General features: G+C 40.4%; 1 protein-coding gene across 6 annotated transcripts; it reads left to right on the forward strand.

Annotated features, from left to right (window-relative positions):
• The first annotated feature begins 6,330 nt into the window (after positions 1 to 6,330).
• Positions 6,331 to 36,286, forward strand: FAM204A (family with sequence similarity 204 member A). Of its 6 annotated transcripts, none has more exons than XM_081074281.1 (9): positions 6,333 to 6,396; positions 12,370 to 12,611; positions 13,175 to 13,259; positions 13,387 to 13,417; positions 13,623 to 13,722; positions 23,697 to 23,786; positions 34,780 to 34,881; positions 35,062 to 35,168; positions 35,432 to 36,286. In XM_081074281.1, exons 1-9 carry the CDS (start codon positions 6,336 to 6,338, stop codon positions 35,481 to 35,483), a joined length of 870 nt encoding a protein of 289 aa, XP_080930407.1. In that variant the 5' UTR covers positions 6,333 to 6,335; the 3' UTR covers positions 35,484 to 36,286. The 6 variants fall into 6 exon arrangements, with proteins under 6 accessions (XP_080930410.1, XP_080930407.1, XP_080930412.1 ...); XM_081074282.1 differs by having other exon boundaries at positions 6,392 to 6,941; XM_081074283.1 differs by lacking the exon at positions 6,333 to 6,396 and adding an exon at positions 7,509 to 7,637.
• The last annotated feature ends 35,803 nt before the right edge of the window (positions 36,287 to 72,089 follow it).

Here is a 72,089-nt window from a genome sequence, read left to right on the forward strand (position 1 = left end):
TAATGACTTGACTCGGAGCTGAGTTGTGCCTTGCACAACTAGATTGAAAAACAATGACTTGACATCCTGGAAAACCACTCTGTTCCCCCACTACTCCCCAATTTAAAAAAAAAAGATAAAGAGACGATCTTGCTAGCAGCCAGAGAAAAATGAGTAATTTCAAACAGGGGAACAATAATTTGATGGGCCTCTAATAACATCTCATTAGAAATAAACAGAGGCTAAAAGACAGTGAAGAACTTTAAAATAACAAAAGAAAAAACCCTCAATCCAGGATTCTATATCCAGCAAAAATATCCTAAAAAGTGAAAATGAGTTCCACTTCTACCTAGGATGTAGAAAGCTGGAAAGATCATTATTCATACTCTAAAAATAAGACAGTGCTGTACAAAGGACACAACTATAACTTTCCTTGAACTATAAGAACACTAAGTTTATAGGGATAACAAGTAGATAAAAATCCAAAGAATGACAGACCCCATCAAGGAGAGGTAAGATGGGAATACTGGCTCATCCGAGAAAAGCACGGAAAGAAAGAATATGTGGAAAAATGAAAAATTACTAGAAAGATAGTAGATTTAAATCTGACCACATGAATTATTACATTAAATGTAAATACTCCAGATACAACAATTAAAAGACAGAGATTGATAGGTTAAAAAAGAGAGACCCAAGAAGGTATTGATATGTTAAGAATAAAAAAAAAAAAAGGAAACATGTCATGCAAATAGTAATTTAAAAAAGAAAAACTAGAGTGGTCATATTCATATCAATCAAAGTAGACTTTATAACAAAGAATATTATTGAAGATAATGTTGACTAGGAGGTAATGATAAAGAGGTCTATTCACAAAAAAACTCACAAAACTCAAATATATATGCACCTAAAACTAGCTTCAAATACCAGAAGCAAACTGATATAAATGAAAAGAGAAATAAACATATCCACAATAATAGTTGAAGATTTCAACATTCCTCTACAGTAATCAATTGAACAAGGAGAGAGAAAGTCAGTAAGGAAATAGAAAATCTGAACAACACTATTCACCAACTTGATCTAATTGATGTTTAGAGAGCAATCCACACAACAGCAGCAAAATCCACATTCTTTTCAAGTGCATGATCAAATTTAAAAATTGCATTTCTATTTAATGGCATTCAACCGTTGGAAATTGAAATTAAAAACAGTACCATGTGCAATATGGTACAAAACCCATGAAATACTTAGGAAAAACTCTAAAACATGTGCATGGCCTATATGCTGAAAACCCTAAAACATTCATGAGAGAAATGAAAGAAAACCTAAATAAATTGGGCGATAAACTGTTCATGGATTAAAGACTCAATAATGTTAAGAAGTTGGTTCTCCCCAGATTGATCTATAGATTCAATGCATTCCCAATCAAAATCTCAGCAGTATTTTTTTTTTGGAACATTGACAAAATAATTCTAAAATTTGTATGAAAAAGCAAGCAAACTAGAATAGTCAAAACAATTTGTGGGAGGGGGGAAATGTGGTTGGAAGACTCATACTACCTGATTTCAAATTTCACTATAAAGCCACTATAATTAAGACAGTTTGTTATTAGAGAAAAGATATACATAGTCCAGTGGAACAGAATTGAGGGTTCAGAACACAGATCTACACATATAAGGTCAATTTGATTTTCAACAAAGGTGCAAAGACCATTCAATGGATGAAGGAGTTTCAACAAATTGCCCCCAAATAAACCTCGACTTATACTTTGTACCGTATACATAATTAACTCAAAATTGATCATAGATCTAAAATCTGGGCCTTCGAAGGAGCTCACAATGTATTTATTGGTCAGGGTAGACTGACCTATGATAATTGATTATACTTCTATATGCTGTGTATCAACTATTATGAAGGCATAGAGAAGAAAGGCACAAACTGCATGAATAAGGAAAGGTGTAGCTCAGGAGGTAATACTTGATTTTGAAGGATGAAAAGAAATTCAAAGGTATAAAAGAGAACAGTATTCCAGGCAAAGGAAATAGCATGTGCTACATTCCATCTAGCTTACTTTTCCATTCCTTAGGATCTATAGTTTATACTTATATCATGGACTTCACAATTTTAATACTTATGGTATAAAATGTATTATTTATAACCAAATTACATGTCTCAGGCTACATACTTCTTCAATGTGTCAACAGGCCAGTTGATACACTTCATGTGTCTTCTCCTTAAACCTTAGCAAAATGCTGAGTGTCAGGTGCATGGTAAGGACCATGAAAATGTGACATATAAATCTGATATTCTATCAACACTTATGTACTCCTTAGTTTTTTAAAAAAATTTTTTTGTCTATGTGCTCCAATAGAACTTTATTTATGGAAACTAAAGTTTGGATTTCATATAATTTTCACATGTAATGAATTATTATTCTTTTGATTTTTAAAAAGATGTTATTTTTTTAGAGCAGTTTTAGATTCACAGCAAAATTGAGGGGAAGGGGCAGAGATTTTTCCATGCACTTACTGCCCCCACACATGCATACCCTCCCCCATTATCCGTATCTCTTACAAGAGTGGTCTGGTACATTCATTACAATTGATGAACCCACACTGACACATCATAATTACCCAAAGCCCATAGTTTACCTTAGGGTTCACTCTCGATGTATATTCTGTAAGTTTGGATAAATGTATGCGTATAACAACACGAGTCTATCATTATGGTTACAATGCAGAGAATTTTCGCTGCCCCAAAAATCCTCTGTGCTCTACGAGTTTAATTCCTCACAACTCTCTCTCTCTCTCTCTCTCTCTCTCTCTCTCCCCCCCCCCAACCTACCTTAGTTTTTATGTGTAAGAGAAGAAAACTATTTAGTGACCATTATTCAGTAAATGACAGGGTCTGTGTTAAAAGCTTTACACCGTGTTCTTTTAACAGCTTTGGGCTGTTTGGGAAGATGAAGGTATTAGGTTAAGGGAAACTAACCTAAACTCCAATGTATCAAAGTAGGAATGATTGAAGAGGGTTCCTCTGATGGGATCTGATCACTCACTAGGTACTGAGGGGGTTGGAGAGGAAAGACACATTTTGCTCCCGAAGCCTCTCTTTTCATGAGCTCCCACTGGGTACACATCTCACTGGGTAGTGATAATGTCTATATTTTATTGACTGTATTGTGCTGCGAAGTTTATCTTAAAGGGGGCAGTGAGTGACAGTGGAAAGACCATGAACTGGAGAGTTCAGGGAAACTTCCCCATGCCACTGCTGCTTGTTACTGGCTGTGTGACATTAGGCAAGCTTCTTAAACTCTTGAAGCCTTAATTTCCTTACCTGTAAAATGGATACAATAATAACTACTTCATAAGAGCATATGATATTAGATGCAATATACCTAGCATACAGAAATGTTCACTACACTTTCCTCTCCTGTCCTCTTTCTCTTCTGATATACAGCCTATTGAACCAGAAGATTCTGAGAGCACTAGACATGACCAATTAAAAAATGTGCTTTTCTTTGGCAACATCCTACATTACAGCAATGTTGTTTCCTTAAATGGTATCTCCTTCGGATGTTACAGTGCTAGTTGTTCAACGTATTCCTGGAAGACCAGTACTGTTTATAGATGTTTTGGTTTGCAAATTTAAAGACAAATCACAGAATTCCTAAAATTCAGAACTCCATTGTTTCTGTTCTTCTGCCTGAGTCACTGGACAACTTTTTCTTCCAATGCAGAAACTGAGGCATTTTGTAGAGACGGAAATTAATTATTCTCTTTCTCAGTTTCAGCAAGAAACACATTTATTATACATTCAACAAGGTCATATTCACTTTTTCCAACTGAAAAATATTTAAGGGATTTCATTATAGTTGGGGAAATTTTCATCAATCAGAGATTTTCGCAGCCACTAAAAAAGACCTCCACAATTAATCTTTTATAACATGAGTGTGACTTGTAATCTCTATGCTAAGAAAAAAATTACTAAATATAAGGGAAAACTATTCAGAAACTATAATATTTCTTGGCAAAGAAAAACTGCTTTATGATTTTTAAGATATGTTTGATAATTTAAATGAGACTTACATGTTTAAAATGAGTGCCAGATGCGACACAATTCAAGCTCAATTCACTAGCTACATCACATTCACTATGATTTAGTAAAAGGTATTTAGTAATTCTATTTTTCACAGAAATCTCACAAATACAAGTATTTCATTCACAAAATGCATGGTTTGGCAGATTTCCAGGGCAGGAATTTTCTGGAGGGAAGGTAAATTTATTGATTAAAATAAATCAAATGACTGACATTTCCCCCAGAAAACTGGCAAAACAATAATATTCAGAGGGAAAGTCTCAAAACCAGAGCCAGGAGAAAAGTCTGAGCTACTTACATTTGTTATAAAAATCCAGTAATGTCATAGAGTAAACTGTCAGATATTTGAGAATTCTCAAATTAACACTGAGAAAATTTTAGAATACATATTTTGGAGTAGGACTTACCAAAAACCTTTGATGTGAAATCTGGTGTTTGTAAGTTTTTGGAGTGCTTAAACTTACATTGCCCCTCTGTCTTTTGCACATTTATATGTACTAAAAAGTGAGTATTCCTTGATGGAATATATGTAGAAACAATCTAGATAATTCTCCCATGTGTCAACATTACTTCCTTCCTACTCTATGTTTCAGTTCTTCCCCCACTGAACTCTTTCCCCATTCTGTTTACACTTTCATCATAAGCATTCTCATGGACTGAATGTTTGCGTACCCCTAAAATTCATATGTTGAAACCCTAACCCCCAGTGTGGCTGTATTTGGAGATGGGGACTGTAAGGAATTAATTAAGGTTACATGAGGTCATAAGGATGTGGCCCTGAGAGGATTAGTCTCTTCATGAGAAACTGGAGATCTCTCTCTCTTCCCTCCCTCCCTCCCTCGCTTTCCAAACACACTTGTACAAAGCGGAGCCCATGTGAGCACACAGCAAGATGGCTGTTGCCTCCCAACCCAAGAGAAGAGGCCTCAGAAGGAAACCTACTTTGCTGGCATCTTGATCTTGGACTTCCCAACAGAAATAAATTTCTGTTGCTTAAGCCAACCAGTCTGTGGTATTCTGTTATGGGAGCCTGAGCTGACTAATACAGCAATAAAGAGACCCAATGCCGCAGCTACAACAGCACTTTCACACACATCCTTTATCTGCTTCACTTTTTAAGGATTTGGATTCACGGAAAACTCCATTGAGAAGCTGGACACATTTTGCCGGGAGAGATTCATACAGATCCTTAAATCGCTCAGCTCTGTTCTATTCAGAGACTGAGAGCATGTGAAAAGGACCTTAGCCATCCAAGCTTGTCAATTCAGGTCTTACTGTGATTCTGGTGTTAATAAAAAACTACTCCATAAACCTGGCACATCTTCTGGAAGACACTGGGGGTGAGGCAGTGGATAGTTAAGTAATAAGGTTAAAGATCTGTTCATACTAAATCGTGATATATTATTGAGTGCCATGCAAAATTTTTATACATTTTTTAAATGTTTCAAAGAAAGGCATTATTCATAATATTAACAAATAGCCAAGACTGAAAATGACGGTGGGCCAGGTAATAGATTAAAGGCTTTATGTGTATTCTCTCATATAATTGCTACAACACTTGAAAATAGGGAATAGGAAATAGTCTTCTTATCATTATTGCGGAACACTATTTCAGAATATGGAAGCCTTTCCAAAATAGCTCAACTCCTATCATGGTCACATTATTCTCCTTTATTTTCTTCTTAGCAATGGTTTTTTCTTGGTTGTTTTCTCCTTGCTTATTTTCTATGCTTACCCCAAGCCCCTCTTCAGGGCCCAAAACACTGGCTGCCACGAAAAAGTTCAACAAGCTTTTGGCCGAGGCCGCACAGCTGACTAGTGAAGCAGTTTGGACGACAACCACATGGTAAGCTCCACGAGAGCAGGAATCGCACCGTTTTCTGCTAAACAGAGCCTGGCATGATGCCTGCTCAATAAATATGTTCAGAAAGAGAAAAAAGGAAGGGAGGGAGGAAAGGATGAACGAATGGAAACGTTCCCAGAAGGGCACTGAGCACTTCTGCAGCTCTTCTCCCTCCTTGTGGAACGAACTCAGATCAAGGTCTAAGCCAGCACCAGCGTACGGCAGGGAATGGAGAAACAACAAAGCTGTAAGAAACGACCAGAAGAAAGGCGAAAACCGTGAGAGGAAAAAAAAAAAAGGTAGAAAGGAACGAGTCACTCTCTCCGGTGGATTTAAAAGCGGAGCTGAGCGCGGCCGGTTGCCATGGCAATTCAGAGGCCAGAACGGCCCTACCCCATTGGCTGAGATGCGAGAGCCAATGAGTAGGCGCGATGTTGGCGGGGTCTTAAGATGGCTGCCGGGAGTCTCTCTTCTAACCGGTGAGTGGGGCTGATCGCGGGGCTGGCTCCCGTCTGGCTCGGGCTCCGTCGTGAGGGGACAGGGAGGGCCCGGTGCGGGAAACGCGGGAGCGAGTGTGGGCGGCCTCACAGCCTTTCGACCGAGCTGTCCCGGCGCGAGCAAGCAAAACCCCCGGCCCGGGCCCACGGGAACGCCGGCGGGTCTGGCCTCCGATTTGCTTGGAAGGGGCGCCTGCCCCAGCCTGGTGGTGGGCGAGGGGGTCTCCCCTCGAGGAGTCACACGCTGGCCAAAGTGAGAGCGTTGAGGAGGCTTTGCTATCAGGGAAACAGGCTCCAGTTTACAATCGCTGCATCCCGGGAAAGAGCTGCAGGTAAAGGGAGTGTCGGCAGGCCAGGCGTCCTGCCCCGGCCCCTTGGGCGTTACCGCTGTGCCCGGGACGGCGTTCCGGCGGTTTGGGGACCGCAGGGTGACGCTGCCTCCAGGCAGCCTGCAGAATTCCGGGTGGTGCGGCGCGGCAGGACGAGGCGTGCCTTTCTAGGGCTCCCCGCTTGCAGTCTTCAACCTTGTAAGTATTTTACAGTGACATCCGACTTAAAATGAGCCTCGAAATGTTACTGCTTAACTGTCAATCTCGAGTCTGGGGAAGTGTTTTCCAGGCCTTGACGAAACAGGCACTCTTCAATGAAAACGCGCGCATACATGCAAAATCCTGCTACGTGCATAAGTGGTTTGTCTGGGTAACTGGATTGGTAACTTAAATCCTGTGATTTTTTTTTAAAGTTGCACTTTCTCTGTTTTTTTTTGAGAAAAGGAAACACGTTTATTTCGTGAAAGTAAATAGGACATTTACATTAATGTTGATGATACTTGTTTAAAAGCATTTTAGTTCAGTAATTCCAAGTCACAGAAACATTATCGTGTAAATTATTTAACATGATCTTCAGATTGACGGGTGGTGGTTTATAATTATTACACAAGGAAGATTAAATTCGTATCAGACAAGGTTCAGATTTCTGTGATTGTTTCTAATTGAATACAAAATATGGGAAATAAGACAACTTCATTTGGTGAAAACGGAATTGAAATTCTGGAATATTAGAGATAAGAGACATTTACTCATTAAATGGCCCAGATTATGTCTTTTAGGTTTTGGTTATAAGAAGCTGCCTGGTCACCCAGAAAACGTGACAATATTATCTGAATGTGACTTTGATATATGCAATTTAGGATAGCGTCTTACATAACTTTGTTCACTTAAAAGGTGAGAAAAATATTTTCCTAATCAGATTCTAACAAGGCTAGAATTATAGGCTAGAGTCATTCTTCTGACCCACTTTCACATCTTTGTCTCCGAGAATATATTGCAACTTAAAACCCTGTCCTCTAAAAGTTTGTAATTTGAAGCCATAGAGTTCCATTTTTGTAAAATAAGTGGATCACAGTGCATTAGGCAAGTCAGTTATCTTATTTATAAAAGGTAGTAATTCCTAATGGAAGGATAGTTGTGAGATTAATGGTAAATCAGTGCCTGTCACATTGTTTGTATACCACGTATAGCAACGACCTGCTTTGTTTCCTTTTTCTGGTTCTGTTTCTTCTGTCATAACGGGTTTCCATCCCTTTCTCCAGAGCGTCTTTTAGGTATCCTGGCTGAAATGCCTAGTCTAACTGAAAACTAGCAATCTTGGCTATGGCAGCTAGGTTGAGGAGAGAACTTAACTATTGGGGTATTGGGGTGTAATCACTATTGCATCTGGTTGGGAGAGAATGGAATGTTAAAGCAAAGAGTGAGTTGACTCAGGGTCTTTGGGCACATAACAACATTAAATCCATAAAGAAACATTTTAGAGCTGCAAGACATCTCAGAGATCATCTGATCAGACCTTCATTTTATAGCTTAAGAATGGAGGCCCAGACAAAATGCAGTGGCTTGCCCACAGTTATGTTGCTCAGGACTAGAAACCTGTCTTCTGACTTTCAAAACCATGTTTTTTTCTGCTATACCAACCATTCCCAATCCTTTCACAACCTAAAACCCCTTTTATTATAATTTGATATATCCACGGGCGCTATATTTTGAAATATTGTGTCTACTAAAGTATATTCATTAGTTTTTTAAAAAAATAAAAATCAGATCTGTAACTACCAATCAGAGCCTCTGATCAACAAATATGTTGTGAAGAATAAAGCTTCACTGAATGTAAGTCTCCTCACCTAAAGATGGACAATATTGTTTGAGAGGGAGAACTATGTTGGGCTTTTTGAATATTGAAATTAGTTGAAAGACCTTCATTCTGTCTTCTTAAAACTTTGTGAAAACCTTAGATTAGGAATCGCTGAACTGTGTCATATTCTTCTTGATGCATTGCCATCTGCCCAAGTGTGCTAGATGAATAGTGACTATGGTTGGTTTTCAAGGGCAAAAGAAAACCGAGCCATTCAGACTAGAATGATACATACATATTTTCAGCTCATAGTAAATTGCGTCAGCCCAGGACTAAAGTGTTCTGTGTACACAGAATTTTTAAAAAACAATTGTGGAATGGAATGGAAAAAAAATCTTAACTTTAAAAGTAGAGAGTATATGAAATGAAGGTGATATTCAAAACCATACAGAAAAGAAGTTCTGAATCATTTACATCTTTTGGGGCTAAAGATGATTAAATTAAAATTTATTTGAGTTATAGGCTAAAAAATGAAAGGTCATATACTAATACATGGACTGTAGTATAGATCTGCCTAGAATCGATACTAAAAAAATTTAAGAAATTTCTGGTTCTTTAGTATACCACATCTCTTGAGAATCGCTGAGTGATTTTCACATATAAGGGGTAATTTGGAGTGATCTGCTTTAAAATAAAGTGTGGGGTGAGAGACACTTCCAGAAAGAGAGAATCCTCCTTCAGAGTAGCCAAGACAGAAATAATATGAGGCCTAGCATAGTACCAGTTGGTACCATAGTACAATAGCAAATGTGAGAAAGACATGTATATGCAATGAATGGAAAAATGGTGTTTTCCAGCATGAGCCCAAATCATGTCACAAAACAGCCACTCCGTATTGGCTGATTTACAGTTAAGCTGCTTCTCAAGTGGGTGGTTCCACTTTGCAGGCTCCTCTGTTCTCTGTGTTTATCAGTAGCCACTGAGTTGTGTTTGTATTTAGGGTTTTTGGGTTTTTTTTACAGTTACAGGAGAATGGCACATTAAAGATGTTCAGGAATTGAGTTACGAAGCATACTTTATTTGAATTTTGCCTTATGGATTTGGACACGGTCCAATTTTTTAAAGTTACTATAATTTTTCTTTTTTCCCATGGGCATACAAAAGAAATCATACCAGCCAATGCCACACCAAAGGGAATGCTTTTTTTTTTTGTTAGGGAGGGCGCAGCTCACAGTGGCCCATGTAGGGATCGAACCTTGGTGTTATCAGCACTACTCTAACCAACTGAGCTAACCGGCCACCCTGAAGGCAATTCTTAATGCCGCAGCACTGAGAGCCGAAAAACATGATTTTGAGAAAGTCCAAAGAGCGATCAAAAATGGATAACTGCTTGAGGGCTGCTGAGGAAAGGCATGCCCTCTCCAGGATATCTGAGAAGCACATTTGGGTGCCCACAGCATAGACTTCCCCTTGGAGGTGCTGAAGTAGTGGGCCGGTGGAAGAGCTGTGCCTGTCTGAGAGCACGTGCCTTTCATGAGCAGCCACAACTAGAGTCTGGGTTGAGTCGTACTGGCTGCTGATGTACGGAGCTTGCCGTGTAGATAGAATGTCAGCTCCATGAACTTAGGCATTTTTGCCTGTTTTATACACTGCTGTCCCCATGTCTGGAAGACACACAGTAAGAATGCAAAACATGCTGTGGAGAGGGAAAAGACTGGTTTCAAACATAGAGCCCCAATTATGCTAAGAAAACTAAATCTGAAATTTGTTACTATCCTTAAGTCCTGAAATGGATACTGAGCCTAAAGGTATGTTATATGCCAGTGTTAAAGTCCTGTTGGAACTTATTATTGTTCCCCTCCCCCTGCTCCTCAGTAGACATATTTTTGTTAATAGCATAGCATCTGTTTTTCAATATTGGCATATTTTACATGATGTCCTTTATGCCAACAGAGTATCTCAAGTTGACCTCCATTCCAACTTTTAAAATCCTCAGGCCTGGTTTAGGGATGGATCCAGGTATTCTGAGACCTGGAGCTTATATAATTTGGGGTCTCTTTAAAAAAAAGGAATCCAGATTCTAAATAGATAATTAGGTATGGTATTTTGGGTCTGTGCAAATGAGGAGCCTTGAAGTTTAAGTTCCATTATCTTCCTGGTATTTTGTTTCTGGTTTTATTGCTCTTCAGAAAACCAGATACCAGTATTTTTTATAGAAACTTCATGTCAGACCCTGGAAATTAGGGAAGTAAATGATTTGCATCAGTTGTTAAGCGAATGCACTTCAGACATTAGAAACTTCAAAACTACCTTATGAATGCCTCCCATGAAAATGAGAAGAATGTAGTACATAGCCACAGAAATAATAATAGCAAACAACTTAGCAATGACTGAGCCCCTAAAACCTATACACTGTGTTAAATGTTTTCATGGCTTATCTCATTTAATCTTCAAAATAACCCCATGTGCAGTATGATTATCCTAGTATTACAATGAAAAAATGAGAGTCAGAGATGTTAAAAATGATTTTCACATACCCCTGGTATATGGTAGAGTCAGGATTACAACTGTTAGTGTCAGAGTCCTTCCTCTTAAAAAGCCAGGAGAATATTTTGGTTTCAGAGAGCTAACTGATGAGTGTGCACTAAAGCAGCAGAAAGTAAAATCTGATTCTTTGGACCTGGGAGGAAGTCCTTCAAATTATCAGGAATCTGTTATCAAAATTATGGAAAAGCCCATGATCCCTTTGTCTCGGAGACAATGATGGTGGTTTTCTTACTACATTGGTCACAGTAGGGGACAGAAAACTCAGCAAAAATGATTTCTATCCTTCCTGTTTTATTCCTTCAGGTTGATAGTAAATCATGAGCAGTACAAGCAATTTCTCTATTTTAGGCTTTTTTTTTTTTTTAATTTTAGGCATTTTTTAGACAAACTGTTTTTGGCTTAATGTATATGCTAAAATAGACTGTGCCATGGAGATTAATAGTGAAAATATACTCACTTATCATAATTTTAGCAAATGATTACAATTTCAATTTTCAAAAACCATTTTTATTATACTTAATAGTTAATGGTTCTCTCTACAAATGGGCAGTATAGCTAATGCTAAATATTATTCTGAACTTTACCATTAGTTTCCCAAATATAGTATTGTTACTAACAAAAGCTTTGTTTTTGTTAAAATGTTAAGATCATACTCCATTTAGTATTATTTTAGTGAACAGCATAAAATTTTAAAGTAGGACATCCCTTTTACCACCATACTTTCCTCAAACTGCTTGTATGGATTTAAAATGTTCCTTTGAATAATTGTTTTTCTGCTCTGTAGGCAGAAAAGTCCCATGAAAGTTTTATATATTTAAATACAGTTGAAACATCCAATTTTGTTTTCTTCTCTAATTGTTATAGCTTGAAATACAGTATTATAATTCTTAAATTGCCTGCATTGTATGTTGTTAGGCTCTTAACATTCTTGAGCAATGAATGCTTTTAATGGGTTTTCCTTTTTTTTTTAGGTGAAATTATGCACATAATAGAGAATCAAGGTCCTATTTTCTTTAGGTCATTCATCTGTATGTTTGTCTTGTAACAAACTTGCGTAAACTACTTTATACTTTTTAAATTTATACAGGCAGAGATTTTAATTATTTTATTATGGAGGGCACATCCCATTATAGGTTTTTAAAAAGTTTAGTTGGACTGTTCCAACTAACCATAGGTGTAATTAACCATTGGTGTAATTATTAGATTCCTGGGGCGTCATTTAATGGTTTTAAAATTCTTTGCCTGTCTAGTTGAAGTCTAAATTCCTCTTTTCCACTTCAGAAGAAAGGATGTGGAGTGGACTGCTACCTCCTGGCCTAAATGAAAGTGATGTTGAGTTGAATTCTGAAGATGAAGAGACACTGGAGAATGCCGGGCTTCACTTAAAGGAAGATAAAGAAGATGGGACTGTTACAAAAGCAGAGCTCTCTGATCCCCCTACAGATGGACTGGAAGCTGAAGCAGAGGCAAATGTAAACGCATATGAAGAGTGTCCTTCAGGAATTCCCTCACATATGTGGAACGTAGGTTTTCTCTGATGTGTTCTTACGAAAGCCATTGTTTGTGCATACTCGTGTGTGTGTGTCTCTGCCGTCATCAGAATGTGCATGTTCTTGGGAGGCAACGGGCAGGAAAACTTGACTGAGAATTCTTTTATTACACTGTAGGTCTGTGGGCTGCCCGCATCAGGTACGGTGGCATTGGCCACTCAGATACTTGCTTTCATGTTTGTTTTGTTTTTCAGAAAAAGGGGAAGAAAACATTTAGTAAGATTAGCTACTTTGTGTAATGTGACATAGGAGGAGTTTTTATCTTAATTTTATCTTTCTCTATATGAGTCATTGACTTTCACTCTCAGATTATCAGGTTGACTTACTTAGAAATAAATGAAGATAAAAACTCAGGTTGAGAAAATCTTGAAGAATGCAGTTGCTCAGGATCTGAACTACTTTCATTAAATATATGTTTATAAATACTAGAATATAATTATTGTTTAACATGTTTGTTAGTTTTTTAATATATGCTTTGCTTCAAAATATATTTGCTTCTTATTTTTTATTTTTTTATTTTTTTTACTTTTGTATAGAAATTTCAAGAATTGCATAAAAAACACTCTGAACAGAAAACCTCATCTTCAAGATTCAGGAGAAAAAGAAAACGCTCCAGAAAAGGTGTTTTGTTTTAATTCAGGTTAATTGTCAGCAGTGCTAATGCTAAACTATAACTGAGCTCGATAATTTTTCATAAACATAATTTTGAGAGAACCAAATACTTAACATTTTGTGAATTTTTTTTCAGGTAAATTGAAGAATGAAGAAGAATCTCAGAGGTAGGTAGAATTGAAAATATTTGTCTATTCTGGGCAGTATTGTATAATTTGTAGAAATAGTTGAATTACCTCTGAAACATAAGAACTGGTTGTTGGTAATATAATTGTAGTTGTTGTAAAATAATTGTAGCAACCAATTAAAAACAGTACAAATAAAAGTGCATACATTTTGTATAAAATTAAGTTATCGTTTATCTTCTTATAGTGAACAGTCCTCAAGTCAAACCCAGTGGAAGGAACTTACTCAGTATTTTGAAGTCAACGACAGATTTGAACCCCCTGTTAAAAAGAAAAAAGTTGACAAGGTAAGATCTTTTTTATTGCATCTTATGTTACCCAGTAGGAAATGTTTGTAATTACCTTGCCCAAGGTATTTCTCCTCATTAAGTCATTCAGTGAAAAAGTTGAAATGCCTGCTGTGTGCCAAATAAGGTGCTACATAACCAAGTAAATATATAGTTACAAATCATGAAAAAAATGAGGCAATCATGAAAAACTTAAGGAATTGAACAGGGTATTGGCAAGAAGTTGAAACGGAGGCCCCAGTTGTGTGGTTAGAGAAGGCCTTTCTTAGAAGATGCCATTTCATTGAGACCTGAAGGATGAGAAGGAGCCACCTAGATAAAGAATGCTAGTGTAGAAGTGACAAACTGGGTAAAGATCCCAGGGAAGAAAGTTACCATAGGACATTTGAGTAACTGTGAGAAGGTCAGCCTGGCTGGAATGGAGTCAGTGAGGAGGAGGGTGGCCAAAGAGACAATTGGAGAGGCAGGGACCAAACTGTGTAGGACCTTAAGGGGCCTAGTAAGAAATAGGGTTTTAATCACAGTGCAGTTGAGAGTCATTCAAGGGTTTTAAGTGAAGGGAGTGACATGATCTAAATTATGTTTTAGAAGATTGCTTTTATGTGGAGAATGGACTGTGGGGCAGCAAACATAGGTGAGAAGAGAACAGTTAAGAGACTCTTCTAGGCGTGAGATGATGGCTGCTTGAACAAGAATGGTGCTGCTGAAGATGGAGAAAAGTGGCAGGATTTGAGGTCTACCAGAGAAGTAGAATTGATGCTATTTGCCTCTGGAGTGCTTGTGTGGTGGTGGGGAGGATTTGGGCATAAGCAGGGAAAGAGCCATTCAAGGTTTTACCTTAAGCGGCAGTGTGAATGGTGATGCTAGTTATGAAGATGGGAGAGCTTGGGAGGGGAGATGATTTAGAGTGGGGCCTCTCCAAAATTCAGTTTGGAGCATGGGTGATTCAGCACGCGGGAATGGAATAGATGGTTGGTAAAGTGAGGCAGGAGCTTGGAGGAGTGTCTGAGCTTCAGAAACACATTTGGGAGTCATCAGTGTATAGATGATATTAATACCGAGCAGAGGCTTGAATGAAGGAGCAACTTACATACTCACTTAGGCGCATGTAGACAGACTCCAGAAGCATGAAAACTGACCACTGAGTGATAAGGCTGGAGGTACAGGGCCGCCTGATTGAAGCTCGAGTATGTTGTGCCTTGCGTGTATAGACAGGTTCCTTCTTCCTGGGTCATTGCTGTGGAGTACTGTGTGTACATAGATAACATTACCATTTTCTGATTAATCAGTATTTCTCCTGAAAACCTCTCATTTTAAACCCATCATTGGGTAGTATTGTGTCATCGAGGGCCTGTGCATTAAGGAACTGACACAACAGAATTTTGCTTGTGAACCTTTTGATTCCAACTTTGCCAAGTATTATTGTCATTTAATTCCTTAGAACACTAGGGAATTGGAACCAAGATCGCTTTCTGCCACAACTAATTACTGCTGCTGAGCAGTCTCTTTTTTTATAAATGTTCAAGCAGGTGCAGAAATGTTAACTTTCTTACAAAGAAAGATTACTGTAGAGTTGAATCTAAAACCCAGTCTGTATTACACCATTCTCAGTTCTCTGGCTTCCCTGCAGAAGGGGCTGGTAAGCATTTTAAAATGTGTTTATCGTGCACTTGACTCTTGTGATTCTGGTGGGCTGGGAGGAGGGCTCATGCTCTTATGGGCCCAAACCTAAAGCGTTCTGAAGCGTCAGGGAGGAGGGCCGTGCTGACAGCAGTGGGCCGTGGGCCATCTCTGTCCTGGCTGCTTCAGAGTCCCAACCTCTGACTAGATTGTTCTTTTGAGGGAAGAAATGGTTAACTCTTGGTTCTCATAGGAAATATTTTTTAAAGTTTTACTTGTGAATTAGGTTGCTCTTTGATCTTCAGTTCTTTACAGTATTTGTTATATTTTCTCATAACTATACTATAGAATGTCTAAATTATTTCTTAGTGAAGTTAAAGCCATGAAATTAAATTTTTAGCTCTTCAAAAAAGTAGAAATTTTGAGAGTATTTTTACAATCTATCTGTATTATAACTATTATTACCCTATATATGAAATTGTATCTTCTTGATATTGGCCTGATATGGCTAACTATTGTCTAAAATTTGTAATTTGTATAGAGTAACATGAATAAAGGATTTCTCATGCAAAATCTTTTGACAACTCAGTTTTAGGAACTAGTGTTCTGTTTCACATTATATATTTGATGTCTCCTAGAAGAAAATTGTAAGTCAAACACCATTTTAAAAATGAGATTTCTGTTTAAGGCTTAAGGGAAGACCACTGTAAATTTTTCTGTTATCACCCATTGATCTGTTTTATGTTTGGATTTTGTTATGGGTAGACATTCCTCTATATGAATGACATCTGGTTAAGAAAGTTATGGCAGTCTTTTTAACAAGGATGTTGGGCAGGCTTATATCTGCCCAGGATTTTGCCAGCACTTAATATTCTATAAATAAATGTAAACATAAAAGAAAAGGGAGTATTTAGTGAAACCAGAATATTTCATTTTCTTTTAGTAGTTCAGCATAATCGCATGCCGAGGGTTCACACTCATTCTTCGGTTTGGGATCACTGTTTTACAGGCAGCCCTTTTACTGTCATGCTAAAGTCTCTACTGTAAATCAAACAGAGTTTATAGACATTAAAGAAGGTCCACAGTGCAGGCATCAAGATGGAATTAAGAATAAATATAAATGCATCAGGTGATAGCTACTACTCAAGAAACCCAGACAGGATACTGGACAGACTAACATAGATTTTTAGTTCATTATTTTATTTCTCTAGAGCAGAGACTGATATGTTACCGTATCTTAGAGGGTCTTTTTATTCTGTAGTCACCTGACCCTCAAGAATGGTAAAACAAAACAAACTTCTTAATCTTGTATCTATCATGCAGTTTTTGCTTTTTGTTTGTTAACTTTTTTGTGGGGGGGAACACCGCCAAGCTAAAACTTGCTCAACCAAGGATGTGCATTTACCACACTTCTGTCACCTGTTTCCGTGACAAGGCAGAGAGGCTTGTGCTTTTAAGTGCAATCTTCCTAAGATCCAAAGCTGTTTTAAAGTGTTCTTTGTATTAAATACAACTGTAATTGTGTTTCTGGCAGCGGTTCTGGGACTTAATAATAATTCTGTAATCATGACATAATTATTTTGAATCTGGGAATTTCTTTAGAATAAATTTCACTCATTAATTTATTATAAATGTTTCAAGTATTCTTTAGTTGAACCAATTTGATTACTCAGCAGTCATTATTGAAGTAGTTTTATGTATGCTTAATGGATACTTTTTGGCATGAAAAAGCAGGGGTACTTTTAATTTTTGGAGTAATTGCACAATGTCTTTAATAATTTTTTTTTAGTTTGTGAGAGGAAATTGCTATTGTATAGTGTAGCTTTTTTTCAAACTTTTTTTTTTTAGCAGAATGCTTTTTCCAACCAGAATCTTACATGGAACTTCAGTACACAGATCAGATAAAAGGCTGGCTGCCTTGAGTGGGCAGGGAGGAGGAGGGGAGGATTGTGGAGGGGGTGGAGTGGGGGTGAGGTTGCCGTGGTACCATGTTACTCTGGTATCAATTAAAAAATGGTCTCTCCTGATCCCTATGACTCCTGTGGGGTGGGTAGGTAGGGCCAGTATTATTTAAAAATATAGATGAAGAAACTGAAGCCCAGCATGATTTGTCTAAGAAAACAAACAGAAGGTAAGAGATGAAATCAGACTTTAACTCAGATCATTTGGTACCAAATCTAGAGTTTTCTGAAGTAAAACCCAACTTTGTTTTTACTTACCTGACTCACATAATTTTAAGTGGATAGAATCTGTATATAAAGGTAACAACACTAATTCTTAGCACCCCATCCCCCCTTTCTTTATGGAGAGATTACCTAATTTTTTTTTCTAGATATTTAGGTCTAATCAGAGTACAGCAAACTTTAGTGGATAATTCACTTGTGTATTAAGCTTTAAAAATTGAATACATACCCAAATAAACAAATGCTTAGTAGCAAAATTTCTGTAGAACTATATTATGGTAGTTTGACGTAAAGAGCGTTAATCCCATATTGAAAGATATTCTACATATGCACATATGGAAGGTTGATCCTTTGTGTTAAGCCTAATGTTAAAGCCATACATTTCTTAGATATTTGTAGTGCCGTCGTCTTGGCAGCTGCAGCAGAACTGTTAATTAGGGGTTACTTATTGCCTCATGGGAACTTGTTAGATGCTGGCCTTAGATGATTCTCCACCTGTGGCTAAATTGTCATCCCTAATTATGTCTGTGTTAAGATATATCTTAACCTAAATTCTGATTCCCGCCAAACGCATCTGAAAGGCACATGAAGGCCCTGAAGAGTATGAGCAGTGCTTCTGTGCCTCCTGCACTCCGTGGGTGAGAGATGTCCTAGATCATGCCAATAAAGGTCACTCTAGGTCAAACTTAAACCTTTTCTAATCTTGTTTTCTGAGGCTTCTTGCTGACTCAAAGTTGAATTCTTGGGTCTTGTGCTTTGGTCTGAGCCCCTGACGAACTCTGATGAGGTCTGTAGCCATAGAGAGCTACGCCTTCTCTTTATTTTAATAGTGTCCTGATATTTAGATATAATAGCATGCACAAGTTACTTATTGAATGACTGCTATACTCGATCGTAAAAGCTTTGCCTGGTATTTTAAGTATATTTTGTTTGACCCTCATCGTAACCTAGCAGAGAGTGTGGTATTCTTCTCATTTCACAGGTGAGATCATTATAACCTATAGCGGTTTAGGAACTCACCCAGGGTTGCTTGGCTAGTAAATAGAGGAGCTGAAATATGAACCCAGGTCTGACCTTAGCAGCCATGCTCTTTGTAAACTGCTGTTAACCTTTGGTGTTACGGTGATGGAAATGTTTTCCCTGAAAGTGGTTTTGTACCAATGTAAGCATTTGGAGTGTTAATATCTTCTTACAGAAGCAGAAAGATTGGATATGCAAATGGAACTGGAAATTTTTCAGAGCCAAAAAGAACTATATTTTACTTAATTGCTAAAAAAGAAAAGGGAAGGAAGAAACAGTTATATCTAGTGAAACTTCATGAAATTAAAACAAAAAACACTTTTAAAAGCTGAAAACAAAGTTGGACATACAAGTGGAATTCTAGGATTTTATTTTTAGGAGAGAATTTTGGTCAGCCAAGTCAATACTCTGATTTTCTTTAAGAAACTGACACTTAGAAATTAAGTACCTCATTTACCCAGAGCCGTGACCACATTTCCTGACTTCTAGTCCCTTTCTGTCTCCTGTATTATGCATCTCCCTTAGAGGCGGCTCCGAATGGCTGGGGGATGGGAAGTTAGTTGACAATGAAGAGATACGTTTATAATTTTAGTTGACTTATTTTTAAGTGAAAATTATACTTCTAAGCTCAGCAGTTCATACACATTTCAAAAAATAAAGGAATGTTCTTGTTTTCCCCGTTGTGACATTAACTTGTAAACCGAGGCTCCAAGGTAGCCAAAGGGAAGGAAGTTAGCAAGTTGATGCAGCAAAATGACCGATAAGCCGACTGCTGGTGTGTTCACAGGCATTGGCGGTAAAAATAGGGTGGATTCCATTTTGCTCCTGACCTGTGATGATTTGAGGTTCTGGAGTGAATGCAGCACCCAGATCTGATGGAAGCTCAGGAAGCCTAGATAATCGGAGGGAGACAGCCCGAGCTGTGATGTAGAATAAGCAGAACAGGCTCAAAAATGGATACTGTTAGCGATCAGGCCGCTGAGATGAAAGGCTGGAGCAGATTAGGTCAGCGCCCAGGTAGCCTGCGGCCCCGGGATTTGAGGTCCAGGGAAAATTGACGTTTGATACTAGTGTTTTGTTTTCACGTATCTCAGTGGCATTTGAGGAGATACCTAATATTCTATGCAGGAAGGAGAGGCGGTTGGTTTAACATTTCTTAAGTGAAATGCTTTATTTCTACTATAACAATAAATACTAAGTAAAAAGCTCCAGGTGCAGGTACGGTACTGTGCTGAGATCTAGGTGCGCAGCAGGATGGGGAAGGTATTCCCCATGCCCTCGAGGAAGGCATAATCTAGTAGTGGGAAGAGTTACAGATAAGTGCGTTAAACCACGGGGCTATTAGTACCCTAATGTTACTGTATGGAATTCTCTAGAGAACTTGTGAAAGCAGTGGATATGTTTAAACATTCCCCCTTTGGGTGGGGTTCCTTCTAGTACAACGACCCATGGTTTATTGCACTGAATATTATTAACTCAGTTACTCAGGCTGAGTGAGCGCCTCCTGTCCGAGAGAAACTGGCCTAGATGCCGGGACACCCCAAGCTGCTAAGCCACGAGGTGCCCTTCGTGAGCATAGGACCCAAGAAGGCAAACACACAGCTCACTGCAGTGTGTCAGGTCGGCAAGTCCTGAAGAGAGGCGGGGAGCACAGCAACAGCACACAGGAGCAGTTAGGCACTGGGCCTGGGGTGAGGAGTGGCAGGGTCAGCAGGTATATAGGGAGGAGGGCACCTGCAGAGGTAATGAGCTTTGACGTGACATGACACTTACAAGGATGATCAAGGTTTTTCAGGTGGAAACAGCACAGGCAAAGGGATGTTAAGAGAATGGTAGATGTGGCCAGAGACGAGGGAGGAACAGCATTGCCCAAAATGGGGCTGAGAAAGCATTTGGGGGCCCTCTTGTGAAGGGATTGGGATGCTATCCAAAAGGAGTAAAGAAGTGATACTGTTTTTAAGATGGGTGACGACACAGTATCGCTTTAGAAAGACAGGAGACCAAGTTGGAGATGGTTATAATCTTTCAAACAAGAGATGATAAGGCCCTGAAGAAGCACAGAAGGGAGAAATGAGACACTACAGACACAGAGTTAAGGTAAGAGCGGGGGGTCGCAGGCTTTGAAGGTAACAGGATTCTGTCAGGGGTGAGGGCCTGACTGGGTGGTCAGCGCCGAAGGAGAAGCAGGCGATATGAAGGCCTTTGGTGAGGAGGTAAGTAGCAAGCCGCCGGGGGTGTGGAGCTTGACACAGGTGAGAGGTCAGGTGTTCGGAATTATTTAGAGATACGAAGCAGCTTATAAGAATTAATTGAAGCCCTGGGATTGAGTTACTAGGCGAGTGAAGAGCGAGAAGAAAAGGGGGCCAGTCACAGAAGCTGGAGGACTGCTGTAGTAAAGGGGCAACAAGAGCTGAGGGGCTTCACAAGAGACTAAAGATAGATATTTGGGGAGATAGTTTTAAGAATGAGGATGTAGTTAACATAAAAAAATCAAGTGGAAGGAGGACAAATGGTGTCACCAGTGACTGTGGGCGGAGCAGTTTCAGAAGAATGATGAGGACAAAAGGAATAGAAGATTGAAAGAGAGACGACATCGTGGCATCTGATACAGTGATTTAGAAGAGAGACGAAGTACTATTAGGTGCGGGCAAAAGTAATTGCAGTTTTTAAAAGGTTAAAAACAATTGCCAAAACTGCAATTACTTTTGGACCGACCTAGTAACATAAGAATAAATCAGTTTGAGGAAAAACGGCTGAGTCATTCCATCTAGCCCCTGGTCCAGAATGGGGACGACACGCTTGTTTGTAGGACGAGAGAAAGATGAAAAGAGGAAAAGGTTTAAAGAGCAGGGTTCTAATAGCATGTAAGCAGGTGGGATAAGTGCAGGTGGTGAGATTCGTCTTGCCGAGGGAGGTGATACTTTTTTGGAGGCAATAGTGATGGAGGAACAGAATAAATGAAGATAACTCCTCTTGAGGTGGATGAGAGGAAGATTATAGAAAAGAGATACATAGCCTTAGGTCTTCTCTTCCTTCCCTTCCCCCACCTCGGCCTCCCACGAAGTAGCGGGTAGTTATAATCTGCTGAAAAGGAAGGATGTAGGGTTGAGGGTATTTGGAAAAATAGCAAAAACATGTAACAGTTTTTAGAGGAATGTGGGAACTTTCAAAGGAAGAATTGAGAGCCCACCCAGGTGAGTTTGAAAAACAGCTTTTAGTAAAGCCATTGAATTGCTTGATTTTTGTCTGACATTGCTGAGGTAACTGGACGTTAATGTAGTAGAAAGAAATGCTTGGGAATAGTCCAAACAAGATACGATGTGGAGGAAATGGAAGGTATTGCGTAGGGCAGTGGTCTCAAACTTCAGCAGCATAGAATCAGTGGATTACTGAGCTCCACCCCCAGAGTTTCTGATTCAGAGAATTTGCATTTCGAACAAGTTCCCAGGCAATGCTGCTGCTGCTGGTCCAGGCTCACGCTTTGAGAACTCCTAGCTTAGAGTCCAGTTAGAAAAGGTTCATGATGGGTTGCAGGCCAGAGAGGGAGGATGAGAGAATCCAAGAAGGGACCAAAGGATTGTGGTAATAAATATGGTGGTGCCAGGGTATGTATGGGGTTCCAAATGAAGACAAGGCAGGTTCACTGGCTACAAAGACTTGGGATAAGTGGGAGGACTGAAACTTGTGTCTAGAGAGAATTCCAGATTGTAAAGCTTTGGGAGTGGAGTTTTCAGGTGATGGCGATTACACGGCCTAGACCAAGCCTACTCAAACTATTGGTCTTCCAAGAGATAAGGCACTCGTGCCCGAATGGAACTTGGTGTACTACTTCCTTCTTTGAAGAGGTCTTGTTCTCATCCCTTACCGCTAAAAAAGTCAGCTGAACAAAACTGGGTAGGCGTGTAGTTGATTTGCATTCTGGCACAAGCTCTGTTCATGCACTGGCACTATTTGCAAACCAAAATAGGTACACAGACCACACTTGGAGTGGCAGTGTCTTAGCCTATAGGCTACCGAGGTGGGATGAGTTAGAGGTCACTGAAGATGAAGGATGTTGGAAACGTTAGTCCAGGGTGTTGTTTGGGACCGTCTGGAGAAGAGTTCTGCAGATATACAAGAAAGGGAAATTTCTGGAGACTGATAGATGGTCACAGGACCAGAATAAGAAAAGGGCAGTAGAGCCATGTGTCCCAGGGTCAGAGACTCCGAGAGTCCCTTGAATGAAGGTTCTCAAGCTACCATTGGGACAAGGAAAAGAAGTTTATCATCTTCTCAGGTCCTTAGGAGGAAGTAATAGTACTTTGTTAAAAAATTTATTTTTCAGTGACAGTTGATATACTACAATATTATATTAGTTTCAGGTGTACAACATAGTGATTAGACAATTATGTACCATATGAAGTGATCACCCTGGCAAGTGTAGTACCCATCTGACACCATACATAGTTATTACAGTCAGTGTTATTGACTGTATTCCCTATGCTGTACTTTACATCCATGACTTTTTATAACAGGGAATAACTTTCATCCCATGTTTAATATTCAATTTAGTACCAATAATCAAAGACTGGAAGAGGGTGTTGAATGAAGGTCTCAATATATAGGAATGGGCAGTAGAGAAAAGAGACAAGGGGAAATCATTGAGAATACAGGCTCTGAGCAAACCTTGATTCATGGACCTTACCACTTACCGACTCTATGACCTTGACCAAGTTAGTGAGTCTAAGTCTCTGTTTTCTTCCCTCCAGACAGGATAACAATACGATTTCATAGAGGATCAGTGAGCTTTTTATAGTACTAACTAAGCCTAGGGTCTATCATAATAAGCGTGCCATAATTTCCATTATTATCAACATTATTGTTGTTATTAAGAGAAAGCATAGGCCTTGGAGTCACAGAAATCCGGATTAGCAGCTCTTTTTCTTAGTTCAGGAAGTTACGTGACCTTGGATAAGCCATGTAGTGTCTCTGAGGTACCTTCTCCTTGTCTGTAAATGGGAGTGGTACCAACTACCGTATAGGGTCGTCCTGAGAAGCAGATGGTCTGAGTGCAGAGCGTCTTTGGTGTAGTCCTGAGACATAGTCTTTGCTAGCAAATGCTTGTGTGCCTTTGTTTCCTGCCTTTAAGTTTTAGGTTTTGTTTCTTTCCAGTCAGGCCTTGAAAAGAGGATAGACCAGGCTGTGGAAGAGTGGAATATTGAGAAAGCTGAGGAACTCAGTAACCAGCTCGCTACCCGGGAGGTAAGTCCAACTGATGTCACATTTTCTGTATTTCCAAATTTTCTAAAATGAATGTCCATTGTTTTTATAATCACAAGTAAGTTCAATATTCAGATATTTGATCTAAGATTTTCCTTTCCATCCAATTTCTTCCCTCTTATTCTTCCATTTATTTTGAAGTGCTATGTTTTATTTTTGTCTTTAATGTTTTAAAATGATGCTGTTTTTAAATTATTAAGTCTAAAACTTATGGTGGAAATAACCCATGATTAATATCCCACCCTAGATTTCACCTAATACAGAGAGTTTTTTGCCAGTTATGATTAAAAGGCTAGCTTTCTTTTTCTGTTTGCATCTTTAACTCAGTTTAACTCTCCCTGAGGGCACAGTGTGTTCTAATGTCACATCTCAACATTTTTCTAACCCTTACTCCCCCAAATGCTTTCTTACTTCATATTCTGCACATTTCCCTCATTCCCAGTCCTAAAGAATGCTCATTCTTTTTTTTAAAAAAACCTGTAATCTGTAGTATAAAACTAATGGCTATATTGTATATTCTTTTTCCAAGTACACAAGGCTTCTAGAAGATTCCTACTTGCCCCTTCTGGGGGGACTATTCCTCCAGTTGGGAATCGCTGCTAGGTGTCACTAGGCAGAGTCACACAGAGTAAAGAGCTCACATTGGCATATGTTTTGTTGTTGTTTTGTGATTCCTTTTTCTAGGGGAAAAAAGCTCTATTCTAGCTTTCATTTTTAGCATATCTCTACCTTCTTCATTTCATTCTTAAGCTAACTACTCTGTGGTGTTTGATTACCTAGAAAACATCATTAGTCATGTGTGTAAACTGTTGGCCACGTGTACTATTCTTTCTTCCTCACCTTCAGGTGAGCATGTTTTTTGACTGAGACCAGTGATGAAATTACTATTTCAGTAAATTCTTCTGTGGAAATACTGTTTCACGCTTTCATGTCAGATGTCAAAAAAATCTCCCGTTGATGGCTGTTTGTTTTCTGATTTTGGCTGTTGGCCGTAAGTGTCTTGCGAGGTTTATATTTTTAAGTAGGGGAAGAAACGAGGCTTAGAGAGGGACTCAGAAATTATTTTTTTCCCTTCAACTTAAGCTATGCACTGGGAAGCGATGGGGTCACCAGTGGCCCTCATCTACCAGCAGTTGCGTGTTAACTCCCACCATGGCTGCTTCGACGGCGTTCCCTTCTCAGCGTTCCTCTCTCTGCCCTTTGAAGCTGCTCGTGAGAACGTGCAGACGTAGTTACGCCTTGGAGGCCTCAGAAACGTGTGTTTCCTTTGAGGGTATTAGGTTTCTGTTTTTGTGTTTTGTTTTGTCATACTGCTATTTTAGAAATGGGAATTGTATAATACTGGCTAGGTATTTTCCATTTTAAGGGTCCTTATTTTCTGTCACAGTTTATGACAAATGAGATTGCTTTAGAAATACATATTTTCGGCACTTGTAAGGCTAGTAAACATTTTTCTCAAGTGTTCTTTTTACTTCCATACAAATGTAATGCTTTGTTCTAGTACAATAGATTAAATTTATTTAGTATGGGGTTAAAGAATTCTGATTAAAAGAAAAACAATAATTTGGGCCCTATTCTTGTCTTTGTGTAAGTGGAAACACATCTGGAAAGTGTTTGCTGTTCAGACACAGACATTGGAAAGATACTGATGCCATGTTAATTAAGCACCCGTGAAGAATAACTAAAGCAATCAAGATGGAATTCTTGAATAAATAGTTTAGTTTGAGATTTAATTTTTTCATATTTATCCCTTTGGTGTCAGTCACCGCGGAGATGAGAGATGGGATTTTGAGGAGTAATTGTGAGTTTGGGGCAGAAACCCTGTGTGAATTAAATGTATATGTGCGTGGTAGGTGTCCTTTTGGAAATCAGGTATATTGGTTTTTCCTCAGTACTGTTTCCTTTTTCTCAAGGAGCAGTGACTGGGACCAGCTGATAAAGCCTTTGCTCAGAGGCACAGATCCCAGAGTTCTTAAAGCCTTTTCTAACCATAATAAGTGAAACTAATTTTTGATGTTTAGCATTTGTAAGCCCTGGAAACCAATCGGGCAGCATCAGTATTGAGAAAAACGAAGCCAAAAGTAGAACCATGTTTTGAGCAGGGGCCTTGAAAACAGTTCTTCAAAAAAAAAAAAAACCACCAAGAAAAGGTGTGCCAGAATAAGGCTGTCAGTACACGGTTGTCGTGACACAGCAAGTGCGTCAGAATCACATTCCAGAATCATGTTCCCTTAAATTAACGATGACATTAGGATGCGTATCATCTGGTTTGCGGGGTGGGGCTCAAGTTCACGTGCTTGAAGCCTACATTGTGCCATGGTCTTTGGTTTTGTCGTGTAGTCAGTCATGTGCTTGCTTTTGGACTGTCCCGCCTGTTGTTTTAATACTTCTTTGGTGCTCATTGTGGAGGAGAGAGGAAGTGAAAAAATATACTTAGGTGTGTGTCATACTAATGAAACTGTTAAAAAAAAAGTTGTTTTTTAAAAAATATTACACACACACACACACACACACACACACACACACCCCAAGTACTCGAGCATATCTGTAGCTTGTTAACCTCAGGCCTGAACTGGAAGTACATTCCATTCATTGACAGTGGTGCTTTGAAAGTTTTATCATCTGGTACTGGTCTTTTTTGACACATTATCTTTGTTATAATCCAGATCATACCAATTTCTAGAAATCAGTAGAAGCAACTGTTTTAAAATGACGTGCTAAAGCCTAGATTTAATTAAGTAGTCAGCACTTAGGTTGAATCTCACATTTTGGAAAGAGAATTTTTTTCCCAGACATCTTCGTATTAGCCTGCTGTAGATAAAAACCAACTTGGTTTGTCAGCAATTTCTACCAACAAATGAGTCACACCTACATTAACGACTGGATATACTGTTCAGGAGAATTTTAGTGATGGCTGGGCCGTGTCAGGGCTGAAATGAATGGGAAAAGAGGTTGCCTCTGAATTTTGTTGGAGCTTTGTGTGGCTTATGCCCTTAAAGATTACTTTTTTTGCAAGTGACTCAAATAGGATGGTCTTGGCACAGCAGCTAAACTGAATTCCTTGAAAACACAGTGTTGTAACATTATAGTCATTTTGTGTAACCTAGAAAGAATAGACATTATTTTTTACAATTTGCAAGTTATCAATTTTCTCATCTGAGATATTTTATTTATAAACTGTTTTCATCTTTGCTGAGGCCAACCACCTTCAATTTGGAGTAATGATATAAAATGTTTTCTATTTTAAAGCTCTTTTCTTGAGTTGATGAGTGCAGACCAAAGGCAGTGATTTCTGCCTTTCATGCTGTTAATAATGTTGAAATAATAATAGTCTGTTAATACTTAAATAACAAAGGTAGGAATGTCCTTTTTAAAAAACGAATGTTTGAATTGATTGAGTTATAGGCTGTCCTCGCTGAATAAGTGCTGTCTAAATTCGGTCAGATTATTAATTTGTAGCATAAACTTTGTTTTTAGAGCTATTTCCTAGAAAATCTGAAGGTGTTCTCATTGAAAAGGGGTATGTGTACATTTGAGGACATAGTTTCTGCATTGTATGTTCACATCTAAGAAGTGGTCCTTTCCCAGAAATGCTTTGGATGCTACAGCACTTCCTCTTGCATTTACAATTTTTCCAGTAAGTTCATTGTTACACTTTAGTTTCTCTCAGAGGATTCTGGCTACAACTTACCCTTTTTATTTTGGCTATCAGTTTTATGTTGATGTATATGCTATGTTGTCTTGATGGAATAAGGGCTTGAATCACCTGCTCCTCCAGAACCCTTTCCAAATAATGCAGGTTTGACAGGTTTACGTATCAGAGTACCTGGAGCATTATCACATCTAGAGTTGAATTGAAACATTTACATTTTTGAAATAGAGATGCTACCAAAATTAGTAAGTTTAAAATTACTTCTCATCAGTGCTGTTTTCAAAGCTCGAATATTTTAGGAAAAGCGTTTCATCACATACAAAAGAAGCTGAATTGAAAGGCGTATTACAGTGAAGGAAGTCATGTGGTTCTCATTCCTTCATTCTATAATCCAGAGAGCAGAATTATTTTCTTCCGATTTTTTTGAATACTTTCCTTGGATAGAAATATCTTAACAACCATGTTTTCAACGTAGAACAATTCATTCAGATATGAACCTGAACATATATTCCAATTAATTATTAGAAGAATGTAGCACTGGAACCTGTGACCCTATGAAGAATGACTACTTTTCATTTTCTTAATTATTGTGCTTTCTAGATGCTGAAGATTGGGTAAACTAAGTAAAAATGCATTAAATATTGTTTATTTATATTAAGAATTTAAAATTAAATATCTCCATTTCAGCATTTTATTGTTATAGAAAGAGTATTTTGGGAATCTAGTACAGGGGTGTATATGAAGAATACATCATTTCATACAAGGTCACCTAATACCTGTAAACTCTAGCAAAATATATTTTATGTCCTTCTTTGAAATCTTACTACTCCGCCTTCAATTCTTTACTTTTTCTTTATTTCTTTTTTCCTTTCCAGTTTGACAGTTGAGTTCAGGACCATTTTCTTTGTGGTATGTTTCACTGAGTAGCAGTAGGAAAGAATATAGGACCCTGCGGGGGAAATAAGCCCTCGCTCAGTAGGGTTTTTCTAGTCTGCAGCGTGGTCAGCTACCTGGGGAGGTTGGGTACACACTGCCACGCGAGGGGTGCGTGTGTCTGTTAAGGATCATCTCGAACTGACTCACTTTCATTAACTCGTCATTTCTTAGTGACTTTAATTTAAATGTTCCTCTGTGTATTACTTTGTAATCTGTGCATAGTCGGGGGTGAAGGGGGCTTTTAAATGGTGATTTTAATTCTTTGAAGCCTTGTTCTCCTTAGTTCTTAGAAGTCATTCCATTATTTCATATAGATGAACAATTAGCACAATGTATGGAAGATAAGCTCTTCCTATTGGGTAAGGGAAGGCCTCATCAAATTCCTTTGCAGCGAGGTTCAAGATACGTACATTCCCATAAAAAGCTGTGTGCAGCCTTGAAGTGGGAGCATTTAAACATGAGAAAAATAAAAATGATTCTGAATGATGGATTTTTCTCTTGGATTTTTAGGTGTGCTTACTTAGATCTCATTTCATTGAGGGTGTTTTCTTTTAACCTTTGGGCTACGAGTGTATGATCACCTAGAACAGTGTTCCTTATGCTCTCTTTTAATTATGTTTATCTGTGCTTTTAACAAACCTTAAAAAAAGATTTCAGATGGTACAAGTCTAATTAAAGAGACAGACAAAGCACAGTTTATACTGTAGATTTTTTCTGCAGTTCAATTAATCAGCATGTTTTCTCTTTTAATTAAAACCATTTTAGTAAATTAAAGCCCACAGCAAAACACATATATAATTTGTTTGTAATTAGCTCTTAATTGGTGGTAGTTGAAGCTTAGCACCCTTGGTTTCTTTCTTCATGATTGCCATTTTATTAGCAGCCAGTCATTAATTAATCTTTTTCTAATTAGCTTATAAAACTGTTGATGGCACATTATTGTAAATGTGATTTTAAGTTCAAAGCTTGTTAATAAGCTTTCTTACTTAGAAGAACAGAGATAAAGAAATTGCTGAAAACAGTACTACAGTTCTTTAAAAAAAAAAACTGTCTTTCTTATGGGGACTGTGTAAAGCATCTAACAGCTTATGGTTAGTTTTTTAATGCTTTTTTTCCGTTATGAATGGAAAAAGTTGCTTGAATATAAATGTCTGTATCCAGGGATAATTTCAACAGTATAACATCTTTTCTCCTTCCTTTGGAATACTGTAATCTACATATAATTTGAAGCCTTGATAGTCATCATTAAAACAGGTGTTTATATATATAAACTATTGCACTATGAAATCAAAGTTGATTATATTGAATCAAAGTACATCTTCTCACACCTCATAGACCAAATACATTTTTTAAATAAATTGCAAGGTGAATCATGTATACATATGCTATATACATGTATGATATTTGTATATAAGTAGATCTTTATGTGTTTTAAAAACAGGATTTATTTGGTTATACTTTGAAATAAAAAGCATTTGGGTTTAAATGGTATGAAGTTGTAAGTCTAAAAATAAATAACAGGTGTTTGTTTAGTTGTACATACACGTAGATATAGGTGGTACACAAACATGCAAACTTGTGCATGCACATTTTATGCTATTTTCCTGTAATGGAGAGAAAATTATTTAAAGTCAGAGTTTAAGGGACTGGCTATGACATAGCTTATTTGCTGTCATCAGAGCTCAGCATCTCAGGTATGACCATGGCGAGAAAGGAACCAGTCCAAATGTAGATATCCTGAATTTACCAAAGCACATACCATATTAAGCTGTGGTTTGAGTGAAACACATTAGCCATGTCATAGGCTTTATTGAAATAAACTACCAATTTTATAAAACTCTTTAACTGCGTGGTGTTCTGAGCTGTTTATCATTATTAGTGTAAAGTTTTGAAAGTTATAAGAAATAAAGCATTATCAGTCATTGGAAGTACTTTTTTTTTTCTTATTTGCTTTTTGAACTTTGCATGTTGTTTCAACTTTAGCTATTTCTTTGCTTGTTTTTAAGAAGGCATTTTATGATGCCATGGAAGAGACACTAGAAAGGGATAGCTGACAAGGAAAAAATTAAAAATTGGATAAAAAGTAAATGAATAATGTCATATTACCAAAAAGATGAGAGGCTAATTTGTGCCGACTTTTTGCTAATTTTGTTCAAGCCTCAAAATGAGGAGCTGTCACCCGTTCTGTGTAGCACTGATGACAGTGCCAATGATCCATGAAATAAGCTGCCGCTGGCTTTGTTCTGATAAGAATGAACAAATCTGCACAATGTTCGGCTCCCAGAATCTCATTTTCATACTTGCATGCAGGCTAAAAGAAATAAGCTGTTTGCAGGCTTGATTAATCAGACATTGGAGGGGTTTTTGTCTCTTTGATCTCTTTCGTCTCCTAGGTAACTTGCTTGACATTAATGTTGAGCTTGAGTAAAGACAATCAGGAATTGTCGACCAAACTGATATAAAAATTAAAGACCTTAACACTTTAAGTACTCCAGTAATGGTTCCGCTTTACTTCAGAAAACATCTGTTTTCATTTAATTAAAGAACAAAAGAGAATGGCATAAATATTTTTCATAGAGACCTATTATTCCATAAAAAGTTAAAGTATGATAATTGGTATTTTTAAATAAGTGCCTTGAAAGTATTCAAAAGGGAGGAAAACTTCATAAATCTGTTACAAGCTAGTAATTTTGAGGTGAGTAAAATATTTTATGAAATGGATAAGAAGTTTACAGTTGGGCTAGATTAAGCTCTTTGAATCAGATGCTTCAAAATCATTATCAGCAAACTTCAGAATGGCAAGGCTTAGCAAGAAAAACTAACTTCATTTTGCAAGTTTGTCTTTTAAAAATCTCTACTATATTACAAGATGTGCCATTATATCTATTTTACAACCCAGTATGATTTACACATGCTAAACCTGTAAAATTGAAAGGAATTAAAAAAATGTCGCCAAGCGTTTGCTTGAGGTTATGCAGACGCTTTTACAAACCTTCCAAGTGGCTGTAAAGATGAACGCCTCCAGGGTCCAGCCAGGGCCCTGCTTTTCCAACCAGCTAAAGCCCTTATCTTAAATCCAAGCAAAGTACCATTAATCTTTCTGAAAGACCTTTTATGGCTTTTAATATATCCCAAATTAGAACATTTTACACCCTTGGTTCCTGAAATATGGTGATAAAAAGCCTTTAGAGCTTAATTTTCCTTACCGCTTGCTCTGACCAATTTGCAGTTTCTGTGATAATGTTTAGACACCTTAATTAAAATGCAGCAAAATATTGGATGTTCTATATGGAAAATGCTGATACTTTGGCTACACATACAGGAAATTCTGTATATATTTTTAGTCATTTAAAAAAATTTCTTCCCACATTGTGTTGCTGTAGTTATCTGATGACCCGAAACAGTTTTTTAATATAAAAACCATTGACCAAGCTTTTGTGATGTTTACTTGGGCATGAAGATGCAGTTTTCTTTTTACAGAAGTGAAGGGGGATTCCTTTTGGCTTATGTTATTTGTTTGTAATACTGAAACATGGCAGGATATTCTTTTATCTTCTGGAACTCAGGTTAGTCATCTTGCCTGGGAAAATGTGTTTCAACTATCTCTTCCATAGAAGATCTTATTATCCTTTCACATTTCCTAATATTTCTACTTTTTAATTCTCCACAGGAATAAGTGAAACATTTATTTTAAGTATATGAAGGACACAAAATTGATAGGACTTTTCATCATCATTACAAGCTGAAAAGATTCTTTCTGTAAAATACGTAGGTGAGACTTGTTTAACGTTTATCAGTTGAAGGCAAAATACGGATAGAAAATACACTTTTTACATGAATGGGTCTGTTTGAAAGTATTGTCTATGTACCCAGTTATTATACTTGTTTAGCGCACAAAATGATGGAGCCCTCTCATGTCAATGCGTGTTTCTACATTATAATAAATTATTTTTAACAAGTTTATTTTATGTCTTCTGGAACATATGCTCTAACTCTTTACTGGGATGCTAATTGTGCTGGATTTGGCCTTAACATTGCTAGAAAACTAAAAGCTACTGCATTCTTAGAGCACATGACCTTGATGGGATAAAGAGATCATTTAAATTAAGTGACCACGTGCCCAGACACGGTGAGATGCTCTTGGGCTTGTCCATCCCGAATCCAGAAAACCCATCTTGGGAAATTTCAACAAGATAAAAATGTAAGATACATCTGAATTTACAACAGTTTGAGAAAATAACTTTGTCACATGGTTAATGGTACCTGGCAACAATGTTTCAGGTCATATTTGTTTCATACCCAAATTAGCTGGAGTGGATCTTTTGTTGGAGAGTTGACTTGGCAAAATGTGCCTTTGATATATGATATACGGGAATATCGTTAAGTAGAAGAAGACAGAGTTCTGTGTTTTACCTTTTGGAAGTGGGGACAGGGAAGTGACTCTTCTGCACAAATATGGAGAGACACAGAGTACATCTTAATTAAACCCAGGCAGCAAGCCGCGTTTTGTACAGCAGACAGTTTGTTAGGTGCTGCCATTGTCTCCTGGTAAGTACCCCACAGCACCCCATGTCTCCAGCCTCCTTGTGGTTAGGTAGAACTGTGTGAGAACTTGTGATTAGAGGGCTGTCAGCAGAAATGCTGTGTGTCACTGCTGGACTGAAGCGTGAGGAGCCAGGGTGAGACCCTCCAGCTGTCTCTCCTGCCACAGTGAACTTGGAAACCACATGTTGAGATGCCGGTGCCGTAAGGTGGAGGAGAGCCCAGGCAATCTACAGTTGACTTGAAGTGAACCGGGAAATAAAAGTTCAGCCAACGAGATTTGGGGATGTGTTTGGTGCTGCTGTTTTGACTAGACTTACCTGACAGGTGCTGACCTGATAGTTTTTCCGTGACTAGGAAGTCCGTCCCGCCGATACGTCACACCACGGCATCCTTCTAGAGGTAATTTTCTCTTTGGAGGATGATGCTATTGCCCTTGGAGCCCTAGCCTTTTTTAAGTTGACTTAGAGGAATTTTGATGAGATAAAGAGCTGGAAGTGAAGAGCACCAAGAGAACAAGGCCTGTCTGGGTAAGGTGTCACGGGCAGCCTCTTCCCCCAGCCCCACGATTTGGACATGAGCCCTTTTGTCCGGTGCTGCATCTCCAGTGCCTAGAACCGCGCCTGGCGAAAGGATGCATTTGTGCCCCTCCAGGATTTGTTGAATGACTGTTATCCTCGTGAAAAAAGATGTGATGGTCACAGCAGTAGTGCTGCTGGTCCTGGTTTGGGTTTGGAGAAGACCCCGACGCTGGTCTGCTTTCTCACGTCACAACTGAGCTTCCTTTCTTCACTGGCTGGCCTGTCGGTGTTCAGGACAATTCAGCACCCTGATTGGACTGTCGTTCTCTTCCATTCTTTATAGATCCTCTTTCCTGGACTGAAAACTCCGATCTATTTTTGCTCTCATTTACAAACCTCTGTTGTATTTGATTACCACGCGTTTGTTTCATCCTAAAGGAAGCTATTCTCCAAGATTAGCTGGAAGAAACATAAAGCCTGCCAAGCCTCACTTTCCTAAACCAGGTTCTCTTCTTGCACGTGTGCTGTCAACTGCCTGCCGTGCCCCTCCTTGGCAAGCAGGTCCCTAAAACGTGGGCTTTAATGTGTTGACTTGAAGTGGCTTCCAGGTCCTTCCCTGATACGCATTAGGCTGAGTACAGGGATAGAAAAGGCAAACTCTAGAAAGAGATTTTCAGCCTTTGTCATTTAACCTGGCTTCTTAATAGATACTTTTGAACCACCCATATAAATGGGCCTTTCTAAAATCAGAGCCCACTGAAAGCAAATCACCTCCCTGTCCTCTAGACACTTGCCGAGGAACAGCCCTGCAGTGTGGTAACTGCAGGTTACAGCATGGAGGTTCATGGGCTGGAGGGCTAGAGACAAAGACTTGTAGGTAGAGTTAGACATGACTTTGGGGGTGGGAGACGAGGAGGCTTTGTTTTCATTGGACCTGATAGGACTGGCAGATGGGTGTAAGGAGCATGGACAGAGGGGCCAGCTGAGGGAAGACCCAGGTACGTTGGTCCTGGTGCCAGCCTCTTCACCTCTTAGCACCCCCGGTATTGTTTTGCTTTGTTTTTTTTTTTTTATCAGTGAATTAAAAGCTCTTGCCCATCATACAAAGTGCATTTATGAAGTAGTAATTAGCTTTCCCATGTTTTATTAATCACATCTCTTAATGCCAATCAGAGCTTTTGATCAGCATGCGATAACTGGTGTGACCATACTGAGTTGCTGTAATTCTAGCCCAGAGCAAAGAAATTTGATGTCTCTGTCAGTCTGTGCAGTCTTATCGGGTAAATTCCTGTGAGGCCTACTGACATGCTGCAATAACCTGCAGGTCTCTGTCACAACCTTTGTGGACCCTGGAGGGGCCGCAGTTTGGGAAGGATTTCTTTTCCTCCAGGAGACTGGGACAACTAGGGCAAAGGCCCTGTGGGAGGTAAGGGAAATACGGGTCACATCTCCGTGTTCACTATACTTGGGTTGTTCGAGGGGCCTGAGCATAAGGATTTCTCATTTCTAGACATAGCTTTCTTACCCACAAGTTCTCAAGTGTTTGTGTTCTTATGTTAGCTGGAATTTTATTTTCACTTTGTTTTTTCTACTTTCAAATTCTTAGCTTGGTGTAAAAATTGCCAAAGCGATTGCCTGCCACAACTTTGTAAAAGCCAAAAAGGAAGCTGAAAATTCACAGGTTGCTCGAAAAAAGAAGAAACTTGCATGGGGGTATGTTTAAAACTTTTCGTAGTGATTCTACTAACTTCATAGAAATTACAGAAATCCTGTGACAGTTTGTGAATCCCGCTTGTGTGAATTGTTATTCATTTGTATCTGTGCTGAATGTTTATCAGATGATAAATGAGACTTTTTTTCATCCTGTTTGATCTTTTAATCAATGGAGTATGTGAAAAAATTTTAAGTCTTTTTACTGTGGCACTTAGTAAAAGTATTGTAGAAATAAGTTGAGATTTTTATGTTCTTCGTTTTAGATTTGAAGCAAAGAAGAGATGGGAAACCAAAAGCAACATGGGATATATGTAACTTGCCAGAGTTCTTCAAGACATTGTATCTTTACTTAAGCTTTTCCTTGAGTCTTCAATTGCTCAATTTACTGAAAAGGTTTTCCTGCTTATGTTAGATAATATTTCAGGAAATTGATAGAAGTAGAAAAAAGAAGCATAAAATTTGGGAGTTGATTATCAAATAAATCTTTTCAAGCTTTTTCTAACGAGTTCATCCTATTGAAGTGAATGAAATTGAGTGTTCTGTTGTTTGTATAAGGAATCTAAGCATACATACAGGGGAAAAAAGATAGACATTTACTTATTTATTTATGTAGACCTACAGTATAAAATCAATTTTACTTTTCATCCATTTGCTGTAGCATAGCCAATGAGCTCCTTGTACTTTCTTATCTGTACTCAGTGTAACTGCACTTATCCTGGAATTGTGGTTTTAAGATTGGCATTTGTTTATAATGGATTAGTCATAAGTGCAAGAAAATTTCAATTGATAGTATCTTTACAAATGAGTTTATCTTACTGTTATAAAAGTAATTGTTGGTTCTTTATTGGGCGCAGTAGAGTTGATACCTCACAGTCACATAATAAAAGCAGTTGATTAATTTTTGTGTACCTTCCGATAAAATATTACAAGTTTTAAAAAGGACAGAATGTAGTATTTGGAGGATGATTTAAATTCAGCTCTGCCTGGAAATGCCTTCCTAAATATTTCTCTCAGCCATGTAATTCTTTAAATTATGAGATGATTCTTAGAAGAGAAAGTGGTGTAATTATATTAGAATGTTATAACTCAAGACAATATAACTTTGAACCTTCTAAGAATGCGGTTTGATTGTTTTTACTCCACTTCCCCATTACTCCTTAAAAGATGGAATGAATTAAGGAGGATAAAAAGAGGACTGCCATGGGAAGTAGTTTTCATTAAGTGTGTGTGTCATAGTCCGAACTAGAAGGGGCTGTGGGAAATCATATAACCAGCTGGTCAGAAGACCACGGCCGGAGGCTTTCGTTTTTTAGCAGGCCTTTGGTAATTTGGCGTCTCCCTACTTGGTGCTCAATAGAGGTAAAGAACTACTTCTCATGGTTTTCATCAGTTCGCCTTCCTTCTTAACTTTCATGACAGGTCTTCTAGCTACCTGGTGGGAACTTCTGCTGGGTTGATAATATCAATTCAGGAACATAGAAAACGTGTCATTATAATTCTATTATTATTTTGTTATTTCTAGATTTATAGTAGTAACAAAATTTTACTAATCTGTAGTGGCATATTTCATGTTTTATCTATGTTCTGAAATAAGTGAATAAGTTGCTGTTTAAGGGAACAAAAATCATATCTTGTTTTCACTTCGTTGAGAAAAGCCAGTATAGAGAAAGCAAGATTTTAGGAGATTGAGAATCTACTATGGAATTAATCATGAAAAGGTGTCCAGACCAAATATCGGAAAATCTTCTATTAGGTTGGTGCAAAAGTAATTTCAGTTTAGGGCGGCCGATGTCTCAGCTGGTTAGAGCACGAGCTCTGAACAACAGGGTTGCCGGTTCGATTCCCACATGGGCCAGTGAGCTGTGCCCTCCATAACTAGACTGAAGACAACGAGCTGCCGCTGAGCTGCCAGAGGGGTGGCCGGATGGCTCAGTTGGTTAGAGCGCGAGCTCTCAACAACAACGTTGCCGGTTCAGTTCCCACATGGGATGGTGGGCTGTGTCCCCTGCATCTAAGATTGAAAACGGTGACTGGACTTGGAGCTGAGCTGCGCCCTTCACAACTAGAATGAAAGACAACTACTTGGAGCTGATGGGCCCTGGAGAAACACATTGTTCCCCAATATTCCCAAATAAAATAAAATAAAAGATAATAATAATTGCGGTTTAAAAGGTTAAAATTAATTGCAGAAATCGCAATAACTTTTGCACCACCCCTAATTTATGTTTTAATATTCCCTGTTGCATTTTGTAAATGACAATCATATACTGCTTACCTATATCTCATTTAAAAATCCTAACAGGTGAGTACAGACTTACAGTATAGGAACACTTCCTCTAAAAAAATCCACCACACGATCCCATGGTTTTGTCTGAAACATTAGAAGTGTTATCTTGAGCTGGTGGGTAGTGTAGAGTTCTCACATTAGGCCCCAAGACGGCATGTCCCTCAACTTATACTCATTTTTCTTTTCCCGAATCCACTTTCTTAGAGCATTTCATGACCCCTCCAGGCACGCTTCCCCACTCTGCTCATGCTGAGTGGCCTCCAGAGAGTCTCAGATCTGGGAGCCTCGGACCCGAAGTCCAGCCACAGAAGCCCTTCTTCAGCCTGCCCCTGTGCCAGCCACTGCCCACTCTGCCCTACTGTTCCATGTAGATGGGAGCGTTTTAACTGAGTGGAAGGCACTGTGGCACAAGGAAATGTCGCAGGGGCTCATATGATAAGGGGGCTACATCCCACGAATGGGGTCTGAGTTGTGACAAGTTCCAAAACATGGTACAGCGGAAGGTGGGGGGTGCAGGGGATTTCAGGGAGAGGAAGAGCCCAGTCGTCTTGGTTTCTCCCTGCTGGCACAACATTTGGCACCAGTTTTATTTTACCAGTTTTAATCCGAATTAGACATATTACTCATTAAAGCAATAAAATGGGAACATTATTCTTAGAGTATCCAGGTTGCCTGAAAAGAGTAGTCATTTGTCCTCTCCATCTGGTCACAGCAAAGTAAGAATTCGTATTGGATCAGTAATAACTTAGGTTCCTGAAGCTTTAACATGTGCATTTACTACCACCAGAATGCCTGAATTAGATTAGTAATGTAAATGTCAGTTACTGTTAACTGAGATTAATACATTTCAGGCTATCAGTATGGCATTAATGTAACTATGATTTATTAAGTACTTCAGGCTAAAACAACTTACTGAAGAACAGTAATTTGGAGCTTTACAGCACTGGTTCTGAGAAGCACAGTTGGTAGTGCATTCTTGTTTCGGAGCCCTCAGGATGTTTCTGATTTTCGGCAGAACATTCTATTTCTTTCACCAAAAGGACCGTTTGAATATATAATCTCAGGTTTGCTATAATTAGTTCTGATGACAGTTAAATACCTTGGCCAAAACTATAAATCAGTAGTTAAACAGGTTTCTGCAACTGGTCATAAATCTCAAACTCCATATTTTAAACACATTTATTTATTTTTTTTAGAGAGACAGCGAAGGGAGGGGCAGGCCAAGGACAGGGATAAAATGTTATCTGAACTTCGAGTACCAGTTTATTAGCACCTCACATTTAAAATCTGATTTTCTTGATACCTTTTGTCTAGAATGTTATCTTTAATAACTTAGCTTATTCTTCACTCTGATAAGGCAAGATTGAATTCTTAAAATATGAAGGGTAATTTTCAAAATATCAAAATTTTCATTTGTTAGGTAAAGAGATCACTGTAAAAAATGGATGTCCTGCTAAATAAACTATAAAAATTATTGCATTAGGTTGACATTTCAATAAGATTTCAATTGTGTATTCTTTATTTTTAAGAAATCAAGTTTAGGTAAACAAGGTGCTGTTATGTCAGACTCCATTTTAGAAAACTTAGTGAAACCTAGTAGTCAAAATTCAGAACCAACTGAAACATTTCAGGTTTTTCCATGTTGGCAGAAGTCGCTTTTATTTTTAGTATCTGGCAGAGCAATACATGCTTTTCATGTCAGTTTAATACTTTTTCAAGCCAACTGTTTATTCACTGGCTTAAAATTTACACTCAGCTAAAGTCTTAACTCTGACTTTCATGAAACAAATAGTAATATTTGGACAAAATATGTACACGAAAATCTTTTTCCAAAACCAAATGTAGATTGGTATTTGTGGCATCAGTGCCTTCTAACATGGTAATGGATGTGAAAGGACTTTGAAAAGTCTAGGGCATTATAAACCCAGGGCAGTGTATTTCAAGGATTTAATTTTGATTATGGACTACTCAGAGCATCTTCTAGGTTTTCACATTTAAATTCGTGAGAGACTTTCTGCTAGAAAGGAGACTATGTTAGAGTCAATTTCAACGAACTAGCAAAAGGTTATTTTGTTCACATATCAATTCTTAACCTCTGTAGCTTACTGAGACAATCAGATTCCTTTTCCATGTTTGACGTTGGGGTGCTTTGTAGATTTTGATAAAATGAGCATGGCTGCATTCTGGAGTTTTTATTATTTTACCCTCCCTCCACACTACTCCCCTTAGAAGAAAGATAAACCCCACACATTCTCAGTGTTGTAGCTGTAGTCACAGAGACTTCCTGGAAAGGGATTCGTGACCCCAGCAAGAACATGGCAGACAGCAGGGAACAGGTGGAGAACACCATGCAGAAACGTAGGAAGGAGCCAAGCCATTGCACTCGTGGGAAAATGAAGCATGCGGCTTCTTCAGCAGTATCTGCTCCTATTCACTGGTGAGTGTTCTGGAGGTATGTGTTCACTTGGCTAGAATTTCTTCAGGTACAGTGATGCTGTCAGTAGCCTCTTTCCACACTGGCTTTTGTGATCTTCATCTCTGGGACGTGACTGTAGGTATCTGGTGGGATTGTCTGCTAAATGCCATGCAGTGTGCTGTGTTGTTTGATGTGCTTGTAAAATCTGGAATTTGTCGAGGACTAGTTCTCTTTTTATTAGTATTAGAGACCCCTTTTTAGATTTAAGTAGAAAAGGCATAACATTTTAAAAGTGAGGTCACATGCCTTTTATGTCCAGACCTGGTTTCTTAAGGAAACACACAGTGGAAGAAATAAAAGGGGAAGGGAATGTGGTACCTGAGAGAAGCCTCGGCTCCTGGGGACTCCGTGCCAGGTTTCCTCCTGAGTCTACTCACTGGCATTCTGGAAGCCTCCACCCACGCCTCTGGGGCCCATGGGCTGCCTCTTGCTGAATTGCTGCAGGGGGCCTGCTATGTGACAGGTATGGAATGAGGTCATCTCTTCCCACCTCTAATTTCTGAAGGGTGTGTCTGTCCAGTTATTACTTGTTCATTGAACTTAGAGCTTTAGAAACCAGCAGCTACAGTACAGGCTGTAATTATTGATGTCTGTTTCGTATTCATCTGTAAGTCCTGGCATTTGATCAAGAAGTTAATATATCACTTCATCTTCAAGCTGAATGTGCCTCAGCTAATAACGTTTTATTGTTTGATGGGTAATATACAGTTAAGACTGCTCAGAATAAAAACTTTCATTTGTGATGTGGGTGATACTAGGATGAATCTCACAAGGAATAGTGGAACAATGAAGCCTTGCATTTTTAAAAATTCCTTTCTACATAGTATCTGAGAAACATTTACAAAACACCTATGTGTCAGACACTAAGCAAATTATTGCAGATACAAAGATGAATAAGCACAGTCTGATGGGAAATAGATGTAAACCATGTTGGGACAACTTGGTTCTTAGGTGGGCTGTTAGAAAACCAGTGACCTTTTCTTTGCTAAATACAAAGAAATAATCTAAGCAAGTAACCTAGACAAACAATGTGGTTACACGGGTGTATGTTCTCTCCAGGGTGTGGAGTTTCCTTGCTGGGCGGCTAGCTGCAGTCGCTAACCAGCTTAGTGACTCATCCACATATGCTCACCTCACTCACAGTGAGGGGATTGACACTGGACTTTCACCTTCTTTCTTAGACTCACTGCAGAGACAAGGGTCATTGAGGAGTAAGACGCAGGAATGAATGCAACTGTTCTACACAATATCGGTAATGTTAAGCGTTTAGTTTATCTCAGGCTGTATGAACATGTCCTTTATGTTAGGATGGCTATGTCACTGTAGGAAGTGTGTCCCCCCAGCTATAATGACCCAAACACAGTAGAAGTTTATTTCTTGCCATGGGATGAAGGAGGATGTTCCTGTCAACAGGCTCTGCTCCATTCATTCATTCGGAGATCCAGGCTGACAGCCACTCTCACTTTACCCTAGTAACCCTGGGTGTCACCATCTCAGTCACCTGGAAGGGAAAAACACGTGGATGAGCACTCATGGGAAGTTAGAACCTGGCCTGGAAGTGGAACGCGTTACTTCTCACTTCGCACGACTAGAACTTCTTACTTCATACCTAACTGCAAGGGAGGCTGGAGATGTAGACTGGCCATTTCCCAGGAAGAAGGGAAAATCAATGTTAATAAATAGCTAGCAGTGTCTGCCACATTGCCCCAGTCACATCTGACCTTGACTTGAAGTGTAGCTAAGTAGTACTGAGGCCTGGTGTTGAATAGCACAAGTCGCTATTTGTGATGTGATGGAGGTCTTTTTCCTTGGGTGTGTTGACAGAGCTGATCAAAATAGCCACTCGCATTACCACGTAATGTGCCTGGGAGCGGTCCCAAGGATCGCTGGTGTATGGTCCATGCTGCGATGGAATTCCATGCTCAGTGAGGCTCAAATGAGAATGTAGTTGTCACCTGCAGAAAGTCAAGGCTTCCTGACAGACATGATGCTCAGTGTAAGATGAAGGGTAATCGCGACTTCACCTGGGAGAGCAGTGGAAGCGAGAGCGTCCCGGCAGAGGAGCCACGAGCCACACGAGCACAGAGGGGGTTCAGCCGCGGGGGTCTGCGTGTGGAGGTGGAGGAGCAGAACGATGACACGGGAGAGGATGGCTGGAACCTCTTGCCTGCAGCGTTATGAGACGTGCCAGCAGTTCGGACATGAGCGTTTAAGGAGTGAGGGGACAGTGGCATAAGCAAGTGAGAAATGTGCAGATTGGCACATGAAGAAAGGTGGGTCAAAAGGCAAAACGAGATGGGCTTGTTAGGTCATTTCAGTAGCTGGGGGATGAGCTGATGAGAACCTGAACGAAGGCTACGGGAATTGAGGGGAGAGCCTGAAGTCGGGGGGTTAGGTGGGGGGTGACAAGGCCTGGGACTGTTTGCACGAGGGGGGGTTGGGTGCCTCTGGATGGTGATGTGGGATGATGAAGGTGGCAGAGGGCAGGTAACGTGGGTCATGTTTGCTAAGTCTTACTTAGTCATGTCAAATCGGACGGTTAGTGATGCTGTGTTTAGCAGCGTGGGTCATGGGTAGACATTCTGTGTCCAAGTACCTGAGGAATTAACTTGTGAACAGTGTACATAGACACCTGGAGGCCAGAAGAGAGGGTTGGCGTAGAAGACAGACTGAGGAAAGGGGTTTTGAAGGTGGAATGTCAACAGCAACAAATGCCGCTGAGCCGTCAAGCAAGGTAACGGGGGAGATGGCTGACAGCATCAGGGGCCTGGTGAGCTTGGCCAAGGCAAAGATTCGAGTCACAGCAGAGGGGTCTTAGGTCAGGTTTCCTGGAAGCCATGTCTCGAATGTCTTGTGAAATGATTTATAAAGGAAAAACCTGTAAGGTTGGGAGTGAAGCCGACGGAGAAGGGAAAGCACCAAACAAGGAAAAGCCTTGGCTCTGGACCCCGCATGTGGCCCAGGAGCCAGCCTCTACGGCCTCATCTCTGGCAGTCAGTGGCTGTGAGCTGCCCCTGGGGCAAGGTGGCCTTCCTCTGTGGAGGGTCATTCTCCAGAAAGGGGCAGCTGGGAGTGGGTACGCCGACCCAGTAAAGGGGAGACGGGGCGGGGGGGGGGTGCTGTGAACGTGTGCTGGCACGTGCACAGACAGTCCCGACCTTGGTATTGGGTGGGCCTCGATGTGTCTGGGGGAGATTACGTGGACAAGCAGTGTGGGTGCTGGACTGGAAGTCAGAAGGGTTTAAATAATCCACACCTCGCCCGGTGTCATGATTTAAATGAAAAACAGATCTGACTGGAAGTGCTCGATGGAGGCCTGCTGGATTTGAGATCCTAAGTGTTGTGATTATTGATTCCAAGAATAAATGCAACCCTTTAATAACCCTCCCTGAGATAATATGAAAACTAATGAGCTGTTTACAGATTTAAAATCAGGACTGCCTACAGCTGTGTATACAGCAGGGTTTGGACACTGGAAAAGGGTAAAAATTAAAGCCACCTCCCATTGTAGGGTACATGCTTCAATATGTAGATAAATAAACCGTAATTTACACATAGATTCTTAAATATAGATATAAACACAGAGAGGAGTAACTCCCAAAAGTTACATAACTAAGTTCCATAGAACCTCAGCCTGTTAAGAAACACAGTCTTCTGTGGTCAAGTACATGTGGGAAACGCTGCACGTTGTCACCACTGTGACACTGACAGCACACCCCATCAGCACGTCGAGGGCTCTGGGAAGTCAGTGAACCCCTGCTGGATGTTTATCATGAGGCTTCTCAAATTTCTTTAACAAGATCTTTTTAATTGTTTTAACTTACCATTTATTAGCAATTCACATAGCTCGTCACAGCATTCTGGCAAACACAAATCTAACTGTTCAATGACTATGGAATAGTCACGTTAGACTATCTACCACTTCTGCTCCCAGAACCTTGTCTGGCGGGGGCCTCTGTGCATTCCACCTGCTGGGTGCAAGCCGACCCTCCCCTCTGCCTGTCTGGCTGAATTCTGTCCTTTATTTGAAGCTCATCTTAAATGCTCATACTGCCTAGTTGTCCTTGACATCTGCCCCCAGGGCATGGAAGTCACATCCTCTGAACCCTTAAATTATGTACATTTTTTAGTCCAACCCAGACCTACTGAATCTCGAAACATGTGGTCTAGAACTGTTTTGTTGTAAAGTTCTCAGGTGATTCTCACGCAGCTAGCCTGGCACAGGATTGCAGGCCATCATTTTCCGTGGATGGATGATGGATGGATGGATGATGGAAGTCTGTCTTGATGTCCTTATTCAGTATCCATGACTGATTGAGAACATAAGCCTTGGAACTACTATATTGTTCTACTGACAAAATTTTAAATACTTTGATAATTCAGTGTTGTCCATGCTCCTGCCTTAAAGAGATACCTTAATTGTACATACATCATAGAAAAGTTTACAGGTGGAAAACATTAAAAAATGTTTTCGTGGCACTTATGTACAGTACTCTTGGAAGCATCCCTCTAAGGAAACCAATACACAGCACACTTGTTTCACTGATGAGGAAACTGAGATCCTGGGAGGTTTAAGAAAGAGCTCTATGGCTGTAAAAGGTCCAGGATTAGAACCCAGGCCAAGCCTCTGCTCTTCTCCCTCTTCCTGTGGTTCTCAAATTGTAATCCATGCACGACCTGCAAGCAGAAGAATCACTTGCTAAAAATGTAAACTCCAGGGTCCTCTGGAGCGAGGCCTGGGACTCAGGAAGCCCCTCTGATCGATGCCTACTAATGTAAGAATCACTGTCTTGGAGTAACATCTCCTTCCTACATGAGGATGCAGAAATGGGAAAGAGAAAAACAAGCCAGCCAAACTTGTACACCTTACCACAAGCCATAGGGAGGGAGCTTGTACCATGGAGTATAAATACTGAGTCCAATTCCATCAATAGAAATGCTCATATCCCCAAACAGGCTGGCTCTACTCAGTCAACCACTTTCATTTAAAAAAAGAAAAGAAAGGTTCCATGTCAACTCAATTGGAATCCTCGGTTGGTACTTGCTTCCTTGCCAGCAGTGCTCAATATGAAAAAAAGAGAAAGAAAAATCCACTCCATGTGCATAAAAGTTACATTCCCCATGGTAGAAGGCTTAATTAAAGTCTTCAGATGTTTCCCTGCACCTTGGAAGGCATTTTTAGGAAATTCATACAGTACCAGAAGTGGCTCCAACTCCAACAATTCTTGAGGTCAAAAGCTTTGTAAATAGCATAGCTCCATCAGGAGCAAGCTGCTTTCTTCAGATCCAGTGTCCTGGTTCCTTTACCTCCAGCCTTGTGACGCTAAGGACTGCCTGAGAATGGCACTGGAGTGTTCTCCAAGGTTAAGGGCAGGTAACAGAATCTGCGATCCATAGACTTCTCCCCATTTCCTTTCCTCATTTTTGCAGTAAATGTGTGTTGAGTGCTTGTGTGGCGGGTGCTACTGTAAGCACTGAGGATATGGCACTGAACGAAATGCCCTATCAGAGAGGCACTATTATCTCCATTTTTCAGAAGAAGGACCAAGATACAGAGAGATTAAGGAATCTGCCTGAGGTCCCACAATTCACAGTCGCAGTGAAAGCTCTCAATTCCTATTTAATTTGAGGCTTAGTATGATATAATAATTTGAAGTTTATGTGGTGGTTTGTGAAGATTCTATTAATGTGCATAAAAATCCTAGCACATAATGTGTTCCCCCAATGTTACTGAATCCCCTAGGCTGCAACACTATGACTTAATGAACCATTCCTTTTTCATGACTGTATCCCTAGGACGTTTCATAATGACTTGTACATAGCAGGTGTTCAATAAAAAGTTTTGACTGAATGAACAAAAGTACGTACTAACAAATTCTTATTTCCTTCATCTTTAGAGACATTTCTGCTCTAAGGTATCCTCTGTATTTTTCTGAAACCAAAAGATTCTCGACAAAGCTCCTCATTTCCTCATCTTCTCTCTGCCACTGGCGTTTAACCTTCTGGAGGCTACAAACAGACCCTCTCTCAGAAAAGATACATGCACGTGAACATACACACTGCATTTTGACGTAATCACAGTGGTTTACGGACCTTTTAAACCCTTCCCATCTAACGGACCTGCTTAAACATTATAATGTGTACTCCCATTATAGAGTACCCAGCCCACTAAGATATAAAGGCCAGCCCATCTATCTGTTCCAAATCAGCAAGCTATCATGGACAGCCTACAACATCGTGGCTATTTTGTACCTCTAGTCAAAGTCACAAAGACCTTCTAATCTCCTTGTGATTTGGGATAGCAAAGGTTACCGCAATTTAGGTGTTGGGTTCCTCACAATAGACTTGTGGTTTTTGAGATAAGCTAATGGAAATGGTATTTGTATAAATAGGTTCAGTATTAACTGACCATGTTTATAATCCTGAAAATTCTTAACACAATTTTTATAAGCATACTTTCCCTCCACCTCCATATTCTCTAGTCGTGAGAAAACCCAGTGGTCACAGTGTTACCAGGCTTTCCTGGGCCTCAGGGAACTGCACAGTCAAGACCCCTCTGAAAGCAGAAAGAGGATAAGACAAGAGAAGACTTTATAAAACTAAATCATGTCAAGTGCTTTGCCTGACCTCAAAAAATACTTCACCAGGGTTGGTAGTTGATTGACAGGGAACTCAAAGGGAGACATAGGGAATTTATGAAAACGTTTAAGTAGAACTGCCCAAAGGAAGACACTGGAAAGTTCAGCCATAGATTTTATGAGAAGATGAAAGTGTAGGCATTAGCGTATTCCAGAATTAGGCACTGAGTTTTCCCCATTTGGTAGCTTAAAAAAGAATGATCTGCTGCCCAAGACAAAGAAGAAAATGATTTGGGCCCAGAGGGAACTGTCATTCACACATACGCCGTCCAGGGAGCCTTAGAAGGATTATAGCCACCATTTTGGCTTCTCTACAGTGAAGCAGCAAAACAACGTCTAGTGGTTGCTAGGCAACCATTAGTCCACCGCTGCCCTTTTCCATTAAACATTATCTGCCTTCTTAGATTGTTTTAATTTATTTTTAAAACAGGAAAGGTAATGCAACAAAGAATTATCAGTGTGACCTAACAATAAGAATGCATTTAGGTGAAGGCTTTTGCAAAGAAAGGTTAGATCACTCTTGGGTAAGATGTTAAAGATGGTGCCAGTTGACTAAAACCCCTTCCCCCAAATACTTCATCACTTGACCTCATGTTTCCTGATGCCAAAAACCATACCACTGGAGACATAATGATAATCTCTGAACATTATGAAACTTAAGGCCAAGGTTTTTACATTGATCCAGTTCGAATAATCTCAGAGCTCTGCTATGACCCTACCCCAAGCTAGATCTTGTCCTAAAGCAAGTTTCTCTATCAGCAAAGAACGGGTGTCAGAGGCGGTGATAGGGAGTTCTGGCTCTGATCATCTTTGCAGACAGCACACTGTTTATGGTACCTGAGCGTAGCACATGGAAACAACACCTATTTATGTAAGGAACACTTGCTGGGACATAAAAATGAAAAGCATCTGGAAGGAGAAAATAGGAGTATTCAGAAGCCCACTTGCATTCAAGTTTTAGAGATACATTTATGCCTGTTACAACAAGAGGAGGAGGAGGTGCCTAGCAAAAGTGTAAAATCGGGATTAGGAAAGAGTTCCTGCTAGCCTATCATGCGCCATGCACATAGTGCATCTTCTTAAATCCCAGTGGGCTTCCTGTCTGGCTCAGGGAACTTGTTTAGGAAGAGATTCAGGGAAGAATGGGGTTGATTCCATAGACTGGGGCTCAAACACTTAAAGCCACACATAGAAAGTTAGCTCTCACTCCCCCAAGATAAAGGCATGGGAGTGGGTATGTGACCTGGGAGAATGGAATATGCAATCACTACGTTTCAAGCCTGGTTCTCATGCTTACTAGTTGTATAACCTTGGGCAACTTTCCCGTGTTCATTATCTGTAAGTGAGGGTAATGACAACTACAGTGGTACCTTGGTTTTTTAACGTCTCCATTCACGAACATTTCAGTTTATGAATGCCATAAATTTTATGGATCTATGGTATCATTAGATAGTAAAATTCATGCTAAATTTGCAGTTTTAGGGGTTGATTTTAAAGGTCTGGAATGGATTAATCCATTTTGCATTACTTTCTATGGGGAAACGGTGCCTCGGTTTTCGAACGTTTCAGAATGGTCTTCCGGAACAGATTATGTTCGAAAACCAAGGTACCACTGTACTTTGTTGCGGCTCTTATGTGAATTGAGCTATTATAATGGATCGTAAACGACAGTTACCATTATTACTATTACTTTATTGTTCCTATCACTACCACCTCCGCTACTAATTCTCTTCCAGTACATGCCAGGCACTGCACGTCCCAGCAAGTTATTTTATGGCTGCTGGCAAACTGATTCCAGAGTTTATATGGAGAGGCAAAAACCTAGAATAGGCAACACAGTGTTGAAGGAGAAGAGCAAAGTTGGAAGACTGATGCTATCCCACCTCAAGATTTGCTATCTAGCTACAGTAATCAAGACAGGGTGCTATTGATGAAAGAAGAGAGAAATAGATCAATGCAATGGAATAGAGAACCCAGAAATAAACCCACATGAATATAGTCAACTAATCTTTGACAAAGGAGCAAAGGCAACACAATGGAATAAAAGTAGTTGTTTCAGCAAATGGTGCTGGAACAACTACATCACATGCAAAAAAAAAATTAATCTAGATACAGACCTTAACACCCTTCACAAAATTAACTAAAAGTGGATCATAGATGTAACTATGACGTAACAAAATGCAGAACGATAAAACTCCTAGAAGGTAACATAAAAGAGAACCTAAGTGACCTTGGGTATGGTGATGCCTTTTCAGATACAGCACCAGGCGTGATCCATGAAAGAAAGAATTGATAAGCTGGACATCATTAAAATTAAAAACTTCTTCTCTGAGAAAGAAAATATCAAAAGAATCAGAAGACAAGCCACAGGCTGGGAGGAAATATTTGCAAACGACACATCTGATAAAGAACTATTATAAAAAATATACAAAGAACTCTTAAAACTCAGCAATAAGAAAAACAACCCAATTAAAAAATGTTCCAAAGACCTTAACAGATACCTCCTCAAGGAGGATATACCGATGGCCAATGAGCACATGAAAAGATGCTGCCCATCATATGTCCTCAGGGAGATGCAAATTACAACAATAATGAGACACCACTGCACACCTAACCGAAGGGCCACAGCCTAGAACACTGACAACACCAAGTGCTCCCACGGGTGTGGAGCAACAGGAAGGGAGGGAAAAGAAAAGAAAGGAAAGGAAGGAAAAAAAAAGCATGCAACCTTCCCTCTGGCAGTCGCGTCGCTCTTGTAACTTACAGCTAGTTGCAGGAGAAAGATTTCATCAAAGAGCCACCCAATAGACAGAGAAGGTCTGGGGTAAGTCGTCTAAAGGAGTTCCCAATATAGGAGGGACGTGCAGCAAAGGGATGGGAGCAGGTCGACGGTGACCAGGGGCAGTTCCCTGAGGAAGGGAGAATGGAGTTCAGCTCTAAGAAGGAAGGGGGGAGGTGAACACAATGCAGTAGGTGATGTTTATAGTATTGTACATTGGAAACCTATGTAATTTTACTAATCAATGTCACCCCAATACATTAAAAAATTTAAAAGGCAGAGGAAACCAGGACAAGAGGGTGTGGAAGAGCTCCCTGCACAAAGGGAAGAGCCCCCACTTTGCACACTTGGGGGCTGGAGAGAGGGTTGGGGGTGGATAGGAGAAATCTGGGAGGGGAGGAATAGAGAAAAGAGAAGAAATACTTGCTAGATACCTACTGTGTGCCAGGCTGGCTGAGCACCTATCACGTGCTGTTCTAGGCACTTCAAATATTTATTTATTTATTTAATGTTCACAGTAAGTCTGTGAGGTAGGTATTTTTATCCCCATTTTACAGGTAGGTGAACTGAGATGTTAAGGAGAAGGGGATCCAGAGAGGTACAGTAAGTTACAGAATCCTTGGGAGTGGGGAGCTGGGATCAGCCAGTTGCCTGTTTGGATGCTAAAGTTCATGCTTTCTCCCCACGTGACAGACGTGTTCAGTTCTCATGACTGAAGCTGGCTAGAGGTCTGCAAGTCAGAGTCGGAACACCCATGAGTTGGTGTAAAATAAACACGCTCAACTGGCGATGAATGGCAAACTGTAAGAGAAGGGGCTTCCCCCTTCCTCCCTTGTAGGATTTACACACTTTGCTGTTGTTGCCTATAACAGTGGGGTTAAAATAGATCCCATTAACTAGTACCATTAATCAAGGACTAATCATAAGTTACCTTATGGTTAAGCTTTGGCAATCATGGATTCCTTTAGTAATCTGAAAAAATATGTTATGGATCCCCTTTTGAGAAAGATGTACATACATGTATATACCATTTAAGGACAATCCAGAGTCTCAGGGTTTGGGGAGGACTTCTAAGAACTTCAGGTCAAGAACCCTGGAGTAGACACTAGACTCTTCAAAGACAATCTAGGGGTGTGTGTGTGTGTGTAATTATACATGTGGGGGAGAGCCAAGCCAGGGAGAAGCAGAGAATAAAAGTTAACCGTGTTCTTCCTGAAACTATCGGCTAGCTACGGTTGGATCAGCACTGGGCTTGGAGCTGTTTGCATGGGCACGTCCCTGTGGGCTACAGCCTCTCTGAAGGGAAGCCCGCCTCCTGCAGCAGTTCCCGTAGGGCTTCCCAACTTGCAGGGGCTTTGGGAGGTACTTGCTGATGGGTTAGCCTGCATTCCTGTGGTTCTCCAACCGCCTTAACCAGCCTGATATTTAACCAATGGCAGATTACACTGTCTTAACAGAGAGGTTGCGATGTCATGACCTGGGTTCTGGTCCCTGCACTGTTGCTAATTAGACCATATGATGTTGGCCAAGTCACTTTCATTCTCTGGGCCTCATTCATTCATTCACTTCAACTGTGTTCTGATGCACCAGGGGCTGAGCTAGGAAGTCACCGGGGTTACAGGATGGATGACTCAAGGTCTCCAACCTCAAGTTGCTCTCAGTCTTACAGGAAGTCTTGAACTTCTTTATTCTTGAACCCTTCTTTATTCCTGGATAAGAAAGGAAGCAGAGAAGGAGGAGAAGGAAAGGAAGAGAAAGGAGGGAGGGAGGGAAGAAAAGAGGGAGGGTGGGAGGGAAATAAGGGGCAATGATTGAAGGAAAAAAAGATGGGCCTGTAGCTGAAAATCTAACCTGCTCAGAATATCCCTGCCTGTACACTTGACCCCAGAAGAAAGCAATTGAATTTCCCAGGAACAACTGGTGGCTGCCTCTGTGGCTCCGCAAACAGAGCTGGGCTGGGGTAGACCAGGTGTAGATGGAGATACAGTTGAGGTTCTAGACGAGGCCATCCTGGGGCCTCAGTCAGGTTTCAGTGTCTCAGAAGATGCTGCATTGCCAACCTGGGGGGGAAACAACAGGTTTTGTCACAAAGAAATATAAAGTGTGACTTGGAGCAGGGTGGCTCCAAGATGAGGAAACAGATGAGGAAACAGCCTGGAGAAGACAGTGCATGGGCACACTGCCACTTTGGCTGCTATAACTTCATAATCCTTCTTTCCTTCTTTTTGGCTCAGGAGATCATTTAACATGTGGCTCACAGCTGACTCTTGCAGTGATTTCAGAAAATGATAGGAAGACAAAGAACACGTGGGCACCTTCATACCACTCTGTGTGGAGAGAGGATGAGGCCAGATGGACTCTCCTTTTACTTAAGGAAGGCTTCACTCGCTTTCTAACAGGAAGAGAAAGGGAGGGAGGGACCTGGGATTACGTGTTCAGGAACAAGAAACAGTATGTATGAGCAAGTGGGCTCTGGTCAGCCATTGAGGATAGGCTAGTTACTGGGGTGCACCACTCTCTTCCAAACACCCTTGGCTTGTGGTCCAATCAAGGACTCCTTGAAGGTCATGGTAACAGGAAATGCTCCTATAGCACTTACACTGAGCCAGGCACTCTTCCAAGTGCAATTTGTAGCAATCTTTTGAGATAGGTTTACTATGATTCCCATTATACAGATGAGGAAAGAGACACAGAGATTAAGTAATCGGCCCAGGTGTTTCCAGGTGTTAACTGGCAGAGCCAGGAATGCAGGGCCAGGCAGTCTGGCTCCAGAGACCGTGTTCACAACCACCATAACCTCCTCAGAGCCAGAGGATCCTTGAGGCCATCCGACCTAGCACTTCTGAAATGTCGCTCACTCCTTCATAATCCACCTTCATAATCCTTGCAACATCTATGCCCACCTCTAGTGTTATTTACTTAACATTTTTCTCCTAATAATTCACTGTGTTTAATTAAACACATTCATTTGAAGAGGAATCTTGATATTCCTACTGAAGATGAAAAATCAGCGTCACTTGTAATAAATAGAAGGGAACTCTAGAAATAAATTCAGTGAAAACAATGTTACTAGATCCTAACCGGGTCCTGCTAACCAGCCAAGTCCTGGAGCCCCCGGAACCTGAGCTGAGAGATGAAAGGGAAGAGTCACCGTCACAGAACTCGCCTCGGTGATATGCTGTGTTCTTTCAGGGATGCTGAAATCAGCATGCCTGTCCCCCCGACACACTGAGAAAGTTTAGGACAGTCCTTTCTTCTCACCACCAAGGACACAGGCTCAGAGAGGAAGCTGCTGTGCCCCAGAGCCGAGGCTGGACCAGCACTCAGCACCCTACTCCTCAGTGCTGTGGTCCTCCACACCCATTTCTAGGCAGTTTCACACATGCCGCACCTAGCAGGTTCATTTCTATGTTAATTCTTGTAATTTACATGTTGCCTATGGCTCTGTCATGTACAGTTGTCCTCCAGTTCACATGTTTCTGGAGGAATTCCAAACCGCTGCTGTCCCAGCTGCCACTGTCTATTCTGGCCACATGCGAGCTTGGAGTCAAAACCCACAGACCTGATGGAACCTGCCTGTCACTGTGGTGTGAGTCACTTAACTACTGTCCGTCTGCCAGCCCATCTCTATATGGAAGCCAGTCACACTTTCTCTATGGACTTCAGAGGGCTGTTGTTAGAATCCAGGGAAGGTAATAGATTTGAACATGCTATGGTGAGAAACACTGCTCAAAACATGCACGCTCGTGTTCACCCCAGCACTCACTTATCTGGCGTCCACAAGTGATGAGAACCATGAAAGAAGGGAAGAGACATTTCCCAAACAGATAGCTCAAAGAGGGCTCATGCATGGGCGGGCCATCTACTTACTTGCTGCACAGCGTGCCACGTGCTGGCTGGAGAGTGAAGGATACAGGTGTGAGAAAAGAGATCTACAGTGTCAAGGACAAGTGAACACACAGTGTATTAAAGGGATGGGCTCTTTCAAGGTACAGAGCCTCACCCTGAGCATCAATCAGTGTTCTTTAGACCCAAGTCTAACAGTTCTGGTCGTCCATCTGGTCCCCTAAATCGCATGACTTCAGAACTAACAGATGAGAAGGAGGCAGGGGCCATTTCAGGGGCCAGGGATAAGAAAACGAAGAGGGGCTGCTTAGAAGGCAGAGTTACGAAAAAGAAGAGTCAGGAATTTGTGTACTGAAGTCTGAGGTGACTGGAGGAGCACACAACCTTACAAATTTCACAGACTCGGAGGTCTGTTGGGTTGTAGAACATAGTAATGAATAACCAATATTCATGGTGACTTCCTGAGTCAAGGGCTTCGTATTTATTTTCTGTTGTCTCTGCCTGGCTCGCTCTTGCCCAGACCTCTGCTGGCCTGACTCCTCACCTGCTTCAGGTCTCTGCTCAAATGTCCTCAACCTCAGGCACACCCTGACCCCCTTCTTCTCAATTATAGCCAATCCCGGCTCTTGGAACTCTTCCTCTGTTTTTTTCCCCATAGTGCTTATCACCTTCGAATATACTGTTTGTCATTTATCTATCTATCTATCTATCTATCTATCTATCTATCTATCTATCATCATCATCATCATTTATTATGGCTTTCGTTTGACTTCTGTCTCTGGAATATAAAGTCCTTGAGTACAAGGGTGTTTGTTTGTTTTCCCTCTGATGGAGGCAGTGGCCTGGGCATGTAGTCTTAGGCACTCAATACATATCTGTTGCCCTCCAACTCTGAGTTCTTAAGGAAAGGTCCAATTGTACTTGACATATTTTGAAAATAGAGCTCTTGATAGGTGCTTTCTCCCTCATCATCTGCCACGTGGCAGCCTGTCAATGTGTACATCGCTTCCATCTCTGGAGGGTGGACCCAATCCCGCTCACCTTCCCTTCCAGCACCAAGCCAGGGTCCCCACGTGGAAACCACAGCCCTTCTCCAGCGGACTCCCATGGACTTTCCATGAGGACTTCCCGTGAAACGCTTCTACAGAGAAATAGGTTTATCTTTTTTTGTCCTCTTTGCCCAAATTTCTTCACAATTTCCATTTTTCTTACTATTCTTTAAAAAGTTATTTAGAAGATAAGTCATCAAGAGCCGTATGATGTGACTGACGAAAAGAGAAAATACAGTAAGTCTTGCAATTTACTTATCCATGCTCATTTACTTAAAAAAAAAAAAAGAGAGAGACCGAACTTTAAAGGCAAACGTTTCAAATTAGCAACCCCAAACGCCCTGGTGCAGGTAAGTATTTTTAGGACCACTATTGCTATAGCAACTGGAAGCAGATCTTGGTGGTCCCCGCCCAATTCTATGGAAGCTAAACATTACCTTAGCCTTGTGCTTGAGCTTGGGCCGCACAGTTAAGACTGGGTTACAGAAAATGAAAACTTTTTAACCAGTGAAATAAATTACTTTTCCTGGAGCAAAAGAATCCTCTCAAATCTAAGTGTGTTTCTTCTTTAAAAAAAAAAAAAAAAAAAAAAAAAAACAAGTAGAAGAAGAAGTAGCAGCATAATTTGTTGGGCATTAAAATAACAAAAGGGCTTTGAGAAGGGATTACGGGTTTCTGAAGTTTCAGCACTAGAATACATTTACTTTATATCCGACTGATGTTGTAATCTAGTATTCTGAGGTAATGTTTTAGCTCTTTCTCCTCCCATAAATAAAGATTTCAATGATAGCACTTCATTGCTACTCCAGAGCAGTCCTTTAAAAATTGTTCCCCCCTCTCAGACTTGTAAACCATTTCACCAGGACGGCGGCAGACAAATTGGATGCAGGACTTCTGTCCGGGGCAGGGAACTCATGACCAGAAGTTTTCATTGCTACAAGCTCCAAATGCAAAATGGTTCAAGTCTGGAGAGTTGGAATGGAGACCCTGCACATCAGATGCTGTGCCTAAGCATGAGGAGGAGATACTCCGTTTTCGAAATGGAGAGTTCCAAGTTCTCTTAAACCAAAATGCGTCTGGCCTGGGATTTCTCAGAGCCCGGCTGTGGCTGCGGCTGCCTACTCACTGGGGTAATTCTGATTTCAGAAAGCGAGCTTGTTTACAGCCCTGGCCTGCCTGCTAGTCACATGAGCCTCCTTTCCCCCGTGCAATCTACAGCTATTTAATTAGGGTGAAATCTGTTTAAAAATTCACATATATATCCCTTTGCATGTAAAGTGACTGCATAAACTACCCAGGCTTTCAATGTCTTTTGAAACCCAAACAACTGTATGTAAATAAAGGGCTGTTATTTACCAACAAGGGGACAACCCCCCGGCCCCCCTGCACCCCCTGGGCTCCAGGCCGCTGCAGGACTTCTCTCCCTGGCAACTTCATACTTATTAGCGTGATTGCCAACTTTGGTTTATTATTCACAAACTCACCCTGAGCCCGGCCTTTGAATGCAAAGAAAAAGTGGTGTTTATATTCCAGATTTTTTTTTTTTTTTTTTTGCTTTATTCTCTTGACCAAAGTAAAGGATGAAGTATTTTCTGCCTCAGCAGAACCCGCGGGGAAGAAACACATGTTGTAATTACCTTAAATGAGCAGGCAAGGGAGACTGCTTCTGGAGTTTCTGGCCCTGGAAAAGTGAGGGACCCCGGGATGTCCCCTCTCCACTCAGTTCACTTGGGGACTAAGGGAGGGACCCACTCACCTTGCAAAGGTGGCCTGTACCCAACTTTTTGGCAGAAATGCTCTCTGCAGTCAGTAAAATACCACTAATTGGGTATTACTTATTTTTTTGAAAAATTAAAATTGATAAACATCGTTAAATGTTTTAAAGGAAAAACTTGTATTTGAGCAATACACGATGACAGGAGCAAATCTAAACTTTACTAAAAAAAATTCCCTTAAAACGTCATCACACGATGAACACTGAATGGCTCTGAAACGACGATACCTTCAGATAAAGTTTTTGATCAGGACAAATCGACCCGGCAATGATCAAAGAACAAATAGTATGCAATACTTGACTTCCACAATAATCTCAAATTCTGGTACCTGATTTGGGATCTGTTTCCAATATAGTCAACTTCCTCTATAATCACTAAAAAAGAAAAAAAGTCAGCTAAGGCTCCGTTTTACTCTCAAAAGCATTTGTCACTGGGGTATAGGCTTAAAACAAATACTTTCATTAAATGGAATACAGAGCTCCTCTATCAAGTGACGATGCCTGATTGTCCTTGCAGAGGTTGGGAGGGAGGGCGGCAGCTAAAGGCTTGCACTGAGCTCCCTGGGGTCGGTTGGGCTGTGTGCTCTCCTCTCCTCTTCGCTCCCCTCCGATTTCTCCCTCTCGAGAGGCTGCAGATTTATTTTTCCTAATTTCTCCTATACCAAGTGTGTGCTATGCTCCTTCTACTACTAATTAATGTGAGAATAGAGAATCGAAGAGGGTATCCCTCTACAGAGTTGTTTTTTGAAGAGTGACAAATTAATCCCCTCGGATGTGCCTGGAGGCAGGCAAGATTTGTTTTGTTTTGCAAAATTCTGCAACTTTGCAGATGTGCAAAAGTTCCATTTTTAGTAAAGGTTTTTTGACAGATTTCAAACACTTCAGAAAAGTAACACACACACAGTATTTCCAGAGAACAATTCTGAAGAGGATATATTTTTGCACAACTGAAAATCTCTTGTGCCACGTTCTGCTTTTTGCCACCCTCCCTGACTACTCCTCGTGCCCCCAGCAGCACCTGGCAGAGAGCCCTGCGCTCCAAATGCGGGGCAGGCTCAGAAACGCCTCAGGGTGGACGCTGCTTTAAACATAGAACTTGGACTTTCCTTCCCTTATTTCAGCCCTAAAATAACCCTGGAAGGCATTATTATTGCCCCATTTTACAGATGAAGAAACTAAGACTCAGCAGTTCAATGATTTACTCAGGTCACACAAAGTACGGTGCGAGCCAAGATTCAAACCCAAGTGGTTTTACTGTAAATCCCAACCTCTTTCCTCCAGGTTCTCCTCACTTTCTGCAGATTTCATAGAAAATGAGAATGAAAATTGGACGTGTGATAGAACTTCAAGCTTAATTGTAACCCCAATGAAATGAAGTCTGTGTGTCTCGCAATTTAAAGATAGATATATGAAATGGAAGTTAATTACAGGTCGTGATTTAAAGTTAAATATTTAGCTTTTGCTTAATGCTCATAGAATTTGGACACCAGTTTCTCCTAAATCAATGCCCTTCAATCAATTATGCTCTTAGATACAAATAATCCCTGGGGGTGAGCCATAATCAGACAGACTAAATATGTTTAGCCACTGAAGTCTTCCCCCGACCCCCCACTTAAAAAAGGTGACTTTCCTATTGAAATGTCACTGAAACTGGAGCATCATTCTCTCTTCCTTCCAACTACACTTTGCCCCAATGTCCCCTCCCTCTGCTACTAGTTCAGAAATTGGTGCCCATGGCACATAATTTGCTTTTTCTTGGGGGCGGAGGGGCGTTCTTGAAGTCACTTGGCCAGACAGCATAAAATAACATCAAGATGTGCTTTTTCTTTTCGAACCTTTAAGGGGAAGGGCGGGGAGCTGACACGGGGCTCCTGAGCTCCGCCCCGCCCCGCGCTGTGAGCTAAGTTTTGGCACTCAGTCTTCCCCACAGCTCTGGGGGGAGGGGGAAAGGAATTGTGTGTTCCGTTTCATGGATGCACAAATTGTGTGTCCAGGAGGTTGAGAACCTAGTGTGCCAGGGTGCTGAGCAAGTGAGTAGGGTAGTGCTGTGCCCTTCCAGTCTTTGTCCCTCCTTCAGTAACAGCAAATCAAGAAATTCACTCGATGAAGCTCTGGAGCAGAACATCCATACTGAAAACGTGGCTGTTACAATCTTGGAAGGTAGGTACTGTGTACAGTCAGGAAGCCCTTCCTCTAGCCCATTTGGAAGCTCGGACATCTACAACAAAGTAAAAGATTTACCCAAGGTTTTGTTCCATTTACTTACTGGTAGAACCTGGGTTTAAATCGAGATCCTTTTAGTCCTAATCCCAGGCTCTTTCCTTATGCTTGATATCCCATTTCTGTCAATATTATTTTAATGCACTGAAGTTGGGTCAGTTAAAGAAGATGGTGGCTGAAGATGAGGGCTGCCTTTCTTCTGAATCCAGCACCAGCACATGACAAAGAAGATGGTCATACATCTGCATGTGATGCGGAACAGATAGTGTTAATTGGTGTTATGGATCAAAACATCATCAGTTCTTCTTACCCCAAGAGCCCTGGACACTGACTGAGTCCCCACCTGCAGCCCCTACGAGGCCCACAACTGTTAGGGTTTTATGTATTTTTTCACATAGTTAGGCCCAATTCTCTAACCTTCAGGTTTTTAGTGTTTGTGTTTGGAGAACACAGAAGAGGAAGTTAGCGGGATACTTAGCCAAGGACAGAACACTTGACCAGGACCAAGATATTATAAGTTGAGCAAAGCCTGGACCGCAGAGGACCACTGTAATGGGACAAGGACACTTAAATAGCCCAGTGTCTGCTCTCTGCTATGATTAGTTCGAGGAGAGGACAGCCAAATGCAGAAATATGAAATGAGGGCCTGGCAGTTCCAGAGACCATGCCTGGGGGCATCTGTGCTACAGCCGGGCTCCTCGCTGGCTGTTGGTGCCAGCCAGGATGGAGCTGGCGAGACCAGGAGGTGATCCATGTTTCTGTTCGATGCCTCCCTTTGTGGGCCTTCTCAGGACTCACTGGGGTCCCCATAATTGGCTGCCATGCTCCAGCTTTTTGTGGGCTGGTCCTCTTGGGCTGTGTAAATACCAAAGATGATGATTAAAAGCAAGAGCTCTGCAACTTGACCAATGAGGATTTGATTCCTAGCTGTTTAATTGCTGTGTTACTTTGGACAAGACACACCTTTTTGAATCTTAGCTTCCTCATCTGTAAAATGGAGATAATAACAATGCTTATCTAATAAGGATTATGTGAGATCATGTATACAAAGTACTCAGTGACTAGCACATAGTACGTGCTCAATAAATGGTAGATTAACATTTTTATTAGCAGTGTATTTTGAATATACAGTGCAAAGAATACTAGGCTTGGCATTCTGTAGAGCACTGATTCGTACTACAACATGGAAGAACCTTGAAAACATTATGCCGAGTGAAAGAAGCCAGGCACAAAAGACCACATAGTGTATGATTCCATTAATACGAAATGTTCAGAACAGGCAAATCCGTCGCGGCAGAAAGTAGATTAAAACTTTCCGGGGGCTGGGGAGAGGTGAATGGGAAGTGACTGCTTACTGGGTACAGGGTTTCCTTTTGGGGTGATGAAAATGTTTTACTACTAGATAGTGGTGATGGTTGCACAACATTGTGAATGTACATAATGGCACTCAACTGTATTCTTTAAAATGGTCAAATGGTAAATTTTACATTATGTGTGTTTTGCTGCAATTTTAAAAAAATTAGTGTAAAGTAGACCCACTTCACACTTATTTGTATCAAATTCTGTCTTCTCCTTTGAAGTCATTTCACTCGGATAGATAGAGGCAGGATCTGTCTCTGGATCCATCTCCGTAGTCACTTACCCTAGAGGTCGATTTATCGCAGTCAAAAGCCTTTCCATTTTAAATACTGCTTTTTTATTTACATTAAACCACATTTCTCACCGCACTGTGAGGAAGGCAGCAAGGAACGTTGCCCCACTTTATAGAAGAGAATCCGTGAGGCAGGATCCACTGGTTGTTACACATGCTGTCTTGCAGTGTGGACGTTGTTTCCTGATTTCACAGAGCTAATGGGTATCAGAGGCTGGAATCAAATCCTTATCTGCTGGCTCCTGAGTCAGTGTTTTTTATTTTTTTAAACTTTTTCCATTTTCCAATACACATATTTCTTCATAATGGGTTGTATATTATACATGTTACTTTATTTTGTGTTATTCACTTATAAATGGTATCGGATTAGTGTTTATTCCTGGCTGATGCACAGGGGAGGGCAGGTTCCGGCTTGAGGTGGAGAGTTTGCATTTGGACTGGTGGCTTGCTTTATTTAACTGAAAATTACTGCCTGCACTAGGGGTTATTAGCACATCAAAATGGTGTTTGCTGAGCCAGGAAAAGAGATACATTATACTTGCATTTATTCCTTGGTCCCCAAAGCCTAATTGTTGGTTTGTGTTCTTATAAAGCCCTTTCAAGTGCTAAGAGCCTGTAAGTTAAATTAACAAACCATTACAGTTAAGAATTGGGATGTGATGTGGGCACAGTGTCCAAATACAGTGCTGGACACCAGGGTGAGACAGTCGTGCAAACACTGCCAGCCCCTCTATTTCTGATGCTATGGAAATAGCATTTCCTCCACACTCCTATTCAATCCATACATCCATCCTTTCATATGGGAAATGGGAACTGCCATTTTACGAGAGAGGACATTAGGGACTAGACCAGTGAAGTGGTAGGAGGCATTCAGATGTGGGTTTGGGCACTCCAGGACCCCTGCCTCACACCAGACAGAACACGTTTTGCTGATGTCATACGCGTGGTTGGGTTTTGGGGCATGTACACCACTTGTTGGGTTCTTATTACAAACTGCCCAGAGCCCACTTCAATACTGGCTTGAACATGATGTCCCATGATTCTACTTAAAGATCTGACTTACCTGTAGAGGCCACTCTCTTCTTGCAACTCAGTAGCTCAGAGGAGGCCATGATAATGACCACTGGAAGCTGTTAAAAGAGATGTTTGGGGCTGTCTCTGAAATCTGATGAAGTGCTCAGCTGCTTTCTCTGAGTGGATGGATGGAAACCCCACCCCGTTTCACAGAGATAAAGCAGCAGCCACCTTAGGAATCTCCTCTGAGTGGATTTGCTCCTATGAGACCTAGGGTATCACTATTTCAAGTTGATGTTGTTCATTTTAATTATCATCATTTAAGCTTACTTGGAATGGGTGCCTCGCACTTCATGTATTTATGGCATTGAATCATCTCAACTCTCTTATGGAGTCAGTGCTATTATTTTCCTATTTTGCAGAAGAAGATGTTGAAGCTCAGAGCAGTTGAATGGCTTTTCTGAAGGCTCAGTGGCTTCCCCTCATCCTAGCTCCTGCCACACTTGCCTGAGATAACCCAGCTGGCCTCCTCCTTTGGGTGGTTCTAGCATCATTGCTTGTCCTATGATTGAGCTCCAGATGTACCAGTCATCACAGCCTATGGAGCTGGGGCCAAAGACAGTCAGTCAGTGAGAGTGAGTCAGAAGGCGGTTCATGTCACTAACATGCCTAAAATCAACCACAGGCAATTCTTGGATTTTAGGACACTGGGGAAGAGGGACAGAAATCACTCAAAGTCAAGGGCCTTCTCTTTGTGTTTCCATTGCGTTTAGCAAAATAAATCATTGGGCCCTGTCGGAAGGTTGGAACCAAAGCCTAGTTCCCAGATTCAACCTTAGCATTACCTATCTACTGTTCTGAGCAGTACATTACTGACGGGGGGCTGCTTGGTGCTAGGGGAATTTGGCTTCTTCTTAATATGTAATAATCGTTATTACCTCTCAATTACTTAACAAATAGAGAAGCACAGAGCCATGTTATTTCAAAAGAGCCTCCTGAGAGTAGGGCTAGAGATCTCCAAGTGTTACCCAGAATTAGCTGGGAGAGGACAGGCGATCAGATCTTTTAATGTGTTCCCTAGGGGAATGTGCATATATTACATACTAATACTTCAGGCAGTGCTATGACTATTCCTTGCCCTTTCACTTGAAGTGCAGGTGAAAGCCACCCTCATCCTTCTTTCCTTGCTAAGAGAGAGCTAGTCGGCCAGGAAGAGGATTTAATCCTCTTCTGTAACTGGTCCCATCTGTTGCTGGTGACAGATGGGTTACCTTGTTCTCCAACCTAGCAGACCAACCTCTTGGTTAGAGAGCAAAAAGCAATTTGGCAAAAATGAAAATAATTAAGTGAGAAGGGGGGGAAAATTAATAAATGAAGTAGTGGGGAAAAAACAAGTTAAATTGTTTGGTATTTAAAAAAATAATAAACTGGATTGTAACATCTCCCTCTTCCCTTTGGAATTATGGCAGCTACCTTCTGTTTTGGGGTTTGCCCAGCAAGTATTACTAAAATTGTATGAAAAAAATGCTTTGGACGAGTTAAGCATAGCCCATTTTCTTGAGAAATACACTCTTTCCCAAGGCAATTTTTAGCATCTTAAGCCCTGTTTCGTATGAGAAAGTAGGAGAAAAAAGACCGTTCGTTTTATAGCCAAGATTTCATTTAAATTTAATGTAGGATTGCAACTTTGAAAAGAGCTTTGATTTTTCTGGTGACATGAGAGCTAAAATGAAACTTGGGTTTAACTAAACATTCTCAGTACTTAACGAGGATTACAGGTGAGGGATGTCTGCCTATGAAACTTTTGATTTCATTTTGATTGGCATCTCTGAATATTCAGAGTGGAAGGCATGCTTCTAATTTACAGGAGCATGACTTCAGGTGTTCCTCTTGCTAGCTTTGCGTGGGTCTTTACACCAGCTGACTAGCTATGCACTCCTTGTAGAATCAAGGGCTAAAGAAGGAAAGGGGACCGAACAGATTAGCCTTTCAGAACCCGGATTCCCACTAAACCAAAGGTAAGCTCTTTGTGACTATTGATCAGGAAATAAATCCTCTTTATTATTCCATGGATGGCAGGGAAACTTCTCCTCCCTCTGCTTTTCTTCGGCTCTTTCTGCAAATACTTAGTTTATACTAACCTTGCATATCTTCTCCCAGACCTGCCCGTTTGGAACTTTTCTGACCTTAATTGCTGAATTATTTTCCCTCCTCAAGACAGGAAGTGGAAATAACCCAGCTGGCGAGTTAAACTTTTCCATCAAAAAAAATGTTCCAAACCACTTACTATTTTCAATTCACTCAGTAAGGAAAACAGTGATATATTGCATTCTTGGTCAAGTCATTGCAACCTCTAATATACTACATTCAGTATCTTTAAATGATGCGTTTCATTATATTCAAGGAGTAATGATGTAAGACCTTCAGATTTTTCTATTAAAAATGAAAGATTATGACTCTAGATCGGGGTGTCCAAACTGCGGCCCACAGGCCAACTGCGACCCGTAATCCATTGTTAATTGGCCCGCAGCAAATTCCAAAAATATATTTAGTTTACTTAAATAAACCAGGTGAGGCAATACATACTTCACCTCGAGTGAGTGGCCCGGCTGTTTGTGTATTTTACCGCACGTGGCCCTTGGTAAAAAACATTGACAAAAGTTTGGAGACCCCTGCTTTAGATGGATTCTAAGCATTTTTTTGAGAAATACAATTTTTCTTACGAATGATCTGCACAGAAATACACAACTTTGCTCGACTCACTAGTCTTTGCCGGTGGTTGCTAATGATCAACCATGAAATGGAGAGCAGAGTAAGAATTAGTACGTATATGTTTATGTTATTTATGTAGAAAATCCATGTGCCATTGGTGATGAATTGTAGGTTAAGTGACAACTTTTCTTTACAACCACTCTTGTCGTATACTCTGTGAACTGAAAACTGGATTAACCTTTAATTACCCTCAACGATTTCTCAACCCCAAGACATTACCACTCCTTCCGGTAATATTTGCATATGTGATTTAATGAGAGAAACATCTGTTTGCATATTTGGTATCATTATTATTATGCAGATGAATAGATATGCACAGTGTGATAGGCATTTCTTTATTTCTAGTTTTTCTTCCTCCACCGATTCAGCTGGACTTGTAGTAATTAGAATTAAGGGCTGTCAAGAGCCAATAGCCTGGTATAGAATGCATAAATGCAATGTGATCTGAATGCCTGCAAAGCCGCATCTCATTCGACTGGGGAAAACACTGCTGAGTTTTACAAAATGTAGACCATATACAGGTGTGTGTGTGTGTGTGTGTGTGTGTGTGTGTGTGTGTCTATGTGCTTTAAACAAAACTATGTTTTCCCCTCTTTAATCCAAATTAAAAAAAAATCCTTTGTATGTCTATTTTTGGAGACACTTGCTTTCACACACAGCTTTCCTCTCTGATGGCGATATCAAATGTTTTCTGTAAGGAGTTTGACAGTTTTCGTACTGACAGAACCCTTGGAGGCCAAGCCGATTAAACCTTTATTTTTCTTGTTAGGCTAAGCGACTTGCCTGCAGTCACCTTAGTGACTAGTAGTGGAGCTGAGTCCGGGGTGTCAGAGACTCTGGACTCCACCCCTAGTGCTTTTTCGGCTGAGTTACGCTGCCTCTCTACATGAGTAAAATTTCAAGACTCAACAGCGAGTAAACCCATTTATACAGTTTCCTAGAAATTCTATGTGGTTACGAACTGAGGCCATTTACAAAGTATACAGACATGCATTATATATTAAAAAATGCATGCTATAAATAAAATCTTTATCAACATGTGTTTTGATTGTTGCATATGCAAAGCTTCTACTTTTGCATTGGTCCAAAGATAATGAAAGATTACTTGAAGATTTTCAGGGTTTTAATTTCACAGTACATTTTTCAATACTTCTTTTAATATGAAAAAAATACTGCATCTTTATGCTTTTTAAAGTAAAAGCTCTCAGTTCTAACTTACTTTCACTCCCTTCTGATCATAAGCCTGGAGCCCGCGCCATCACCTTTCATACCTCTCGCTTCCCAGCATATGCCATGGAAATTATTTTACAGAGAGCTACTCCCCAGGACTGTATTGTCTCATCGGAATGAAGAAAATTCTTGGCTTTCATTAGTGAATCCATCTTCATTAATTCGAACTAAATAGTGGTGGTGGTGAAGGGGCAGCCAGATTAACTAGCGAATACTTTGAACCATAGAAACTTTTATGGAAATCTACTATTCTTACTTCTATGGATGCTCTGTAAGGAAAGCTGGGCTGTGACTCTGAAGGTCTTTAGAACACATGGTTAAATCAATTGATTTGTGATTTCATATTCATTCTTTACAGGCAAAGGTGTATTATGAAACTATTGGAAGCAGTTTGTTCTCTAAGCATTTTCAACATTCTCCTTATACCCTACCTCCTTATTTATATACTATTCATTTACACGATATGTACAATAAAAAGCATTTCTAGAAAAGAAAAAAAAAGAGCTACTTCGGAGAGAATCTGGTTATTACCATTTCCAAATAAATAAGAATTTTGCCATATTCTCTAAGTAGAAATGCATATAATGTGATGATTTAAAAAGACACGTTGAACATCTTATGTAAAGAGAGCACTGATCAGGAATTAGGTTTCTATCTTAAGTACAGTCATCCTGTACAATCATTTTAGATATTCCTTCTCGTACTCTTGTCTGGCAAGTAACATTTAAATACTCAGCAAAAATGTGTGCCTTCCAATTGTGACTGTAAATACTGTGTGTGAATGCCTGACATACCAGAGATATTGGATAACAACAAACATTTGTAGGATAGATGGATTGTGGCAGCATGAGACATCTTGACTCTGTTAGTCATTTCTAGAATCTGAAGAAGCCCACTGTGTTCAATGACCTAAGTACAAATTCTCGTCCTAGGGCAAAGTTTTGCAGAAAGAGGTGTCACTATAATTCATGACTTCTGGCAATAGCTGCTCTATCTTGTAGGCATCCAATGTAGGTTGTAAGAACTCTAGAGTGGCTTGGGTAGTAATTAAAATTGTGTTCGTGTGTGTGTGGTGTGTGTGTGTGTGTGTGTTGAGAGCCTTCATAAGGAATCTATGGGAAACTACACTTTACAGACAATTGGAAAGCGCAGTTTAGCTTCCATTTTCCTGGTGATCTATCCATATATCCTTTTATTTATGCTACAACTTATTCTTGTTTTTACTTTTTATGAGACTTGAACTATGGGCGCTCTTACTGTGTTTTTGGTTTTGTCCTAGACTCTAAAATCTGTAGTATGTGCTCTTGGGTGTGTTGATTTATGGGTCATGAACGCATTCATGCCAGGACAGGAGGAAAAAGATGTTAGGAGGTACAAGGTCAGGTTTCCTGGGGATGCTGAGGGCTCATCTGCTGACCCACTGGTGGTGACTCTTTTGGCTCCTGCTGCAATTGCACTTCACCTGTTTCTGACCTAATTAGGTCAGAACTCTTGGCAAATGATCAAGCTTCTGGTTGCCATACGACGGGGTAGCACATATGCCTTACTGAGACGGGTAGGAAGAATCTGGGGCAGACCTTGGCTTTCCATGGGCCCATCAACTTAGGAGCATTTGACACTGTCAACAATCCATCAGGGTGATGAAAGAAAATACCAGAACTTCTATTAACATGTTTTCATCAAGTAGATAAGAAATACAATAAGCATTACTAGTACTTATTATAATGGATTGAAATCAGTACATGTATGGATGATTTAATCATAAGTATACATATAGTGGGGGGCGATCAAATTCTTTTCCAGCAATGGGGCCACATGGTCAAAAAAGTTTGGAGACCTCTCGTCTATGGGAAGATGAACCACATTTTCCTGGACAGCTGAGTGGGGCCCTTTCCTACCTCTCCAGTTTTGTCTCCCACGCTGTCCCATTTATTTTCCTGTAGCTCTGGACAATCTGGATTTCTCACCCAACTTCAGGTCTCTGAATATGCAATGCTGGGGCATCCCTGAGGGCCCTTGTCTCTGCTATTTTTTCAACCTTGGAGTTTCTCTTTCTCTGCTTAGTGAATCTTTATTTTACTTTTGTAAACAGTTTCCAGTATTTGATGGACAACCTGGATCTCTCTTTCCAAGGGCTCTACCACCTCCTCCTCATATCTCTGTTAGAGCTTTTATGAGTTTATCGCCCTTAGGTCTTCAGAGCAGCTTGAGGGCAGAGATTGTTTCCTATACATTTGGATATCAATGCTTGTAGAAATGAATGAAAGGATCAAGTGAAAGTCATCTTCATGGACAACTAGCTGCACTGTTGGGACCTTGTGACTGTGTAGGTCACCAGGAGAGGTCACTGTTGGCACTTCCTGGAATGGGGAGAGTCTAGCTGGTGGATCTTTTCTGAGCTGCGGGTTCTCTCGCAATATGGCAGTCTAATTTCAGTTACCTCCTTCTGCTACCCCTTCTACCACCCACTCACTTGCGAAGGGGAGAGAGATTGAGCCACAAGGCAAACCAGAGCCTCTAACTTTATAATGCAATTTTTTGTGTGTGCGTGGAATACCCTGAAAAATGTTGACTGGGAGCCCCTGGCACATGAGTCCATCCTTATTGGATGGACTCCCAAATGCTGCTGGAGAAATTGTTGATGCTGCCTTACTTCTTCTAGACCAGAGAAACTGTTCTGGAACAAGCAGTGGAATATAAAAGAGGCTTTTGAATACGTCAACGTCTGAGAAATGACAACCAAAGGAGTGAGCAGATTTTGTGAGGCATAAAATCACATGGCTGTTTGTGAATTGCAGCTGGGCTGGGGGATCCATTTGGCTTCCCTTGGTAAACTGGATAGAAAAATGCACCAAACTCAGCGAGATCTTTGCATTAATCATAATGTTGGAGAATGCACTGCCACTTGCCTTGACAACCTGTGTTTTTAAAAGACAAGTAATTGTGAAGGAGTTGGTGCAAATAAAAATGGGTACAGAATGTCTCAGTCCCGTCTTATAAAATGGCTATTAATTTTTAATGTCATTTTAATTCAAGGACATTTTTATACCTTCGTAATAAATTAACATTTCAAAAGTACTTTTACCTGCTGAGATGGTTCATTCCGCTAATATGGGTAACGCTGTGGGCTTGAATAATTAGTGTAAATTGCCTTTGAAAAACACAGAGCTGGGAACAACTCTAACTTGCTAGGGTTTAATACCCCTTGCCGTACAGGATGAAGAGTCCTTAATGGGGCCTGGAAAAACAACTAATACCTACAAATCAAAGGAGAAAAGCCGTTTTTGATGCATTTGTCTGAGAGTGTGAGTTTTAAACTAAATTGTTAACACTTCCTCCCTGCTGAGGGTCATGGATTAGTGAGGCTGGGAGATTCTTTGAGAATCTTTCACACTGACTAGGGGATGTAGGGGGTTCCAAATACAAGTGTTTTCTTAACCCTAATCCCTACCTCCCTGACCAGGACAGCTCTGCATTTCCCTCTAATTAGGTGAAGAATTAGGAGGTGGATAAATGTGTTCAGGGATGAGGATAAAGTGATTAGTTTGCTCCAGACCATGATAGCGATTTCTAGGCACTACTTAGTTCCTTTCAAGATAATAACTTTTCTCTTTTTTACAAAAACGTATTCAAGCAAACCTCAAACATGTATTTATAAGCAATGATACTTATCTCTGGGCAAGTTTGGGGCAGCATGTTGACAATTTTTACTCTCCTCTGCATTTGTGAAATTTTCATAAGATTTTTATTCCACAGAGAACATCCAGGGCAGTTCCTAATCTGACTCGAGTATTATAATTATATGTGCCATCTGAAGAAAATCTAATAACCTAACCCCAAAAATGTATTTACATTTAAATGATCCTTTCAGTGAAAGGGGAACAAGGACGTGTTGCTTAAGAGCTAGCTGAGATGGAACCAATTTGACACTTCTGCATATGAATAGGTACTAACTACTATGCATGCCTTTTCTTCTTTAAAGATCTTGTAGATATTCTTCATTGAAGTGTAATTTTAAATTTCGGGCTGATGAAGGCAGTTCCAGAATAGCTTCAAACTGGTGATATTAGCAACCTTTCCCCCTGGTGAATATCTCGGGACCACCTAGACCTTTACATCAGTTTCTACACACACAAAAAACCCAGACAGGTACCAAAAAGACACCATCGTCTTTTTCACTTGGACAATCAGTCCCAGAATTGCATATGCCAAGTTTTCCTCTGCTTTTGCCATTTTAGCTCACTTGTTGACGGAACATATTGTCTTTCGTCTCACCTAGTACATGTCTTACATGCTATAAACGTATAATGAAAATAACCTTAGGAAAATGAAAAGTGATACCAACAAATAACAAAACATAAAGTTCTTCCACCGCCTTTCCGAGGGCGTTTGAAGGCCCAATATGTTATTCCCCTTGGTCCTGTTTGAAGGCCGGTGAAAGACAGTGGTCTAATTGTGACCTTTTGGAATACATTGATTCCTCTTGGACGTTCGTCTCTGAGGATTATAAATGAGCCAGAGCAAAAGAGAAATGAAAAGTGAAACTGGAGATGGGTGCTGGGTGTCCAGGCATCATTCCCGAGTTAGTCTCAGCTGATCAGGAGTAGACACTGCCATGGCCTCTGGAAGGCACATCACGATATTCTGTAAAACAAACAAAAAAACCAACTTCTTTTAAACTGCAGTAAGTTTTCCTTTCCACTCCTACAAGTATCATGGCGGGTTTAAGGTATGATGTCTGCGTAATGCCCAATTACGATATACAAGACAGATCACACTACATTAGCTGGGATTATGTTGCCTCTTGATCTTATCAGCTTTGTTTCCTACACTACAAAAAGATCTGACACAGTGCTGGTTAACAGTTGGCTTAGACAATCTCCACAGTCATCCATCACTGTCACCGGTTAGCAGGAGGCATTAGGCACAAAGCATGTGCTGACATGCTCTTCCCAAGCCAACTCTCTAATTTCTTGTCTCTTTATGTTTGTCCTTCCTTGCTGTTGAAGCTCTCTTTTCCTTGGTGAGAAGAAATCTATACCTGTTGCCTCCTGAAATCTTATGCAGTATGTTACATATCTCAGTTGTTTGTTTGCCTGTTTTCAAATTCTTGGCAACTATAGATAAGAGAGATAGCCAACATATAAGGTAAAGTGTCGTTTCCTGAGCTAAAAAAGAGGCAAGTAAATCAGAGGCCTGAGGGAGAAGGAGTTAAGTATACTAGTAGATTAAATCTGACCAATTCCATCTTTTGGGTTTGACCTGGATAAACTCTACGCCCACAGTGGGAATTCCCAGCAGAAAAGATACATACTGAGTCTAGCAACTGAGAGTTAGCATTTTCCCCTGCCCCCATTAAATCTGGAATTATTTCAAAATTGCCCATTTCTGCTTTAAAGTCTGGCTCTTTTCAATAACCCCAGGAGTTAGCAAGGACATCTGGATTCTGACCCACTCTGTATTGGAGCAGAGAGAGCCTGTACTGGGTACTTAACTGCAATTAATCAGCCATCATCGGCAGCCGCACCCAGACATGTGAAATAGCACCAGATTTGAAAACAGAATCCATTACCTTATTTGTGGTCACATCTGATAGGATCAGGTAATAGGTCTCCTCGTAGAAATATCTATGTGTCAGGTAGTAAACCTGATAATTGTAAGAATACGTTTAATGCAGCAGGAGAGACTACCAAAGCAGAAGATTAATATTACTGTTACATAATTACAAGTTCAAGGAATTCGGCCTCTTATCACTTTATAGTGAGGATAGGAAGTAGGAGTGATCCTTTTTAATTTGTAATTATTTAACTGAAATGTGAGGTCCGGCAGCCTTATTCTTACCCTTCTGGGCGGGCAGACATTGGTATGCCGAAGCCATGTAAGAAGGCGCAGTACACTATCAGAGGAAGACATGTTTGATTATTCTTTAAAACCAACTAAGAGAAGTTAATCTCATTGAACTTCTTTTATTCAACAAAAGAGTTGGATGTTTCCAAGTCTAATGTGACTATAATGTTCATTAAATGGACGTCTTTACACCTTTAAATGGATTAACGGCACATCTTCACAGTCTAATTATTATGCGTGTCATTCAAAAAAATCACAGATCTAATTCAGGGGATGATAAAGGCTTTTTTTTTTTTTTTTTTTTTTTACAACTATGGAAAAGACACTGCAGTAAATGGATGTGATTTTTATCTGTGCCATTTTTTTTTAAGGGCACGTGTTGCTCCAAGGAGGTGGGAGGGAAGGATAGCACTGGATGTGCTGAGGTTTTCTGCCCGAGCAATTTCAGTTCAGAGATTTAGGAGCTGACCATGCCGGTTCTTGCCCCTTCTGGGCTCGCTGTACCAGGTACCTTAGAGGTTCCTCCCGCCTAAGCCTGCCCAGCTAATGACTTCAGTCTGTCTGAGACGGCTCTTAGTCAGATAAGCGATAAATTATGGACAGCCCCCGTTCAGCCTCAGGCTTTTGGGGCTTCTCTGAGTTCCTTTTACCCAGACCTTTCTTGAAAGGGAGAGAAACTCTCTCACCATGTCTCAAGGAACAGCAACAGTTCAGTTTTCACCAGTGCATTTGACATTGACTATCTTTGGGCCTGTACTTGTCTCCTGTTTTACAGAGGGAGCATTAAACTTGGCCTGCCCTGGCAGCTCATGGGTATCCTAAGAGTGTCACAGGGATTGGCTTGGCTCAGGTGGGTACAGAATGCTCTAGAAGCTATCAGAGAAGTACAAGGACATTTCTCTCCTTGGGGACAGGAAGTCTAAAGGCGAGAGCCCCAGAACCCCACAGTGAGTGATTTTAGGCTTTCTCCCTTCAAAGCTGAAGAAGGCCCAGATTCGTTTTCATTCATTCATTCATTTCCCCAATAGTTATTGGGAAGGTATTAGAGGTCCAGAACTGGGCTTATCAGATACAGTGCAAACTGGAGCAGACACAATTCCAGCTCTCAGGGAGCATTGGTCTAAGAGGCATTACCATGTAATTTTGTAAATCAAAGGATACTCCATACTTTCCATATAAGAGGCTTAGAGTTGGCCATCTGGTTAGAGGTGATTCAAGATCTTGCTCTGGGGTTGTGCTTGCTTACAAGCTCACACTGTTTGTATTTATCTTGTACCCCTATGGAGTTGCTTTGTAATAGGGGATGGAGACCTGGGGGAAGAAGGGGAATACCCAACT

The sequence above is a fragment of the Rhinolophus hipposideros genome (genome assembly GCF_964194185.1).
Source record: "Rhinolophus hipposideros genome assembly, chromosome: 15".
Classification (NCBI taxonomy): Eukaryota; Metazoa; Chordata; class Mammalia; order Chiroptera; family Rhinolophidae; genus Rhinolophus; species Rhinolophus hipposideros.

Coding starts and splice junctions, on each gene's coding strand:
- FAM204A (XM_081074281.1), top strand. CDS start 6,336: ATGAGTAGGCGCGATGTTGGCGGGGTCTTAAGATGGCTGCCGGGAGTC. Junction 23,787..34,779: donor ACCAGCTCGCTACCCGGGAG/GTAAGTCCAACT, acceptor AATAACCTGCAG/GTCTCTGTCACAACCTTTGT. Junction 34,882..35,061: donor GGGCAAAGGCCCTGTGGGAG/GTAAGGGAAATA, acceptor TCAAATTCTTAG/CTTGGTGTAAAAATTGCCAA.